At 41.4% G+C, this 52,255-nt stretch overlaps 4 protein-coding genes, 1 long non-coding RNA gene and 1 pseudogene across 11 annotated transcripts in view; 2 read left to right on the forward strand and 4 right to left on the reverse strand.

Annotated features, from left to right (window-relative positions):
- Positions 1-3,348: 3,348 nt before the first annotated feature.
- Positions 3,349-13,785, reverse strand: LOC135611235 (uncharacterized). Its single transcript, XR_010486471.1, has 3 exons — positions 13,465-13,785; positions 7,050-7,153; positions 3,349-3,950 (listed from the first exon to the last, which is right to left on the reverse strand). It is a non-coding gene; the product is annotated as an uncharacterized LOC135611235 (long non-coding RNA).
- A 637-nt stretch (positions 13,786-14,422) lies between these two features.
- LOC135585070 (abscisic acid 8'-hydroxylase 4-like) lies at positions 14,423-18,775 on the forward strand. 3 transcript variants are annotated; one of them, XR_010486475.1, is made up of 11 exons: positions 14,469-14,850; positions 15,442-15,763; positions 15,860-16,009; positions 16,092-16,260; positions 16,347-16,426; positions 16,520-16,603; positions 16,922-17,000; positions 17,451-17,557; positions 17,836-17,954; positions 18,207-18,391; positions 18,758-18,775. XR_010486475.1 is itself a non-coding variant. In XM_065106772.1 (10 exons), exons 1-10 carry the CDS (start codon positions 14,600-14,602, stop codon positions 18,319-18,321), a joined length of 1,476 nt encoding a protein of 491 aa, XP_064962844.1. In that variant the 5' UTR covers positions 14,423-14,599; the 3' UTR covers positions 18,322-18,500. The 3 variants fall into 3 exon arrangements, 1 of the variants encoding a protein (XP_064962844.1); XM_065106772.1 differs by lacking the exon at positions 18,758-18,775 and having other exon boundaries at positions 14,423-14,850; positions 18,207-18,500; XR_010486476.1 differs by lacking the exons at positions 18,207-18,391; positions 18,758-18,775 and having other exon boundaries at positions 16,520-16,700; positions 17,836-17,867.
- A 3,180-nt stretch (positions 18,776-21,955) lies between these two features.
- LOC135585076 (tubby-like F-box protein 5) lies at positions 21,956-25,093 on the forward strand. Of its 4 annotated transcripts, XM_065106801.1 has the most exons (7): positions 21,959-22,243; positions 22,505-22,612; positions 22,689-23,282; positions 23,435-23,522; positions 23,938-24,070; positions 24,153-24,835; positions 24,907-25,093. In XM_065106801.1, the coding sequence occupies exons 3-6, from the start codon at positions 22,938-22,940 to the stop codon at positions 24,823-24,825; spliced, it is 1,239 nt and encodes a 412-aa protein (XP_064962873.1). In that variant the 5' UTR covers positions 21,959-22,243; positions 22,505-22,612; positions 22,689-22,937; the 3' UTR covers positions 24,826-24,835; positions 24,907-25,093. The 4 variants fall into 4 exon arrangements, with proteins under 4 accessions (XP_009390172.2, XP_064962873.1, XP_064962853.1 ...); XM_065106781.1 differs by having other exon boundaries at positions 21,959-22,612; XM_065106787.1 differs by having other exon boundaries at positions 22,505-23,282.
- Positions 25,094-27,335: 2,242 nt separating this feature from the next.
- Positions 27,336-31,690, reverse strand: LOC103976804 (uncharacterized; annotated as a pseudogene).
- A 6-nt stretch (positions 31,691-31,696) lies between these two features.
- Positions 31,697-34,910, reverse strand: LOC103976625 (transcription factor bHLH110-like). The gene is made up of 7 exons (XM_009391894.3): positions 34,683-34,910; positions 33,755-34,331; positions 33,147-33,278; positions 32,971-33,036; positions 32,658-32,723; positions 32,433-32,495; positions 31,697-32,185 (listed from the first exon to the last, which is right to left on the reverse strand). The coding sequence occupies exons 1-7, from the start codon at positions 34,805-34,807 to the stop codon at positions 32,054-32,056; spliced, it is 1,161 nt and encodes a 386-aa protein (XP_009390169.2). The 5' UTR covers positions 34,808-34,910; the 3' UTR covers positions 31,697-32,053.
- Positions 34,911-39,124: 4,214 nt separating this feature from the next.
- LOC135611251 (uncharacterized) overlaps positions 39,125-52,255 on the reverse strand; it is a 15,489-nt gene continuing 2,358 nt past the window's right edge. The window contains exons 6-16 of one of the 2 annotated variants that reach the window (XM_065106816.1): positions 52,212-52,255; positions 50,906-51,105; positions 50,752-50,818; positions 50,271-50,527; positions 49,214-49,661; positions 49,005-49,105; positions 48,877-48,920; positions 46,970-47,150; positions 43,148-43,292; positions 39,732-39,850; positions 39,125-39,645 (exon numbers count right to left, since the gene is read on the reverse strand). The exon at positions 52,212-52,255 is cut by the window's right edge and continues 20 nt beyond it. In XM_065106816.1, coding sequence (XP_064962888.1) covers positions 39,448-39,645; positions 39,732-39,850; positions 43,148-43,292; positions 46,970-47,150; positions 48,877-48,920; positions 49,005-49,105; positions 49,214-49,661; positions 50,271-50,527; positions 50,752-50,818; positions 50,906-51,105; positions 52,212-52,255 — 1,804 coding nt within the window. In that variant the 3' untranslated portion in view covers positions 39,125-39,447. Of the gene's footprint in view, positions 39,646-39,730; positions 39,851-43,147; positions 43,293-46,969; positions 47,151-48,876; positions 48,921-49,004; positions 49,106-49,213; positions 49,662-50,270; positions 50,528-50,751; positions 50,819-50,905; positions 51,106-52,211 lie in introns of those variants that run through there. The other variant, XM_065106821.1, reaches the window with a different exon arrangement.

Genomic DNA, 52,255 nt, shown 5'->3' on the forward strand with positions numbered 1-52,255 from the left:
TATTAGAAACAATACTATGATATCCAAATGCATTTTGATTTTATCAGAAATATGCATTGTGAGAGTGGAGATCACTCAATGTTGTTTAAGCACTGGATGCATTTCCTCGAGCTTTGTAAGCTTGGATCCGTTGTAAAAGCTCTTCTTTAGTGCACGCAATCCAGTCGATGGACTTGGTTCTTTATATTAATTTTTGCAAGATACAGAGAAAACCTCTGTAATTTCGTCATGTACCAATTTGCATTATGCAGCACATTTGAATGGTCGAAATTATCAGCATATGATCTTTTTCAAACAAGAACAAGCTTGGAAGTTTTGTATTCTTCATAGCTCAATGCAGTTAATAAACCTGCTCTGTGAAGTGTTATCTGCAAGATGAAAAAACTTGGTTGTATTCGTTTAACTTGCACATGCACTACTACCTGAAGTTGATATATGATAGCATGGACACGAGTAAAAATTTAGATGTCTCAATATGTATTTGTTTTCCATTTTGTAACATTCACAACGACTGATAAATCTGTTTTGTGGCTCATCTTCGGCAGAGACACACATGAACAAGCTTGATTGGTGTGGTAGATATTTAAATGGTGGGTGAGAGGGAAAAAGAATGTAAATCTGATTGTTGTTATCCTTTTTCAGGTGGCGATATACTATGGTTGCTTATCCAATTTTGTTCACATTAGAAGAAATGAGCTCAGAAAGGCTTTAGTAGATTATTGTATTGGAAAGTTGTAAATTGTGATCGGTCCATTTTTCTGGCCGTCACCTGTTGGTGCTTAAAAAGTTGTCATCTGATGTCATTGAAATTACATCCATACTACTACAATCAGGTAATTTTTTTGTTTGTTCTCAAGTTTTTCTGTTGTTGTCTTGATTGTTATTTTCTTTTTATCTAATAAGATGGATGAATATTTCGTTGATCTTTATATCGAGGAACTTTTATTCTCTGAACATTGTGAACGGAAAGTAGGGTCGCCGAAGCAGCAAGTTATGGTGGACTCCAATGAGTTTTTGCATTTGCTTGTTGAAACTTGAACCTGCCCGAGGAGGACTGAAACAGGTTGTCTTTTTTCACCCACTTGCTGTCCAATTTTACTATGATACTTACTTGTTGCATTGACGAATTTTATGCATCTGCAAACAACGGTGGTGGGGATTCATTGACGTACGTACGTGACTTGTATATTTGCATTGCATTGCATTGAATGTAGGTAGGTAGGTTTCTTTGTGTGTATTCTCCACCCGTGATTTATGTTGTCAATGAATTTGCTTAATTTTCGGATTTTGCTCTTTTGCTATTTATGAAAAATTAAACTATTAGAATTCTTCATGATAAACTAACAGCTTCAATTAGTCGAGATGCAACGTCATCTATTTTCAGTAATATTTAGTCTATAAATTATTACTTGCTCCTTATTCCTACCAAAGGTGACCGGAATCTAAAACCCATCACCGAAATGGCTATTATTATTGTTACCTTGACGCTCGGCCGTGTCTTCCACATCAGGCGTCACCGCCACCGCCATCGACTCCCGCTTCGCCCCGGTGCCCGACGTCTCGGATGCCACCGGTAAAAGACACAGAAGCAGGTGGAGAAGTAGAGGAAGGCGGAAGAAGGAAAAAAGGAGCAAGGCTGGCGAGGAAGAGGAAATGAAATGAACACGATGAGAAGGATGAATGGAGAAGGAAGAAAGGAAGGAAGGAAGGAAGGAAGGGGAAAGCTGTCCGAGCTGGGACAAGGAGCTGACCGAGAAGGAACAAAATCCTTATAGAACCGATGTGGCCGCCTTCCTCCTCCTGCTCTTGTGGCCGCCTTCCTCAACCAGCTCGGTCCAGCCGACGCCCTCCTCCCTCCCGGCCGCCGCTCCTCCGTCGCTCGGGTCGGGTTGAGGTTGGTTCAAAACGAGCTGGGCCGGGTCGTATACCCATTAACTCGAGTTAAACGACACGCTTACAACGACCGTTCGGTGAACTTACCGCTAGCAGAACGGACGGCAAAAAGGCCCAAAAAAAAATTTTTGGTCCTCAAACCCTTGAAATCTAACGTTGTTACTTTCACTTGTGGTGACCAGAACCCAGAGCTAAAATAGGGCCATACGACCTCCCGCATGCCCAGTCGTTGATGGGCCCCTTAGTTATGGCTTCCAAGGTTCAGCAGACCGTCCGGTGCACTCACTGCGTGCGGAACCGACGATGAAGTGGGCCAAAAAAAGCTTTTTTTCCTCCAAACCCTTAAAATTTGCTGTTGTTTCTGTCACCTGCGGTGACCAGAATCTCAAAATTAAGCCGGCCCATCCTCGTTGGGAAGGGCCCGTAGTTATGACCTTTCAGGTTCAGCACACCATCCCGTGACCTTACCGAGTAAGGAACTGAAGACGAAGTGGGCCAAAAAAAAAATTTTTTTCCCTCAAACCCTTGGGTTTCGCTATCGTAACGGTTACCCGCGGTGACCGGCATCTAAAGTTTAAGCCGGCCCAAATAACCCACAAGATAGGCAAATTAAAGATGGAATCCGGTCACCTTGGGTAAGAATAAGAAGACGGATAGTGGCAGATTGGACGCCAGAAAATTTTTTTTGGGCCTCTTTCTCGCTGAACTAGAGTGCGGTAAGCTTACGAGATGGTGATTGTATCCACCATTTTATGGGTAGGAGCTCGACGCGGCGGCCTGATTCAGCCTAAACTAAAAAGGCCAACCCATTATATATGGGTAATCCGACCCGTTGTGGGCGGAATATCCTGCCCTGCCACATCAACAATCTAAAGCAGAAATAATAATAATAATAATAATAATAATAATAATAATAATAATAATAATCTCTCTCTCACACACAACACCCACACACATTTCCCTTCCCTTCCAGCCTTCTACTATTCCCAAATTCAATGACCACACACGCACACAACATCCAACTTTTCCCGTTCCTTATTTTGGCTCGTTGCCGTCCATACTTTACTCTTCCCTTCCAGCCTTATACTATTCCCAAATTCAATAACCAAACATAGACAAAATATCAAGACACATACACACACACTTATTCCCAAATTCAATAACCAAACATAGACAAAATATCAACACACACACACACACACACTCTCTCTCTCTCTCTCTCTCTCTCTCTCTCTCTCTCTCTTATTCCCAAATTCAATAACCAAACATAGACAAAATATCAAGACACATACACACACACTTATTCCCAAATTCAATAACCAAACATAGACAAAATATCAACACACTTATTCCCAAATTCAATAACCAAACATAGACAAAATATCAACACACACACACACACTTATTCCTAAATTCAATAACCAAACATAGACAAAATATCAACACACACACATGTGACAAGTATGCTCAATTAGATATATTTTTGTTTTTCTCCTCCTTTTTTTCTTTAGTACTAACATATCGTCAGTCAAACATAGACAAAATATCAACACACACACACACGTGATAAGTATGCTCAATTAGATATATTTTTGTTTTTCTCCCTTTTTTATTCTTTAGTACTAACATCACGAAGATCATCAATCACCACCTTCCTCATAATTACTATTCCACATGTCAACGCTATCATCATTTGTTCTTCCACCGTGCCCATGTGAAGTGAATTTACTGTCTGGCTGTGTCTCTGCATCACTATCCTTTCCAAGCAAATCAACATTATCCTAATTAGCAAATTCCATCATGATCGTTGAGGTCAAAATCTCCTGCAGTATCTTTCCATCAGAATATGCCTGGATTCCATGTCATCAATCTCCCCTCTTCTTCACTATCATCACTTGCAAGCGACAAAAGATCATCTGTGCCCAAATCACTTCGTGCGGCCTTTCTCATTAAGACTTTGGCTTTCTCATTAAGACTTTGGCTTCTTCAATGTGCATGTTCTGCTCATGTAGAATCAAAGGAAGGCATCTTCTGGGACGCAATTCATCCCCTGCTAGCTGTAGAATCTCATCGCCAATTAGATGATGCTCATGTCGATTTACAAAAAAGCAAAAGTTCAGCTTGGTTGCTTGAATTTCAATGTCCGTGCAATAAATGTATAAAACTCATACAATTATATGAGACATAAGAACCACAAAAGATAGGCAAATTAAAGGATCAACACAAAAGGTTGAAACCTGAAAGTACTTAGTAGCTAATGGTGGGCATTGATCACCCTGCTGTCACAGTATGTGTTACCAACCAACACATGTCCCCAGGCTAGAGCAACAGTTCTGGCAAAAATATAGTATATCTAGCCTGGTAATTGAATAAAAATGTTTGAGTTCAATTATTGAGTTGAATTTAAATAATAAGCCACAGCTAATTTGTGTTATTCATAAATAACAAGCTAAGAGAACTTCGCCTATTAATCAAAGTGACAACTGATTTATCTGGGTGGAGGGCAATGGTTTCAATCTAAGTTGATAATCATTTGGCTTGAGTGGACCAAGCCAAATTAGATATGATTTTTTATTAATTAGTTACAACTGAATCTGAACTATATCTAATAAGTTCAACAAGACAAGATTTAACCATGGAGACTTGGCTAGATTTATGAATGACAAAGACAATAGGGGTAATGACATGTATGTTTAGGCTATCTTGAATGGTACTAATATTTTCTAGGTTCAAGATTGATTATGAATGTGACACCTTTTGCAGGCATATATTATGGTATGTATTAGTTTAGTAGTCTATTCAGTCTGGCTACACTCTGACCTTGCCAATGCATGTTAAAAGTTGGCATATTCTAGAAGTAGTCTCTTTGGGCTCTCACAGAGGATAAGTGTGTTGCATAGCCCAAGGTGATTAAATATCGATTCTGAACCTTGTTATAGAGATAAATGTGGCCGAAATCATTGGGACTTCTGTGATACCCATTTGATATGTTACTTCTTGTGTTTTTAGATACTAAATGTACTCAAAATATAGTAGAATCTAGTTGAACTTGATTGTCCTAACAACTGTTTTATAAATTTTATAATAAAAAAAAACAACTGTTGTCTAAATCTTTAACAATGGTGAACTCAAAAAGGTGACACTGATTTCTGCAATAATTCTGAAAATAATTTAACATATGCGTAGGCAAATATGAATTCTGGCCTTGCATTCCATAGGGTGCTTGGTCCTTAATTGCACTGGCGCAATAAAATTTAGTGGTATTTGAGCTGTAACTATGATATAGTGGTAATGAAAACTATGCTATATAAAGAGGTAGATATAAGAAATTTAAGAAGCACTTGTTTGCATTTGAAGATTTATTCTTCTTGTATCTTTAATCTTTATATTTTGTTTAGAGGTCAAAGAGAAAAAGAATGCCATCAGTAGAGAAGACATAATCCCTCAGGTTCTCATCAGGGTTAGAGCTCAGGTGAGTAAAAAATTAAAATATTCAATAATCAACTTGTAAAAAATATAACACAAAACAGGTAATATGCAAGCACTGAATAAATTACATGTTGCACCATCAGGAGAGAAGAGATATCCCTCAGCTTCTCATCAGGGTTATAGATCAGTTGGCTAAACAAAGAGGCAAAATACTCAGCAATCAACTAATTAAGTATACAATAGAGAACAAGTTAGATGCAAGCACTCTAATAAATACAATGCTGAAAAGGACTTTAGGTAGCCATTCTTTGTGGCTAGCAAGGACATAAAATTGTTTGAATACCAAAAGATAAAGCCTCAATGAGACAGAAAGTCTAATACGGTGCCCTCACCAAGCTCCACCAAAACACACAGATAATGCTGGATGCGGAACCCAAAAGTCAGCATCCGGGAAAGCTTATGCCATGATACAAGATGCGGATCAAATATCTATCACTTATTTGCCATGCATTATTAATATCTTTGACATATGTTCGTAATCTAATAAACGCTTCTAAATATGCATGCCTTAAGAAAAACCTCAATATACTACAACAACTAACTTAAGATGATAACTTGACCGAATGCCTATAACTAAAACATGTAAAAATACATATAAAAATGACTACCAAATATATTGCCATACCACTTTAGATGGTACAATATAATTCAAAATTTAAGGAAAACATCATTATCACATAGAAATTGTTTATGATGTTATAAGATAACACCACAAGATCAATGCAAACCAATAGTTCATATTTTTTCAATTTCCAAGGGATAATATAACAAGAAACCAATTCCAAAAACTTGATCATTAGCAGAGTGCTATAATAGGTTCCAATGATAAGCATCAGCTTCACAATCAGCTTCATTATATGAATAAATTTCAGTTCATATTCATCTTCACAAAGGAAATCAAATTAAGGTCAAACATGACAACGTATTGTAAATCAATCTATTATAAAGTTTAACCCCATACTAGATATCTACCTACATCAACATGAACACTACATGGTCCTCAAATTTATTGGAGGCAAAAAGCTTGCTAAATTGATTGAGCATACAACAAGGAAAAAAGAAAGATTAAAACATGTCTTCAGCAAACAAATGAAAAATAAATAACATATTCTAGATTGAATGAACAAAAACATCGAATGGTAGCAAAAGAGATAACTGAAAATAAGACGAGCATAAATGACAAAAGAAAGTTTATAGAAATGGCGGAAAATTAAAGAAATAGATTGAAACATAGGAGCCAGACAGAAACATGAGAATGGCAACACAAACAAGAGGCATCTCTATCTCTTGAAATGATCAGCTTATATTGGAGACCGATCCAACTCCTAGTGGGAGTTAACTAATGAGAAGCCTTTTAGCTGTCTCCCATTGAAATAAATGTACACTTTTAAATAAACAATATGTGCATCTCTTTGTTTCTTCCTTTAACCTTGAGGATATTTTTTGTTGCTTATAGCATTTGAAAATGTCTAACAAACTGTTCAAGATTCTCCATAATTCAAAAAAATATATTTCCTCATATTCCAGATTCCTTTAAGTTACAAAGGCTCATGTTCATAATGCATATACAAGGAAAATCAAGGTTTCAAATGTCAGCTTGGCACCGATTATGATAATAGGTTGGACAAAAATGGAACCAATAGACTGGGTGATATATGAAACTGTACCGCTCTGTCACGGACTTAGCTGGTTTTGCCTAAGTCGTGCGGCACCCTTGTGTGTCCGTCCGCAAAGGTCAACCTCCTCGAATCCTCCCATGGTCCCTTAGGATCTACAAAAGAGAAAACGGGTTAGAGAAAATACCTCACTCGGGATCCACAAGCAAACATTCCAGGAAATACTTCATAGATAATGCAAATTACAAACAAACTTTACAAGCTCTGAACGGTTACATAACAAAGGGTCAAAATGGTCCATTACAGACCGAATATCTCTCACAAGTGTCTACATGACACGACTTTTATTTACAAGCCTAAGAAGACCACCAAACCCAACTAAAATGGGGTTGTTAAGCCTTCGACCGTTCCTCTACATGCTGTGCAAAGCATGAACAAACAGAAAGACACGGACATACATAAGTACTACATCAAACATCCTGTTTAGAACTTTGTCCGTGACATTCTCCCCCACTTATTCCTTCGACGTCCTCGTCGAAGCCTTTGCCGATACTGCAACTCCTCGCCTTTGCTGAGTCTTCAATCTTCTGCTCCAGCTACAATGCGCCTCTTGGCTCCTAGCTGCTCTTCGTTGCTATTTTTGAGTAGTCGAACCTTTGATCCGCCATGCTGCTTCAACTCGCCAATGACTCTGACTCTAGTGTGGGGTTGGCTGAGTTGTGTTGATCCCTGTTGGTTCCTGCGGATCCTCCAGATGAAGGAAAAGACCATCCTTACTATGCGCCAGTCTCTCGAATGCCTCATGTTGCTTGAATTGGGTGGATGCTTATTGGAGCTTTAACGAGCATCGCCTCGCAAACTTTTGAAGTTTTAGGTCATTCCTCCACAAAATTTGCCAATTGACTCTTCTTTCACTTAGTTGTCACTTCCAAGTAGATTCGCATTACTTCCGCTTTCGATTGGCATTCTGTTGGGAAATGAAGCGGATCTACTCTTAGTAGCACCGATCACCATTGGTGAGGATTTGACAACTATTATCTTCTAATATCTTCGAAGGGTCTTTGAACCTGTGTAGAGCTCCTCTTGCTGGATAGATAAGAGAATTGGGGTACTCAGTTTCGCCCATTCTCTTAAGAGTTGGGAAGGCAAAGGTTACTTGACTTCGCCCGCCTTCTCGAGGTTGTACTCCATGTATCGAGTTGGTTACTGGCCTTCGCCTGCTCTTTGCTCACACTTCTGAAGCACTTACGTTGAGTTAGTTACTGTGATTCACCTTCTCAATGCCATCAAACTTATGGAATGCAAGAAGTTTTCACCCCAACTTTGAGTAATTCTCTAATAGATTTGGTCGCCTCTGGGATTGTACCGTCTTCTCCATCAACCCTGTCGCCTACTCCACTGAGTAGCAAAGGTACAGTACCGCGTACTACCTGCTTCGTTCCTTGGTTGTGCACTCTTGCATGACCCGAAGTCCTTCACTTTCGGCTATCTTGGTGAGAAGCTCGTTGACACTGGTCTTACGAAGTTCCTTGGCCTCTGTCCTTCAGTCTTGTCTCGGTACTTAGAGTTTACCTCTGCATGCTCCACCACCTCGGCCCCTTTCACGACCAAGCACTCTCCCTCCATGAGAGCAAGGGATCAATGACTTTCACGAAAGTCCCGCCTCTGCGGTACCATGGCGTTGTCATGCCTATGGCTCTACTATCCGTCGCCTCGCATCTGCATCCATTTTCTTCACGATCAGTAGATATGTCTCTGTGGCACTCCTCCGAGTCCACCTCCATTCTAACTGATGCTTGATTTTGGGTAGCTAAGTCCCTCTGGACTCATCGTCGCTTCCTCGCCCCTTTCGACCCTCTGCTTCAACACCTCTGTGTTCTTCAAGTAGCTCCCTTTGGTCGATAGAAAGACAGACTGCAACTCCCATGCATGGCCTCTACCATCACGTTGTAGGGTTTGCACCGATTCTGTTCTCCTTAGCTTCCTTAGTAGCAACGTTCGCTTACTCGACCTTGTCCTCTGACTTGTCGGGCTCCCTTAAGCGAATATGGGCTCTGGAGCAGTCCAACTCTCCAGCTGCTTCGATCATACCTCTGCATGACCAAGTCCCTCCCATGGGACTTACTGGTACTTGCATTCGAACTTTTCCCTTGGTGGAACACAGCCCCAATATGCTGATGACTAAGGCTTTTATTCAATGCAAAATTCGAAGCATGCACGGAAGACCCGCCTCTGTGGTACCATGGCCTTCACTCCCTGAATCCATAGCCCTTCTTGTCGTCGTGTTGTTCACCGAAGTGGAGCTTCCAGTAGCTCCCGATCATACCTCCGTATGATACAGTCCCTCACGGGACTGTCATATGTATCGCATTGCCACGAACTGTTCCACCACGATCCGTTGCACCATGTCGCCTCCTGGTGATATCTCTATTGCATTTTGATCCTTGTGGGATGAACTCGAATTGTAATCCCTCCATGTATGGCCTTTGCCAATACATCGTAGGGTCTCTTTCACCTTCGATTTTATTCGCTCCTTTGGCAATCGACCTTCATCCACCCGCTCTTGGGTCACACCTAGATGTAGCACCGCTCTAGGATAGTCCGTCGCCTAGTAACTCCCGAAGTCCATCGACTTCGCTGAAAGTGGTGCACCATTATATGGATCCTGGGCCTCTGCCCCTACCAGCACAATCTCCGCTGCGCACCGCTTCCTTCATGGCAACTTGACTGGCAACACTGCGGCATATTCTTCAAGAGTACCCGCCTCCGTGTCCTCTTGCCCCGTGCCAAGGCTTTTTAAACCCAACTTCGTCTCCGCAAGTTGAGTTGCCTTATCCATCAAATGCTTCTCCGAGATAAGGTGCATGTGCCTAGAAGCTCCCTTCGTCTTTGGCACCATGCAAGATGAGTCTGCTCCGTCAGAATGAAGGACCCATGGAACAATATGATCCTGCTCTTGCCTCTGTAAGAGTTCATGTTCTTGACCTCTGTCCAAGGAAAGCATTGTACCTCCGCTCTATGTTCTATCTTCTATGCTGGCTCCCTTCATGCAGCTTTGGTACTTCGCCAAGTTACACCCAAGTTGCTTCGCTCCTCGTTTTTGTATTGAGTTGATGGTGGCCCTCGCGCCCACCATTCTACAGGTCAGCTCTCCCTCGAGTCCAATCTCCATATCGACTCCAAGTGTGTCTTCATTTGTGTTGTTTTGGGTCGCTCCCCCACTTGATCTCGCAATGCATCCACCAATGCATTCACTCAAGCGAGATCATGCGACGACTCCTCACCGCTTGCTTGGTCCATTGAGCTTTGTGGAGTTGTTGTTTGTTGAGGTACTCCTCAACATGTGCGATCTGTTGCATATGATTCTCCCTCTGGAGAAACCGGGATCTATCCCTCCTGGATAACTGTCCCGTTGGAGCAACATCTCTCTTCGCTTCTTTCTCTCTGAAGGTTTTGAAGACCACTATCCCCTTCGGACTACTCCGATTTGTTGAACAAATTGTGCATTGTTTTGCCTCCTACAAACGTACTTGCTAGATTGCGACTCCACGTCAATACAGCCCCCGCTGCACCACTCAAAACCTAGCAACATGCTGAACTCGCTGCCAAGGTTCGCAATACCGTACCGTACCGATATTTCGACCTGGGCTCAGTACCGGTACGGTACGGTGTACCGTGCACTGTAGCACTGCTACAGTGCGCTACAGTGTTACTACAGTGCGGACCGGTACCGGGCGGTCCGCGTACCGCTGGCCTGTCGGACCAGTACGTACCGCCCGTACCGGGCGGTACGATTCGGTATGGCAGACATTACTCGCTGCACACTTCAACCTCCTACAGACGTATCATTCACATGCCGAAGAGAAAGTTTCAATGCTCTATGGCGCCGAGTTTCGGTCGCCTTGGGTTGGTCGCGAACATTCCATCGTCCGCATACAAGCCCATGCATGAGTATCGAATTCTTCAAGTTAGCAATTCCCCTCACCTCTGTGAGCTTTGCATAACTCTTTCGGTCGCTGAGCAACTCATTCCACCTTGCATGGTCTCATCCTTTACGAAGCGCCTCGCTTGCCTTGAGCACCATCAAGTATAGTTATCAACGTTGAGCCGTAGCTCAAACTCAGCCATCCCAACCTTTATGCGCTCCGCATTCTTCCAAGCTTGCTTGTTCTCGTGGTGCCTCTTGCACAAGGGGTTGGCCATTCCTCCGAATGCCAATCTCAGATGTCCGCTCCTTCAAGCGACTCCTTTTCCCTACATATCAATGCCCGTTTTCCCCTAAACGATCGCGCGTGTGCTGACTGCCCTCAACGCAGCCCCGCTAGGTCCCCCACGTTTGCATGCCAAGTGTTTCTATGAGTGTGTGTCCCGCTCTGATACCATCTGTCACGGACTTAGCTGGTTTTGCTTAAGTCGTGCGACACCCTTACGTGTCCGTCCGTAAAGGTCAGCCTCCCCGAATCCTCCCATGGTCCCTTAGAACCTACAAAAGAGAAAACGAATTAGAGAAAATGCCTCACTCGGGATCCACAAGCAAACATTCCAGGAAACACTTCATAGACAATGCAAATTACAAACAGACTTTACAAGCTCTGAACGGTTACACAACAAATGGTCAAAATGGTCCATTACAGACCGAATATCTCTCACAAGTGTCTACATGACACGACCTTTATTTACAAGCCTAAGAAGGCCACCAAACCCAACTAAAATGGAGTTGTTAAGCCTTCGACCGTTCCTCTACATGCTGTGCAAAGCATGAACAAACAGAAAGACATGGACATACATAAGTACTACATCAAACATCCTGTTTAGAACTTTGTCCGTGACAGCCCACCCAATATCATCAGAAGGAATAATAAAAAAATTTGAAACCAACTGGTACTGACCTATTAGCTTGGCACTGGCATGGCCCTTCCTTGAAGAAGGTTTTAGAAATACAGGTAAGAACATGATCTGGCACATATTTTCAGTTCTTCCTAATATTTCAAGAAAGCACCAGTATTATTCTATAAGCATCAGCCTAGTTTTTCTCTGTGAACAAAGCAGAACAAAAACACTCAAAACTTTATAAAAGCTCTTACCAACTATCTATTGCAAAATTTAGGACTTCATAGCCTTCTCTTTCTAACACCATTCTAGCAAATAGAAAACTTATATTTTATAATATATGCAGCATTAAAAGTCATATAGGCTTATCTTAATTCTGAACCATCACAACCATTAAAAGTCCAGATCAAGTGATACCGCACAAAGCAAGTTGGTACACATTTCAAAACCTATAAGCAATTATCTTCTTCATCAATGAATAAGACTAGGGGATCATTCCTTGTCCTCCATGGGACCATGTCAGCCACGTACAGAATCATGAGACAAGAACAGAATTTGCTTATTTAGATGGTAACTGTGACTCTCATTTTTATCTAAGGTGCTTACATACTGTCACCTCCTTATATGTGTTATCAGCACTAGCCATGTTCAAGCAGAAGGTGTAAAACCATGGCAAAAACCAGTGTTCGCAGCAACCATCAGCTGTTATGGTAGGTGCTAACCAAATGTGCTACTCTAATTTGTTAGAAGTTGCGGTGTCCAATGTGCTACCCTAATTTGTTAGAAGTTCTAGCGTCCAATCAGTTTCAATTTAGTGACTATTACAGTATGCTGATGCTTTAATATCATTATAAAAGCAAGGTTCATATTCTACATGTTGAAAACAACCTCCTGTTAAATATAAATGCAAACCAAGAGTTAGTTTCATAACCATGAATATAATTACTAAGAACACAGTCGATGGAGAAAAGGAATATGCCACTAATATAAGGTTGTCGTCCATGTAAATTTCTCAAGAAGGAGAGTATGTCATCCTCATAAAAATTTAATTAGGTCACCGCATGAAATTTCTAATCCAAAAATAAAACTCAATGATTTTATGAGTTTCAGAGTGACCGAAAACAAATCGTTTAGGTTTGTTGTGTCCGACAGAGAAGGTTAATTTGCAAGTTGTACATTATTGAGACAATTTGAACCCCTTTGTGGATACACACTTGAACATCTGACAACATGCATGATTGACTCATAAATCTAGCTTCTAATTGCTGTAGACATCGTTTAAATTTGCAATTTCACAAACGACCACAGAAAGTACGGCGAACTAGTACTAGAACAGCTTTAGAAGACAAGTACAATCGAATAATCATAATCTTTCTACCTATGCAAGATAAATGTGGTAGATCCAAACGAGTCAAGACATGTTTGAGGTCATCGTATGAGGGAAGCCCCGCAGTAATTTTTCAAGCGACTGTTACCGATTCAACCAACGTTGAGAAAGCGAAGGAAATATAATCGAATTTATATTCAGCGACCTAAATAGAGCAACCTAGGAGACGATCTTGCCTACCAATCTTGCAAACCGTAATTTTCTCGCAAAGAAAAGATCCAAACAACGAAACAAATAGGACCAACGAACCTGATTCATCAGATATATGACATATCAGATCACCGCTCTTCCACGTCCAACGTTTTCTTGGAAAAAGAACATCCAAACGACGGAGCCAAAAGAGAGCGCAAGCATCAAGAACTAGAGAAGGCTATTTTTTGTTTTGTTTTTGGAGAAATGGATACCACGAAGGAAGAGTCATTGGAACAGACACGATGATGAATCCGCCGTCGCCGATGCAGAAGACCCTCATCCACCATTCGGCCATCGCAATCCAACTTTTCTAGGGTTAGGGTTTGTGATGGGGGGAACGGGAAAGAACCGTCGACGTTGAGGGAGAGGAATTTTGAGTTTTTGCACATTAGTCCCCAGAATCTGCTATTTTCTTTATAGGATTTCTCACATTCTTTTATTTGTATACAAGTAATTATTATTATTATTATTATCACAGTCGTATCTCCTGCCCACGGCCGCGTTGACTCCAAGTATCATGGCATCCCTACCTCCAACGTAGGACGTTGACTGTAATGATCATGGCGTCCCTACCATCCAACGTAGGACGTTGACTCTAATGATCATGGCATCCCTACCTCCAACGTAGGACGAACTTTGGACATGACAAAATGGTCATCTAATCTTAATCTAATGGGGAGTATTATGCAGCACACCACCAACTAGTCCTGTGGAGTCGTAAAGGATTCGATCGGTGAATAGCAAGCACAACAAGGAGGCTCCTCCGTCCGTTGTGCTTACCGTGGGACTCTACTGTTGTTTGCATTATTATTATTATTATTATTATTATGGATTTGACCCTTCCCAACATCATCGTCGCTTTTACTCAATTCAATTATTTTTGTACTGACACAATCTTCGAACGGAATGTGAGTCACCCACCTCCGGACTTGGGTTCTTACAGTGCCGAGACATTTGTGAGGATTTGAGATGATTTGGATGGGAGTGAACGAACCCAAAAGCAAAATGATAGAAGATCCGACCTGTCGTCACGTTATCTCGAGTGGGGTACTTCCTGCGGAAAGAAGTTGCCATCTTACATCATGATGTATTCCACTTCCCACTTCTTGCGCTGGTGGTGGTCGTGGTGGTGGTGGCTGCCTCTGAGGTTGCTTTTCAGGGCGAGCCATCGGCAGAGGGAAACGGCCGGAAGATGGCGAGCCACCTGTCTCTCGCTCTCAGCCATCTTCTTCGTTCTCCCTTTTTCTTGCTCCTCTCCCTCTCTCTGCTCACGTACCTGGTCGTCCGAGCGTTGAGGGTGACAGGAAACTCCCGGAGGGCGATAGTGGCGGCCTCTCCTCCGGGGACCACTGGACTTCCTCTGATCGGAGAGACACCGGCATTCCTAGCGGCCAACCACAGCGGCAGGGGTGTTTACGACTTCGTCAGGGCACGCCATCTACGGTGATCTCCAATACCTCGAAATCACATCGAGCTTGGTGTTATTCTTTCATCTCATAGTTGCAGAGCATCACCACGGTATATGATTTTTCCAGAAAGCATAGAAGAGAAGCAGCTATTATTATTCTGTGGGCCTGCTTCTGCCGATCGAATCTTGGGTCTCTCTTCGGTCCTTGTCACTTTGTTGTTTGATAGCTCGGTGAGATCGCAGAGGAGCTAGTGGGGATTTACAGTTTAACTAAGTGGAAAAACAAAGAGATAAAAAAATGTTCTTCCTTTGCCTCTTTCTTTGTGATTTCGAACACTGTAGGTACTAAATTATTGTAATTCGGCGAAGACATCCATACATGCACCCAAATCTGACTCCCTGATCTAGTTAAACCCACTCATAGGATGCACTATGTTCTGAGATTCTACATGATTTGCCCTTCACTGGTTATTCGCAACTCAATTCTGCTTTGCAGAAACTGCATATTAGCTGCTCCTCATAAGATGCCTCTTTGCAAGATGAGCTGTAGATGCTCTGGGTTTAAGCCACCTATGCCCTGCCCGATAATACTACTAGATTTACGTTTGTGTGTGTTTTCTCCACAGGTACGGAGAGTGTTTCAAAACCAATATACTTGGACGCACCCATGTTTTTGTGTCAAGCATTGTCGCCGTTCGGACACTTCTAGGTCATGAGTCTCCTGATTTCTCAAAGAGGTATATAAGGTCAATAACGGAGCTCGTGGGAGATCAAAGTTTGCTTTGTGCTTCTCATGAGCAACACAAGTTCATCCGTCGCCACATCTCCTGTCTGTTCAAATTAGACTCGATGGATTCAACAGTCAGGAAATTTGATGAATTGGTCATTCATACTTTGCGCGGTTGGGAGCAGAAAGATACTGTCCTGGTGCTTAGTGATGCTATGAAGGTAGCTATCGTCTGGTTTGCGCAATCCACAAACTCTTGAATTATTTAACAAGTTTAATCCTGTGAAACCTTTTCTTTTAATGATTGTTAATTTCAGATTACATTCAATGCGATCTGTAAGATGCTCATAAGCACAGAGGACGAGCACGAGCTAGAAATTCTAAGAAATGATGTTTCTGAAGTAAGCGAAGCGATGCTAGCCTTGCCTTTGAAATTTCCAGGGACTAGATTCTACAGGGGTCTCAAGGTAAGTTTGTTCTTGGAACAACACTTTTGAGAATAAGAAAGAGGTATATTATTAACGTGAGAGGTATGAATTGATGAGGCAGGCCAGGAGAAGGATAATGAATACACTAAGAAAAATGATAGATTTAAGGAAAAGGGGATCAGAGTGTCATGAAGACTTCTTACAAGGCCTTGTAAGAGATGAATCACACGGTAATGAGCCATTGACCGATGACCAAATCTTGGATAATATCTTGACACTGATAATTGCAGGTGTGCTTGAAACACTTCCTAAGCTTCATGTTGAACAAATGTGTATAAGGAAGATGCGGGAATTCCCTAACTAGTTTTATGTGCAGGTCAGGTAACAACAGCAAGTTCGATAGCTTGGATGGTCAAGTACTTGGATGAGAACCAAGAGGTCCAAGAAAAACTAAGAGTATGTAAAAGATCAATAAGTAGGGAACTAAAGTTGTTTGAAACTGTCTAATGCCGATGTGACTATATATTCTAATGCGGTATTGCTGTACAGGCTTTACACTTGGAGCTAGCATTTACAAATTCTTTGTCACCTCTTGGATCTGAAGTTCTTAATGTTATGCCATATGCTCTTAAGGTGAGCTCACAGCCGCTTCTGAGCTTGCTGGTTGAAGATGCGACACTAGATATCAAAACTTATTCAAGTTATGCTACACAATCAGACAGATTTTCTGGTTCGTAGGTCTTTATGCATTTGCGGTTTTGCCTCAGATACTGTGTCCTACCAATGCGAAGACTCTAAAGCTTTTTAACCATAAGAGAGCTCATACATGAGAATTCATTTTGACATATATATATATATATATATATATATATGGGATTTTCTAAGCTTATATTCACATTTTATGTAGCCTGGCAAGAATAGCTTTGTGATTTGAATTCACTCGATGTACAGATTGTGAAGGAGACCTTGAGGATGGCAACGATTGTGTCTTGGTTTCCGAGAGTGGCACTGAAGGACTCTGAGATCGGAGGTATGTGGTGGACAAAGGCCCAATAGTAGATATGCTGGCCTGCTGCTAGAACAGAAAGCCTTCTATTGTCAAAATTAAGAGTCAAGGTTAATGAGCTTTATGCAGTTTGTTTTTAAGTCTGCCAGTGAAGCTCTTTGTCCTGGTTCATAATTAAGTCATATGCATATTTATTTGAGAAAGAAGATTAGTAGCTTTCGTAAAGGTATTTGAAGTTCAATTCTTTATCTGCATTTCCAATTTTGACTGTCTCTCTTCTGTGGTTCACTCATCTTGATCGGCACATAGTAGTATCTTACAGTCCTAGGCCTCAAAACCGTGCCTTTTGTGATATTCGTGAAAGGAAAATCTGACTTAAACAGGTCTTAGCTACTGATAAGGTATCATAGCTTTACCGAAAAATATTTGGCTTTTCGTAACACTGATTAGTATCTTTGTGTGTATTCCTAACAGGATTAAGGATTCAGAAAGGGTGGATTGTGAATGTAAATGCAAGGTCTATACACTATGATCCTGTAGTGTATGATGACCCAGTGAAGTTCAATCCATCGAGGTTCGACGTAAGTTACTTGAGCTGGCATCCTATGAATTGCTAACAGGTTTGGTTGCCCGATTAGAACAAACTTTGAAGGTATTAGCTAGTTCATTTGTTGTCCACGTTCACTGATATAGCCAAACAAATGAGACTGGAAAACAAAAAGAACACCCATGGAGGAAGTATCTTGTTGTCCATGACATAGATGCCAACGATCGACCAAGCTATATATGCTCGTTGGTTTTAATTTTTTTCCTTTCCCTTTCATCTTTTTAATATCAGCTATATTTTCCTCTGATACAGGATGACTCCAAGCCCTATAGCTTCTTGGCATTTGGAACAGGAGGGAGGATCTGCGTGGGAATGAACCTAGCCAAGGCTATGATGCTAGTTTTTCTACATCGGCTTGTTACGACATACAGGTGGGTTCCCCCGGAATTATTCTCTCTGTTTTCACCTTACCTTTTGTTCTGATCTAATCTGTTGTTTACTTTTGCGGTTTTCCTTGCATTCTTATCAGAGAATAAAAGCTATAGGATTATAGTTTTGAACTTGTGAGTAGAATTGGCATTAAAAGAAAGGGAAAAAGAAAAATGGATTCGAGACTCTTCATCGTTGACCATAAAAACCTATATTAGGAGATATTTCAAAGCTTGTGGCTTATTGTTGATCAGGTGGAGGGTGACTGATTCGGATTCGAGCTTGCAGAAAGGAGCAATGTTCCCGATGCTGCGAAGCGGGTGTCCTATCACCGTCTCCCGTGTTGTGGTAGAGGCTAAATTACCTTAGCGATGGGGGAAGCGTGCCATCTGATGTGGTGCCGGCATGTTAATGTGAAACAGATGCAGTTTATGCCATGGTATGTACCTGATTTCAAATGTATCAGAGGTGCAGTGAGTTATTAAATCTCATCTCATGAATCCTGTGATCATGTTTGATGACGCTCAAATAAGGATCATTTTCCTCTCTCTTTTTTGTCACTCATCAGCATTGTTAAGGTTGATTCTGACATGATCCTTTTGGCTCATCATCATCAGGATCATTTTCCTGTCTTTCCTCGTGCAGCCATATTGTTTTTTCCTTCTGTGCGACACAGGGATTAAGTAATAATCTGTAACGATGAAAGCCAGTAAATAGAAATGGCATCTGTATTCAATCAACACCACAATAAGTAGAAATGAGTGTTCTTTAACATCATCTTTTAATTGGTTTTTCATCGACTCAGGAAAAAGAAGCAACCGAGTCTTACAACCCCCAACCTGCCGCTCGCCGAACACGCCGTGGATTATTGTCGTACGCATTCTGTAAGTCAATTTGTCTGATTGCGTCTCCTCGAGACACGCATAACAACATCATTCGTGCACTTGGTAGGAGGGATTTGATTTCGAGCCAACAGCTTTATTTATGCCAATAGACTTTGATTCTTTCCTAGTACGTACGCATCCTTCTTACATGTCTTGGAAAGGCAACCTCCACGAGAACTATTCATGATCAAGTCAACCCGTTCTGTACGATTGATAACGAGCAAATTTTGTTGATACATCAATAAATAAACGGCGAATTTTCCGGGAAAAGCCATCAGCTGGTCATATTCTCCTTGTACGTGTGGATTCATTCCAAGGAGAAGTCTCGATGGTATCGCTTTGCATCAGAAGATCAATTAATATTCTATATATCATAGAAGCAAGAGGTGGAACCAAGGGGGTGGCTCCGGATGCTCTTAACACTCCACGCGAATCGAGGGATCCAATTCTAATTAAAGATATATGATGGAGAGTCTCGGCCCGTAGCAACTCATCAGGATCTAGATTTCATTTACCAACCCTGAAGAGGAGCGCAATGTTTTTTCTAAGTTCTTCGACCTTGGGAAACCTCACCCATGAAGTGGAAAGCAAACTATCATTACTCGCACGGAAAGAGGCAACACCAGCATTGCTGCACAACCATACCTTGGACTTGGAGAACCAAAGCCATGAATGACATCAAGCAATAAAACGAAAAAGAAGGGGAAATTACCAGTTTAATTGCATGCCCGTACGAAACAAGCAATATTACCACTGCCACTAGAGTGGTACGCTGCGGAGCACGACAGTCTCGATGCTGAGCCCCGGTCCAAACCCAAAGAGCTCCCCCCACTGCAGTCCATCCCCGGTGGTCGCCCGCCCCTCCACCACCGACCGCTTCCTCACCTCATCCATCACGAAATACACGGTGGCGCTCTGCATGTTGCCGTACTCGGCGAATACATGCCGTGCTGTGCTGAGCTTCTCCGGCAGGAGCCCCAGCTTGGACTCGATGGCGTCGTCCATGATGGCCCAATTTCCCGGGTGCGCCACCTAGAATACCTCGTTCCAGTCGGTGATGCCCAAGGGCTTGAATGCGTCCGCGAGGCTGTTCCCCGATGTTGTCGGCGATGATCATGGGCAGCTGGTTGAAGAAGTGGACGGTCGGTCTTGTTTTCACAAGCATATGGGAAGTTGCAATCCGATTTTGATTATGTAATAAAATCTTTTATAATTTATTATAAAATTTTAGATTTGAATCTCACATCTATAATTTATTATAAATCGATTTTGATTAAAAAGGAAGCCCTAATCTTGCTAGTATTTTCATCTGTGTGCAGTGTGTTTATTCGTTCAGGGGTTTTACATTGTTTGGGGATTTATCTGCTAAATCTCTTGACTGGGCCAGATCCGGCCCAAGACAGGTCAGATCTAGGCCACAGACAGCTAGACCCGTGCCAAAGACAAGCCAGGCCGGAACATCTACGGTCCAGGCCGGACTATGGATGAGCCGTATTCGGCCTGAGAAAGGTCAGATCCAAGCAAGAACCAAGCTCTATCGGTCCCAGAGACGGGCCAGGCCGAGCCTTTTTTGGGTCGTATCCTGACCAAAACAGGCCAGCACCACGCCAGAGTTGGGTCAACAAAGATCTAGACCCCGGGCACCAATTCGGCCCAAAATTGGGCCGACGTATATGGCTGAGGCGGCACAGACCCGCAACACGCTAACTGGAAACACCTCCCGGTAAGGTTACTGCGTCACCGATGGGCAACAAAGAGGCCCAAAAAAAAATTTTCGGCATCAAATCCTTGCGATTTTGCGTTCTTATTCTTACCTGCGGTGATTGTATCCTACATCTAGATCTGCAATGACACCTGTTTGGGCCGCCCGATTAAGGTCCATCTAATCTCGTGGGTGGCCTTATATAGTATGCGGTCTACAACTACGACGCGAGGTTAGCACCAACGGCCCGTGTGGGACCGGGCCGCAGAGATCTATCCGAATGACAAACTCCAACCCGTTAAGTGAGGGTATGAACACGCACATCTGAACTTACCTTATCTTAGTTTGGCGACGGAGTGTCCCAAAAAAATATTTTTGGCATCAAAACCGTGAGGTTCTTATTCTTATCGCCAATCGCGGTGACCGGATCCAGTAACATATAACTTGGGCCTGGATGGGCGGCGCCGGCGACAAGGAAAACTGACTAGACGAGAAAGAGGCAGCGGAGGACACATCCACGAGCAGGATGATGACGAGGGGAGAGAATAGCTGGAGGAGAAGTAGAAGAGGAAGGAGAAAATAGTTGGGGGCAAATAACAGAGAGAAAAAGTAGCGACCGAGGAGGAGAAAGGGCAAGGAGCTGAATGGGAAGGAAGAAACTAAAGAATCAGTGGACCGACCCGACTGCACTGTCACCGGCTTCCTCGTCCGTCCCGGTCGCCGCTCCTCTCCGGCCCGTCTGTGTCTCCGATGCCAATGCTATCGCATAAGTTGGGCCCAAAGGTCGGCCCTTATTCACTTGGCGAAGAAGAAGAAGAAGAAGAAGGAGAAGAACCAAGTTTGGAAGCCTTAGCCCATGAAAATGGGGTACAAGCGGTCACACGTGAGCTTACCCAGAACCAGTTCGGCGAAAACCCGGCGCCGGGAAAAACATTTTGGCCTCAAATGCTCCAAGTTACGTGTTCCTATGATTAGTCTCGGTGATCGGACTTTACAGCGGCCGTTGAACATCCGCCGCAGCCTGCCTATGCCCGTCGTCTTGGACGCCAGCTGGACTCGCCGCTCCCGAAGAAGATTAGTGAAGAATGTTGGCGTCGTGATTCGACTTACCACTTGGGATCATCCATCGTGCACTCTCTTGGTGTTAACCAAGCAGTGCGGTAGATGGTAAGATTAGAAAATGCAGTGGCTTTTTGGAAGGAGAATACGTGTACATATTAAATATCTAACAGTTTGGAAAAAGAGGAGAAGAAGAAAATGGAAGATCATATCGATACGCATCGTCTCCCGTTACATGATTGAATTCTCCTGGCACTCGGAGGAAGGATGGGGAGAGACTCCTTGGTAATGTGGTTTTGCATCAAATGTCGTCACAAAACCAACGAAGCACCTGATGCATTTAGAATAAATAGTGCCATCGCCTTTGCATGCATCCATGGAATCGTGCTAATCTAACCTTTTTTCTTTTTCTTTTTTTGTCAGTAGCGTTGGCTCCCTTTATTCCTTCTGATCCACATTTTTCGAGCCATTTAATCTGTGATTAACATGGAGCGTCGCTAACTGTGCTGTAGTACATATATGGACATTTTTGATCGACAAACAATTTCAACGCCAACAGGGAGGGTAGATGGAGGATCGAGCGAGAGGCGGAGGGTAAAGGCGAGAGCTTCTTTTTTGGGATCCGAGCGACTCGTTCTCCGCAATTGTTCGTGTCTCCATCGGATCTTAGTGCAAAAAAACAAAAAAAATTGATTATGAGCCAATTTTTTTCCCTTGTCTTTCTTGATTTGATAAAAAAGACTGGTTTTTTCCTTTGAAAGCTTTCATTTTGTTTTCTGTTCCATGGGATAATCCCTATTCCTCATCGGATCCGAGCTGGAAACGTGTAATCTTGACACGACAGATTTAATTTCTACGCCATTAACGGGAATCAATCGAGAAATATGAGCTTTTCGTGGTCCTTCAGGAGCCGCCTTTCGATGGAGGAATCTCTATCCCTCCTAGTTCTGTAGGAGGAAAAGGGAGAGGCGAAAAAAGATGGATTTTTGCCACTCCTTTCTTTCTCTTCGTTGAGGTCTCCCCACCCGCTGTCTCCTTGTCATGCTTGATTGGTATCCATTGGATTAGATCTTGATTTCCTATTGCTTCAGACTCCAGAGGCATCCGAGTGGCCGTCGCCTCCCGACGGAAGGCTTTGATGAAGATATCTACAAATCTTCCCTGATTCATGGCGAGAAGAAAAAAGAGAGAAGCAATTCCTTGTTTCGATTTCTCTCTTGACATCTGTTAGATCTTAAAAAAAGCTTACCTTGCAGACTGTTCAAATGCCAATGATTTCCTTCTCCCCCCTTTCTCGTCCAGTTAATTGACCCCGCAACTTCTGGTCTGGAAGCCAGGAAATGTCGTTTAAGAGCCTCGTCCGTGAGTTGAGGGATGGGATTGGGAGCATGTCAAGAAGAGGAGGAGGAGCGATGGAAGGGATGATGACCGCGCACAGCCGAGGATGTGCCCCGCATCCGCAGGAGCTGGAAGAGCAGCAGCAGCAGGGGAGGTGGGCGAACCTGCCGCCGGAGTTGCTGCTGGATGTGATCCAGAGAGTGGAGGCGAGTGAGGTGGCGTGGCCGGAGAGGAGGCATGTGCTAGCGTGCGCGGCGGTGTGCCGCTCGTGGCGGAACATCACGAAGGAGGTGGTCAGGTCCCCCGAGCAATGCGGCCAGATCACCTTCCCTTTCTCCCTCAAGCAGGTCTCTGATCGCCTCAACCCCCTTCCAGATTTGGGATCAAATTTGTGTTGGTTTCGCAATTGTTTTGTGGTGTATAGATCTCTTTCTTTCCCTGAAAATTTCAATCTTTTCCTGATCGTCTTTGTAATATCTGGTTCTCAATCTGAAATCAGCCCGGGCCACGAGATCACCCGATTCAGTGCTTTATAAGGAGGGAGAGAGCGACGTCGACCTTCTGCTTGTACCTGGGTCTGACCCCCTGTAAGCAATTCCTTTCTCTGCCTCATTGCTTGCTTCTTAGGATCTACGGTGGTTAACTCAATTGCTTCAGTAATTTGGACTATTCACATATTATGGCAATGTGATCGGAGATGATTCAGAGATGGGCTTTCTTCATCTCATTCTTTCTCCACCCAGTTTACAGAAATTTCTGAATCTATACGTAATTTCCTTTTTTATATCACCGCTTGAAGATTTCTTCCATCAATTTCTGAATGCTTCTTAGTTTATCATATCGGTGAATCATCATGAAACAAGTCTCAAGGACAGTGATCTCAGTTTTCTGCGACGGCAAGTGTCACTTGCGATCAAGTGTCACAAATTGTCATGCATCCTGTTATTCTGCTCTATAGATGATTTTTTTTCTAATGCTGTTGACAAACTCTGATAACTGCAGCACTGCAGGGGCAGAGTGACAAGCTTTTGTTGGCAGCCCACAAGATCAGACGTGCAACGAGCACCAACTTTGTGATCTCATTGAATCCTGATGATATCTCTCGAGCTAGCAGTACCTATATTGGAAAAGCGAGGCAAGTGTTCTCGTCTACTTCACTCTGAATTGCATTATGCTTTCGTTGCCGTTTGTCTTATGGTCTTTTGGATCTCAACCAGGTCAAACTTTCTGGCAACAAAGTTCACTGTTTATGACAGCGAGCCTCCTTATGATGCTGCAGTTTCTTCAAGCAATCGTTCAAATCGAAGGATTCATTCTAGGCAAGTGTCCCCGAGAGTACCGGCTGGCAATTACAACATTGCTACCATCTCCTATGAGCTGAACATCTTGCGAACCCGAGGGCCACGAAGAATGCAGTGCATGATGCACTCGATTCCCATCTCCTCCGTCCAAGAAGGTGGGAGTGTCCCTGCACCCAGCAGTTTCATTCACTCCGTCGATCAACGGCTCTCCAGTTTACCAGTAGTGAAGGGCAAGGAGCCGGTGATAGGTTTTTCTTCCACCAGTCTCAATGAATCAAATGCACCTGTCCAGATCAATGGAGAACCTCTCATTCTAAAGAATAAAGCCCCTCGGTGGCATGAGCAGCTTCAGTGCTGGTGCTTGAACTTTAGAGGACGAGTAACAGTGGCTTCTGTCAAGAACTTTCAGCTTGTGGCAGCTGCAGATCCTTCCTGTCATGTTTCTCCAGCAGAGCAAGAAAAAGTTATTCTTCAGTTTGGTAAAATAGGAAAGGATATTTTCACTATGGATTATCAATATCCACTCTCTGCATTTCAGGCATTTGCAATTTGCTTGACGAGTTTTGACACTAAGCCAGCATGTGAATGAACCAGTGAAGGTACAGAGCTTCTTTATTTGTTTTCTTCTACATATTTAATTCCTTCATTGACATTATATTCTTCATCTAAGTGACTTCGGTGGCAGACTTCTGTCAAGTTCGAGATCTTGGAGGAGGAAGTGGTTGTCTTTACTAAATGTTACTCATCTCACACAATGCTTGTAAGATGTTTTATGCTTTCCCATATCAACCACCTTGTCTTGTGACTAATTCTGTCCTCTTTTGGCTGATCAAGGAAGTTGATTCATAAATTTTATATATAGTGTGCCTGCCTCATGTATACATAATCATATTGACGGAAAAAATGATTCTTATATGTTTAATGGTGAAGTAATTAAAGTTGCCATCAAAGTTCATGTATGATCATTTACCAATTCCTTCTTGGTATATTCTGGAACATGTGAACACTTAGTCTATAGATGCCATCTTAGTTGGTCATAATCCTCATCAAAGTTATACAAAGTCATATTAATGAGAATTTTCATATTTCTCCTGATATCCCTCGAATGATGACAGAAAAGTCCTTTGGTGTATCTTGTCAAAGCTTGGATTGATTTCGTCTGGTCCTTGTACTTAATAGGCTTAGTTGGTTTGCTGGATAAAATCAAGTGAACTGTGATCTTCTTGGCTGCAAGTGCCCTTATAACATCATGAGTTATTGGTGGTTTGCACATTGCTACTAGCACTTGTTTGTGACCAGTGGAACTTCATTACCTGCCTGCTGTGATCTCTCCCTTAGAGTTTCATACTTATATTGTCACTTTCTTCACCTGTCTGCTTATCACTCTTGTTTACTTTCTGAAAGCCTGCATTTTTCAATACCTGCATGTTGTGAGTACCAAGTATGTAGCTTATGGGTCCAATTGATCGGAACCTCAAAACTCTTGAAACATGTGGAATATCGGACATCAGCTTTGCATGCGCTTTTCCTCTTAAACCATTCATATGTTCCTGCTTATCAACTGTCGCTTCTCCCAGGGTTTGATTACGATATATTCAGTATTATATTATTGCGAACTCCTCGTTTGAATTATATGAAGGTTTTGTTTGTTGGTGCGCTTCTGGATCTTCTTTCACATTGGCTCTAGCTTTTGCTTCTGAATCTTGGCTGCTAGGATACATCAAGCCTGTTATGGTTGTTCTTCTTCCAGCATTTGCTGTAGTTGAGGTATTTGACCACTTGTCACTGATGCTGAGGATGAAAATCAAGGATGGGGTTGATGAGTGTACTATATTAACTCCTGCTTAAGTATTTTGATCTGTGGTTGAAGAATAAAAATAGAGTTATTGGTTAGTTAGCGCATCAGAGTCGACCTACCATTTGGGTAAGGATCTCCATATCAGATTCTTTTATGTCATCCGTTAATTAATCCAATCATTTTTCGCATGAGTGCTCATTTGTTTCTCCGAAATGGTCACACAGTACTGTTGCCCATCTTATATAGTAGTGCTAATTGTTGTTCTACCATGACAATTCAATGATATCACTTTGTTACATCCTTAGTAGAGACTGCCTGAGCTGCAACACCCAAGCAATACTCATTTGAAAGCCAAGACCTTAACTTGATATGATCCATAAATGACCTGCATAAAAAAAAAAAAATTAGAAAGGTGAACGTGCGGATAATATGTCATCATCACATACGAAAATGACAAAATAACAAGGATTGTAAGCAACTAGTATTTATTAGGCACAAAAAACTCTTGAAAACAAACATAACATATTAGGCACAAAAAAACTCTTAGAAAACAAACTTAACAAGCACACACAAAGAAAGTTTCTAACGCAGATGCAACCTAATAAATACTATCGACCCTTTTGTCATCCAAACACAATATTGGTACACTTATGTCAACCAATATTCCCCTAACACTTTTGTCAACCAAAAAATTGGTACACTAAAAACGTTGTATCATCTTTTAGACACAACTAAGCCCTATCGACCCTGATGCCACCAAGGGTTCTAAAGTGTTGAAATAGCTGACATTTTGCGTTGCAACACCGTCGACCCCCCGTGACACATAAGAAGGGAGCTGTTTGGGCTTTCCTTCACCTTCGTGCAATGTTGCATAATCTAAAATATTTGAGTTTTACATGACAGAAATATAAAATAAAAACATTGACAACCAACAAAAATAGAGTTGACTATAGTAAATTCTTCCTAGTACATGATGCCTAACTAAAATCACTCGAAAACACTGGAAACCGACAAAAAAAAAAAAAAGAATAAAAAAAAGGGTCATAAACCTGCATTGAACACCTTAACAAGGTTACTCCATGACACTTGGCCTAACTACCAACAAGCTTATATGATTCGTGTAAACCCCAAAAAGAAATCTAGCACCTCTATTCATCAAGATGATGATCCGGCCATTTATTCATGTATCAAATGTTTACTACGATCACAATCTATCAACTCCAAGAATACCAAAAAAAGGCTTGCTACCCATTAGCATTCACGCATCCGCATAACAGATGAAGAAATGCATGATCTACAGCTTGTACAAAATGAAACGCCTGTAAATATATAGATATAGTGAAAACAGCTGTTCTTCCTAAGATAATCTCATCTCGGGCCACATTAATATCTATCGTGACTTGCCACCCCTCCTCCTCCTTGAAGACTTCCGACGAGGCATCGATTGAGCTACCATGAGTGCAGCCCTGATGGGCTTGACATGCAAAGCCCTGTTATTGCATGTGATCATATATCCTCTTTGCATCTTCCAACAGCCCACCTGCCAGAAGACCAGGTAACAAGTTTTCCTCTACTCCAACATTCTAAAGAGACATGCAAGCCTTCTCCTGACATGTCCTTGAGTACATGTCGCAGAGGCTAACATGAATCTCAAATGGCCCTTCACCCTTCTTTGTTAATTTGCTAAACAGGCCTTCTGCCGCATTCACTAGCTGTCATCTGCCCAACCAGTCCACCAGAATACTGTATGTCGCTATCCCTGGTTGGAAACCATCCTTCTCAAGAGTTCGCAGCAGGTCCAAGGCCTTGTCCAAGAGGTTCTTCTTCACATAGCCCGTAATCATGCTGGCAGCGCATCTGTCATCTGGCTTGTGGCCAGATTTAATCATGTGATCAAAGTGGCACCGTGCCTGGTCAGGATCACCTGCCTGTCCATAGGCCTCCACAAGCATGGTAAACAACTCCAAGGTTGGCTGGACTCCTGCAAACTGCATGGTGTCCATAATTCTGTGCTCCATCAACTTGGCCATGCTCCATGAATGCTTTCGAGGGCTCCATGTATATCTCTTTCGTGGATTTCATGTCTCTCGACTCCATTTCCCTCACCAGTGCCTCCCCTTGCTTTGGGAGGCCAGCCTTCACATAAGCTGCAATCATTGATCTGTAAGCCTTCCTTCCTCGCCTTGCTATAGCTATGAACTAATACAAGGGAAGTGAGAATATCTGGCACGATGCCGCTTTCAGTCATCTTCTGTAGAATTCTCTCAGCATCTTTAAAGTAATCTACCTTACCATGTGCATCAATTAGCTTTGAGTAATCACGAATACCTGTCTCAAAAGATTCCATAGTCAAGAGGAGTTCAGTGACCTGCAAATGTCAGGCAAATTGCAAGATGCATATCAGTAATCGAATCTCAGCTCAGTAAAGGCTTCTACATTTGCAAAATGGGATGCGACGCATGCAAATTGGCATAGAACACACTCAAAAAATTAAGAATGGAAGCATACTTCAAATTCAAATTTGTTGGATCTTAATTTCGATGACAATACAACTTGATTATTCACCAATAAAGTCTGACATTTAAATTGAAATATTCAAACTATAAGATCCCGCTGCCTCAACTCATATGTACAGGATCTAGATTGATGAATGAAGGTCACTGCAGATATACAAAACGCAAACAAAGAAGGAAAACTGTCTGCAGACTGCAGAGAATAGATGTATTCACCTAATCATATAAATCATCTTATGCATCTGCATTTTACAATATAGATTTCACTTTTCTTTCTTCTTCTCCAAACATCAATCCATGCAAGATAGACAAATATCTCTGCAACTTTTATTGGTTACATCATCAAAGTGCTCCTCTATTCCAGTCACATCATAAATTTAATGGGAAATCAGTGCTCGAGTAGGATACTTCAACGTCCAGCTGAATGTTTTTGCCACATTGTGCTGCATTCTTTAACCGATCATCTGAATTACTAGAACCTTCAGATCTTCCAAGTATCATTCACGACCTCTTTATCAAAGTTAGCTAATACTTTATTGATGCACCATAGTCTACCGATGGACAGTCTGCAAAGATGATATCTGCTATGGACCAATCGACTAGTATCTTAGGGTTCTGGAAGTGGAAGGTGCTAAGAAAGAAAATAATAAAGACGAATTGGAGAGGGATAATGCTACATAAACATAGATTAAGTTAAATATATGGGATAAAGCCTTATAAAAGACATTCATGAAAACAATTTATTCCACTTACGGCCATAGAGAACTAGGGAGATTTTGAGTGAATGGTAAGCCATGCAGAGCATCTAGGTTATGCGTTCAATGCTTCCTGTCATTCTTAGACCAGAGGTAACAGGACTTCCAGAATTCTGATGAGAGAGAGAGGTTGACTTGAAGATAGAGGAAAAAAAGGCATGAGAGGAAAAGCAGAGTCAGAGAAAGAAAAGAAAGATGAAGAAGAGTCTGTAGAGTGAGGGGGACAATGAAGGAAAGTAAAGAAAAAAAAAAGGGAGAGACTCGGAGATAGAGATCTTGAAGCGTGAAACAGTTGGTGTGGTTGACACCTGCTATCCCTCTGTCGCTGCCGGTCCATCACAAGTAAGAGGAACTACTGGGATGGGTGAAGGACAGAGGAATAAGAGCTACAACTATCCTCTTGATTTGAGCTAATCTTCAACAATTAAGTGTATTATGTATGTTTTGAACAAGAACAGAAACATTTAAGATTGGTTCTTTATTTTGATTTCTACAGTATGCAACTTGTTTCTTCAATCTGGAGAACCCCTAAGGCCTTAAACACCATAAGCATATGACTTTGGTTGATCATAGCTGCACATTGCACAAATAGAAGCATGGCAATTAAGATCCTATATTATTAGCGAAAGAGATAACCTAAATAACAATTATCCAAGATAAGCCTTCATTAACATATGCAAGATTTCTATGCCAGAGCGAATGTGTGTCTAAGTAAATAAAATTGTATGAACTGACCTTTAAATATAAATCCACATTTCGCTCCTTAATTCTATCAAGCAATGCTAGCCTCTTTGGCTGGAGGAACTCCTTCCAGTCCGCCACCAATGGTGGTAGATCATCCCTCTTTGCCTTCAAAGAAAGGATCCTCTCCTCGATCTCGTTACACTTTTCTTCTACAGGCTGCAACTCCTCAGGCACAAAATGCTTCTCAGCCTCCGCCACCTTTATACCACCTCCGCCCATTTGGGGGTCCGACAAATCCAGCCCATAAATCGTGTACTTGAACTTCCCCTTCCTCTGTGGAAAAGCTGCCACTCTTGACGCTCCACCTTTCTCATCCGCCAAAGAGACACTCCTTGCATCAGTTGGAGAGTTTAGAAACGCTCCTTTCTGTCGATCTTCTTGCTTCTGAGCTTGTTCCCGCAACTCATCCAGGCTCCGGCAAAACTCGACCTCATCTAACTATTTCTCTCGCCCGTTTGAACCGAACTTCTCTCGAAGCAAGGACCCCCGGATGCCGATGTCCCCTGCGAAGCGAATCGGCACATCTCCTTGACCTCATCGCAATGGAGGTATTTCTTGAGCTCCTTCCTCATCCGGTCCCTTTGCATCGCCTCGTGCACCGAGTTACTCACTTCCACGGTTCCTGGCTGAGATCCACAGGGGGTCCTCGGCGTCAGCGCCAGGCTCCATCGAGGCGACAACTTTCTGGCAAACGACGAGAAGCATGACGTCGAGGGTATGTCTCGGGAGGGCCCGGTAGCCGCCGGCGAGCTAGGGATGGATGGCCCACGCGAAACGGGAAAGGAAATCGTTCGTGCGGCCGTCCTGGTCGTCGCCTCCATGGGCTTGGGTTTCTGCCGGAGGGATCGACGGGAGAACTCGCGAGGGGCTTGGTTGGGCAAGAGTGACGCTTGGGGGGATCGGAGATAGGCCATGGAGGGATCGAACTGGAGCCGAAGGGGAAGGAGGAAGAGGGCAATGGGGAGTGGAGATCGAGGCAATTTGGAGGAGAAGGAAGCGATGGTTTCGTGGGAGAGATGGTACGATGGTGGTGTCATGATACGACGGAGCTCGGCCCTAGAAAACGAAATCGCTTGTTCTCCCCGCGTGATCCGACGGAGAAGATGAAAAATGCCTCGCGTGCCGACTCAACACACGACTTTGGTAGCGACACGACGTGGGCATCCACTGATCTCCAAACACGCAACTTTAGAGCCAAGGAAAATAATTAATTAATTAGTTTAGTTCGATCAAGAATATATGTTAATTAATCAGTTTTCACTCACTTATGGTATGTCTTGCGTAGGAATAACACTACTATGCCGTTTATTACAGTATGTTACAATAAATTACTGTCGAAGAGATGTTCCATTGGCCATTAGTGATAACAGCTCTTCTCGTGATAACAACCTCAACAACAGTCGAGATCTTTTAACTCTATTGAAGAGATGTCGTAAATCTGTTGAAGAAAATCCTTAGGAAAATTATCTCTTCTAACATATATATAAATAGAGAGTATTGTATTGTTTGAACTCACTGCATTCTTCTCCTTTATATTTTATTTCTATCAGTTAGCACAACTAGCTGAAACCCGCATTGATATTTCTTCACTAGTGCACATTATACAAACATTTCCATGTACCATCAAACCGGTAATGCATGCATGGTTAGTCTCTCGGAGAAGATTTTCATGTATGAATGAATGAATGATCAGAAAACACCTATGACACACCACCACCAACCCCATCAATGCAGCGACCACAATTACATGTAGTTACTTGTTTCAGATGGTAGATTGATCTACAAAAATCACCCACGCCCTGCTATTTCTTATAAGCTGAACGAGTTAATTTGCTCCTTTGACTCGTATCATACATATGTGTCGCCATTACAAGTCCAAACTGGATGACCTCATGAGAAAGGTGGTGGTGGAACATGCAACGTTCGTTTCTTTGTCTCCCCAGAGCTGGAATTACTCGCTCAAAACCTCGTGCTGCAGCTTCTTCCCATGGAAATGAGTACACACACTCAATCACTTCCCCCATATGTGGCTGCCGACCAAACTCCTTGCTCCGTTGTTGTCATGTATGATGTGCAGGCCAAGGGCACCAGGCAAAGCCCTCGACTCCTCAGATCTCGCTTTGCCTCTTCATTCGATGCCTAGGAAGAGGGGTGGGCAATTAAGTTGTGAGGATGGAATGGAAGTGCGTGTCTTTAAAGCTTACTTAATCCGAAGAGAATGCATGGATGGATAAATTGTATGGTTTTTCTTACAGAATCGACCTTGTGTACAGAAACATGACATGACATGACATGACATGAGCCTCTGACTAGTATACTCCACCTCTACAGACGTTATTATTTTTGACCTACAGTTGTTGATGTCATGGGGAAGACGGCTACGTACCTCTCGCGTTGTCCTTGATCTTTTTTTGCTGCCGGATGACCTCATGTACGGCACACTTAGCTTCTGCAAGATACCATCATGGAAGAGCAATATATCGTCATTAGTCACGCAATTGCGATGCTTCTCATCACAGCAGACGTATACCGGTCAATGAAAAATGGCCATAGCAGACGTATGTCCGAACGAGAATAGGTTTGTGTTTTATCTTATACTGATGCTGATTACCTCGACCTGGTCCAATAGGAATTTAATGTATCCGATGGCCTCCATGAGCACTGAAGCCGTGTCAGTCTGCACATCGTAAACCATGCATGACATCAAGTTATAATAAATTTAAGGACAAAGGTAATGTACAAATAAGTAGTGTATGGATAATGCATCATGTACATTATCAATCGTCGTCTACCGTTTCGTTTTATGCGGTGCTGAATAATGCCTGATTAAAGTTTTCTTCTTCTTCTTCTTCTTCTTCTTTTAGAGAAGCGAAGCACTCATAATGTTTAGAGCAGGTAGGTAGGTAGGTAGGTTTTGATGATACCTTGCCGAATGGTGCCACCAGCTGCTGCAGTGCTGCAATCCTATCCCCCAGCTTCTCCTTCCTCACCTTTTGTTTCATTTTGTTTTGGGCCATCACCACGTCAACCAACACAATGGATCAAAATACCAATGAAGCAACCGCGACTATATATGTGGCCAGTGCTCCAAAACATATACCTTGAACGGAGAGCAGGAAGGGCGCTGCAGGTGCTGGAACCGAGGGTTTCCCGGTGCTGCTTGACATGATTTGTGCTCCCAACTGCTGTTGCATCTCATCGCTTCTGTTACTCCGCTGACCAGAGATGGCATCTTCAGAGGAGCGTCCAGTTACACGGGTATTAGCTTTGTGGATGTGTTTAGAACCCTAAAGAAAAGCACGTAAAATTTTCTTTCTTCTTCTCTGTGCAGTCTTTTGCTTCAGAAAAGAAAAGACGATTCGTGTCGGTCGATAAAGCTGAAAAGTGTTATTGTACTCTATGGCATCAACGTAGGTTCTCTGAAATTAACACACAGCCAGCCCTCATCGTATGCTGTGACGCTCATGGGAATTTAATTACTACCGTTTTATATATATATATATATATATATATATATATATATATATATATATATATATCCCTATTCTTCATTTTCTTTTAACCTTTTTCTGATGAAATGCCTTTTCTTTTCTTTATTTTTTTTTTCCCACCTTAGCTATCATAGTTCTTCTAAAAGTATATACATATTATCATTGCCCACTTATTCGTGACTTGTTTGATTAGATGGGAAGAGATAAATGTACCCACTTTATGATGGAGGTAAAATGGTCCTTGAATCGATTCTTGTAGATGGTCGAGCCCGGAAGACGCATCCTCTCCTAGCAAAGACATTCCAGCCAGCGACGGTTGGCAAAAGCTGACCCCTCCTCCTAATCCAGCTGAAGCCGAGAGATCCAATGCACGAACATCATCCATCATGCCTGGCCGATGCGGACAGGACTGCGAAAAATTAGCAGTCGGAAGAGCCACGTGGCCACCTTCATAACTATCGAAGCTCGAGTTTTCTGGCAAGTTTCCCGGCAGCGGCCTAAGGCCATCCATCTGACAATCTGACGCTAATGCCCTCATGAAGAGCTTTTCGTGTGGTTGGTCGTCGTGATCCGAGTGATCCTTAAAGAACCCATCGAGCTTCCGGAAAGAGTTGTCTGTCAACTCCTCTTTGGCCTTGGCTAGGTTAAGTTGATAGGCAGGCAGCTGGTTCACGAAGCCCTCTTGGTCATTGCAAGCCCAGTGACACCCCATGTCTTGAATCATCGGTGAGCTATGGGAAGAGATTTCATGATTTAGAGTTCCATTGGCGTTTGAAATGTAGTCACCCAAGTTACTGCACAAAGCCCATGCATCCAATGAGAGCAAAAGCCAAGCTTGGGAAGAAGGTCTCTAGGATCACAATAGGGCACTGCTACTTATCAGAGATTAAATGTGTAGAGCACATATGCTTAAAGATGCCATCATCTTTAGGTTTCAAATCCCTAGGAATCCACGACGGAAATAGAGGTAACAAACAGACCAAGCAAGAAAATTCCAAATCCTAGGGATTAGATAAAGTGAGTTCTGACTCGCCTACACGTAGAAGAAAACAAGGATAATCGAGTCGTTCTTCTATATACCAAGGAAGTATACAGCCGACCTGAGCTGAGCTGAGCTGTGGAAGAAGTCGAGTAGGAAAACTTACAGTAGCTGGTTTTGGTTCCACTCACGGCTGCAGGCAAGATCATGGAAAGCTGGAACCGTGGCTAAAGAGGCGAGGCCATGAAGCTCTTCTTGGTGGAAGTGATCCAGATGTGAAGAACCCATCATGGTGCTTCGAAAGTTTGATAGCCCCAAGAAGAGAAAAGGGAGTGCTTACAGGAGCTCCGGAATCTGCTCCTCAACCCAAAGAAACAATATTTGGACAGCTAGCTTGAGCATATAAATCTATTTCACTTTTCCAGCTTTCCTCTTTGCTTTTCCAACAATATATATATATATATATATATATATATATATATATATATATATATATATATATATATATATATATATATACTTGGAGCTGCAGTGAAACAGAGGACGGAGTGAAATTGATAACGTACCTTCCTCTTTCAAACCGCTCTGTGCAACTGCTGTAGCTCTTCACTTTCTGGAGGAGGAACTTTCTGCGGCACTGAAATTAAAGATACAAGACCGTCTCTTAAACTCTCAAAGAAAAAATTCCAGGGATCATCTCTCTTGTCTCTCCCTCTCTCTTCCTTTGCCCCTTGAATGATGTTGTTGCAGGCAATTACGAGGGGATCATTAAGCCTGCTTCCCAACTAGGTAATAATATATAGTCTTTCCATCTCTCTCTCTCTCTCTCTCTCTCTCACAGACGCATATCTTGTTATCGCATGGAATCTCATGAGTTACATGTAACAACATATGGTCGAGTCAGGTTTTTTGTGGCAGCAGCAAATATAGATAATACAAAAAGGTGGTAGAGAGGCATAGGAGGGAGGGCCTTTCTGTCATCACCTTTAGCTTCCGCTTTAATAATAATAATTTAAAATACTAATATATAATTATGTCTGTCGTTTATTTTTTTATTATCTATAATTATTTTTCATTATAGCATGTTTTTAAAAAAGCATTTGGATGATTTTTCTAACATTTTTCAATAGGAATTATTAACTAACTATTTACATCATTATATTCCCCAAAATTTGAACTATCATGTTCATTAATGTTATATACCACCAATTACATCTTTAAATATGGACACGCATACAAGTTGTCTCCGGGAACTATAAAAGATATAATAATATAACACGACGATGTAACCAAGCAGATAGTTAAATGTGAAAGAAAATAAAGTAATCATGCAATTACAAAGACCGAACATAATAAGCCCCTTATTAAAACGTATTTATGTACCCAATAACGCCTACGGCATAAGGTGAAATTTGTAAGCAACCTTAACTCGTCCGGAGATGCAGATAAAATTTGCTTAAGAACGAGGTGATGACAGTACTACTACGAAAAAGGTTCTAACTATTCCCCCAAGAATTGGATTCTCGCATGCAGTTTCCTAGAAGAATAAGTGATTCCTACAGTCAAGATAGCAGCACCAATCCCTAGCTAACTTCTCTCTTTGCCACCAATTAATTACGGTCATCCATCCATGCATGCACGCAGGGGTAGAATATATGCTCCCAGGAGTGCTTAACCAATAATAGTTCAGGACAAGAAAATGGAAGAGAAAGATGTATCCGATCCTTCCTTTCCGTTGAACTCTTTCGATATGATATAAATCCATTCCATTCGAGGTCAAAAAGACGAAACCCAAAGAAAGAAGAAGATATATATATGGTTCATTTATTTTGTTTTATTGTTACGCTCAGACATGGAACGTAGTGGGACACCAGCCGCCGGCCTACTTGGTCGATTCTTTGCCTGTTGTTGTGATGATTTCATGGGAGCAACATTAATAACAATATACACCATTATTAATTTGCCTGGCCCTCTCTGCCAAACAAGTCCACACACCTCGATCGTAAATGGAGGACGTTTGTTCTGATTTAGTTTTGGCCCATGTCATGATTTGTAGAATATGAATATGTAAAAACTAAATCGGGAGTGTTCCCAACAAATATCCCTGAACAATAATACTAATAAGAATTGCTTAGGTCTCTTTTATAGGTGACCTCTGGATACGATAACTTTCGAGATCGTTGATGGTCGGCTGAGAACGTATAGTGTTTCATGTTGAATCATGATATAATAGTTCATTGTGCTTGATGCTCGTGTTGACTAATTTAATCTAGATCGTGGATATGCATCACGCACTAATCACACGACTCGAACGATCATGTATCACAATGTGATGCCAATGTATCTCTCGGTTCGATCGTCATATGTCAGCCAAATGTGATTATTATGTTGGATGATCGTAATATCAAACATCTAGCTTATATTAAATAGTATATTTATTACTGTACAAAAAAAGAATATAGAACATCTAGCTTATATTAAATAGTACATTTATTATTGTAAAAAAGGAATGCGAGGAAGAACAATTCCGTCTAGATGTTAGTAAATTGGATTAGACACGCCTGGAACAATGCTTTGATAGATAGCTCCACATCGATGAAGCTGACATTAATGTTCTAACATCACATGACCAAGCGCATGCAGGTACAGCCTGCAGCTGTTATAATTGGCAGACACTTTTCCTTCATTATGCCCAAATCAACGTCACTTTGTCGAGGTCTTAACACCAGTCGACTCCAGCTCCAAAGTATCTTTTAGTCAGCCCTTTGATGCTCTCCTTTGCCTCTAAGCATTTATCATCTCCCACTTTATATATTCCTACTCCAGAACTTTGGTTCGTAGCTAATCAATCTTGCTGAAGGAGCGAGCACCGAGAATAATGCTAAAAAGATAAGAAGCCTGTTATGAAGTGATATACATTAAACAGGGAGGACTGTGGTCAAATTAAACACCATGATCCATGGCTAGCCTTTCTGGTCCTAAAGCAGCCTAGCTGCTGCTCCTGCTGCTGCTCGGATAAGACAAGGAGTTGAAGTGGAATATATATATACATATATATAGGACTCCTGACTGTATATGGGTTGTCTAATTTGCTTCTTACGCATACGCGCGTGGAGGCAGAGCGCCGCGGCTTGTCGCGGTCGGTGTGCCTCATCTTTTGTAAGGCTGGAGGGGCCCCCCGTCACGTTGTCTTGTACATCGCGTGGGTTGTCATGTCCACGCAAGGACACGGCATGCGTGCATCCGCTCGTCGCACAGACTGCGTGCAAGCGAGTGGCACCTCCACACAGAGACTACCGGTGCGCAAGGCGTGCCTGGGTAAACATGCAAACCGGCTCGGCTACAACGAAAGTATATATAGTTTAGGAGCAGATCTCAGTAGTGGGTGGAAGGAACAATATCAACCTTTGGAAACGTACGGTTTGTGAGATTTCTATTAGCTAAAAGGGTGAACGTGTACATTTTTAGTTTTTACCAGGAAAAGAGTGTTCCAGGCTGCAATCGAAGAACTTGATCATGGCGCCATGGTCGCAAAGGAGCAGCATGAACCGAGATGAAAGATTAGAAATTTTAAGTTGCATGGAGTATCCCAAACCATCATCAAATCAAAGCAGGCAAGATGGTGGGAAAGAGGATGGGGATGGGGCGGTGGTCAATGTACTCCGCTTTGGTAGAAAAGCTGCAGCTTCAGAAGGCAAGCTAAGCTGCATTTGAGGACTTGGAAAAAAAAAGGAAGCTAAAACTAGCTTCAGGTGCATTGCTTTCTGCACATCGATGTGGATCTTTTTCTTAGCCAATGAGAAGGCAGCTGTGGCAGAAGGGACCATGCGCCCCCCGATGGATCATTTCAGGCCTAAAACCTCACGCAGACAAAGCGTTCGACCATACGTACCATGTCGCTGCAAAAGGGAAAAAAGGAAAGAGGAAGTGGGATTCCTTATCAGCTTCTCAACTCAACCTGATCCCACCGGAGCAATTTGGTTTGGTATCTTCTAAAGTTGGTAAGCGTCGATCGATCGTTGATCAACGGTTCTGCTTCGTCACGCGTCCTCGGTAGATGGAAACCGTGATTGTTTGCGTCTTCAACCAATATACTCGAGTTCCTCAACCTACTGCATGCACCATTAATCGTCGTGATTGGATGGGGATCGCGTTTTGCAATGAAGTCAACATGACACGGCAATGACATCATCGCAACGTCAGCACAACATGATCGGTGACCTTTCTGAACATCCCCGGACGGAAGCCGCCGCCGAGTCATCATCATCCTTCCTTCATCGAGAGAGCTGTAGGCCACTCGCTCTACAAGGGGAAGACTGTGGTTGGGACCAGCAACATGCGGGCGGAAGCGTGCTTTCAGCTCGCCATCAGAAATGGTCATCACTGGATTTGACCGATTCTGGAACAACAGGCTGCAGAACCCTTTTACCACCGGCAAAAGTGGTTGGGCGTCGTCTGACAAGCGTCGATCGTGTGAGAAACTCCGGGTTAGCATATCCGACCGATCATCATCCCGCAAGGGACGGCAGGAACGACATGTTGATTCTTTTTTTTTTTTTTTTTTAAGCTTTATTTCGATTCTGAACAAATAAAAGACGCATCCATACGGAGTTCCAAGGAGAAATGAGTATCTATCTCGATTAAATTTCCAACAAGCGTCTGGCACTGCACTGCAAAAGCAGCGCAACCAGCTTTCACGTGGAAAGTAACTCCAGAGGCAAACATTTTGCTATCGTGGAAAGTTGCGAATGTCCCCTTCAAACAACATGAAACCCAAATCTCAACACACGATAACATCGAGAGAAATAAAATTATGATACAAGAAGATAATAAAATAGAGGAAGTAGTTAATCAATATCATAATTGATACTCCGTGGGAAGGCAGGCAGGCAGGCAGGCAGGAAGAGGGAGGATAGGGGTCCAACCACGGTTCAGATCACCCAGCGAGTGTCTTTTTCCGTGTCTTGAGGGGAAGTAACACCATCCCACTCGAACAGATCCTGATGCTCATCAAAATTCGAGGGACTATTGGCTTCACCTTTCGAATCATCCAACTCCTCAGGGCCCTCAACTTCAACTTCACAATCATTCTGCTGCTCTTGGTCACTCTGGACACCACTTGTTTCTTCCTGCTTGGACAACAGATTCCGATAAATCACGTTAGAATCCTGGGTGACCAAGCAGATTTATCTCTAGAGAGATGTTCAAGGGATACCTCCTTTTTACCAACGCCATCCTGAAATGCATTCACCTGATCACCATCTGTCTCTCCGTTGGAAGTTGGCTTTGCCCTAGTTTGGAGCTGCTTAATTACTTGCATAACGTGTGTACGATCTGCCAAAAATAATAATAATCAGGATTAAGCGTATCAAATTTCACATGCATTTTCACAATGGATTAATTTATTTGTATATGGTGACATCTCCAAAAATACATGAATAAATAAACCTGATGAAACAGATATAATCATTTCAGGCTTTATGTTTAACGTGCTTCCAAATTAATTAAAGAACATGATGATAGCAGAAGAGCTACCTGGCATAGGACTATCAGTAAGAAGCTACTGCAAAGCCTCACACAGTTTCGGATAAATGAGCAGGCTACTAATCAAACATAAGGTGCAACATATCAATCTGACGCCCTCCAAAAGGCACATTTCTGATGGTTTCTTTACCTCCATCAAGCTTCCATCCTCATACATATTTGTGGCTAGTTGTGGCAATATGAAATTACAATTACTGATCAAGTAAACATCAACTGAATCTCCTGAAAACTTCCTAGACATCTGAATTATTACTAGTATTATATCATTCGAGTTAATAATTAAATGATGGAATTACTGATCAAATAACATATAAAAATCGTGTTTAATAATTCTAATGTTCTCTAGCTCTTTGACTCGACTAAAATCATGGGAGTGAGGGATCCTACCACCGTATCTAGTGCTAAGTCATCTCTTCTCCGACAACGGCATCAATTTATCTGTAATTCTAGAACTAAAATACCACAAATACGAAAGGGGGGGAATTTATATGGCAAGGTTAACGATGAATACTTTTGTTGAAAGAAAAAAAAAAAAGTATCATGATGCATAAGTGAGACTTATGATCACATCTCAACTGTATCTTGCATAATGTGTGGGCTATTTTCAAACGACTGCCATGAACCCCCACCACTATGTTGAATCTCGGATTTTGATGATGAAACCAATCGATAAGTGTTTATGTTTTAATCTGCGTTTTGAGTGACGCAGGATGCTTCGATCAAGATGAGACAATTAAAGCAGGAAGAATCATGTTGTGCCGAAGGAAAACATGTCAGAAGATTGGACGTCGGACCGGTGGATCGGTCGACGTATCGATAGAAGGCTTCGGACAGTGGATTCGGGCATCGAGCCAAGAAGAGCGGATTTGTGCCGAGGATATCGGAGTTACGGAGTCAACTGGCCGATTAGGCAATAGACCGCAAAAGAGGACGATGCGCCGAAGAATCGGACGAAGCGTCGAGGGACCAATGACATGCCGGACAACTTGATTAATGCTTAGTATTAATTGTCTAGATCAAAGTATGTTTTACATGTGCAGGATTAACTACGATAGCAAGGCATGAAGCAAAATGAAATCCCTGAGTCAAGGACGCGATTACGTTGGGAGTTCGAGAGTTCGTCGTAAGTCTGGACGTTGGTCAAAAGTTCTGGAGGAACCAGCCGAAAAGTCTCGGAGCTTGCCAGAGAAGCTCGTCGGAACTCGCCAAGAAGATCGTTGTGAAGTCCAGGAGCTTGCCGGGAGTCCGCCGGAACATTGCCGAGAGATCGTCGGAAGTTCGCCGGAAGCTCGCCGGAAGAATAGACATAGGGACTCGTTTAGCTTAGCAAATGTCTTAGGATTTCGTAGTTAGTATGTAATTGGGCTTGGATTTGGGCCAACCCAATTAGGGGCCAGCTAAGCCCATGTAAGAACTATGTTGGGCCCAATAAGAGGCCCAAACAATGCCCCAAGAAGTCTCACCGTCGTGGCACAGTCTTCGAGACTGTGTCAGGCAGTGGTACCGCCAGTCTGGGCGGTGATACCGCCCAGCACTGCCCCCCAGGCGGTGGTACTGCCCAAGGCAGTGTAAGTGTGACTGACATTGGGCAGTGGTACCGCCCGTGCCCGGGGAACTCGGGATGGGAAAGTTTTAGGCTCCAAGTTTGAATCAACTTGAAGCCTATAAATACCCCTCTCATCCCTGGTTAAAGCACACAAGCACAGAGAGTCTAAAAGCAAAGAAACGCTGCTGCAATCTCTTTAGAAATTCCCTCCTCCAACTCTTAAGTGTTAGAATTCTGTTTAAGAGAGGAGAGTGAGTGCTTGTAAGGGTTATCTCTTAAACCCGATAAAAGGAGAAGAGGGGTGTAAAAGGTGATTAACCTTCGCCTATTGAAGGAAGGCCTCGAGTGGACGTCGGTGACCTTGTCGGAGGAGGAAGCCGAAAGTGGATGTGGGTCACGTTGACCGAACCACTCTAAAACTCTGGTTTGCATTTACTTATTGCTATTTACCTTACTGCAAACCTCCATATATGCTTTACTTCCTCATTACTTTTGCTGCACACCTTTACGAACACGCTTTCAAGTTAAGATATTTCCAAGATCATTTTTCGACGTAAACGATTTTTATCGTACGAAAGTTTTAAACTGACGTTATTTTACCGCTACACTAATTCACCCCCCCCTCTTAGTGCCGACCCTTGATCCTAACACACTAGGGTACAATTTTGGATGGTCATGATGCACATTAATTGAAAAATACAACACAGTGATTTAAAACCTAAGTGAACTAATTATTTTATTATGAAGGTGAAAAATCTAGTGCAAGAGGCTCTCACAAATATCTATATCACAAAGGAAGGATCTTACCGTTGTGCTGATGTCAAAAAAATAGAAGAAAAGGTTCCTCATCCACTTAAAGGCCATCTCATGACATTGTGTTGCAGATGCTGCAACTCAAATATTTACAAGAATTTAGTTCTGTTATTCCATTCTACATCTCTTTTCCAGAGAAAGGAGGACCCGAATACATTTGGACAAGCCAATACTGGTTGGGTGTTTATCGGTTTAACCACAAGCCAACACACAGACAAGCAACTTCACCGAATTGAAATTCGTACCAGGTTACTACCCAGTATTTTACTGGTATTGAGTTTACTGGCAGTAGGCCTACCACCCATGTCAGTGTCTTTCCCATCATTTTCCCCTTTCTTTCACCGAATTCCTCTCTTTTTTTTCTTCTCTACCAGCAACTCCTTTTCTCCCCATTTTTATTAAATTCTACTTCAATTCATTCCTTTTTTGCATCAAATTTCTCAAATAGCTTGGATAGCTGATTTCTGCTTTCTGATGTCAAATTGTTGATCTTATTTAACAAATAGAATTTATACTCATTCAGATAAGTACAATAGATTGCTTCACTCAATCTAACATTTTATAGTATTGAAGAAATCTGTCTTCATAGCAAAACCAGAACTTAAATTAAACATCAGGTGATAGATCAAGCTAAGATCAAGCTAAGAGAATTTAAGTGAGTAGCAAAAAGTCAGTCACATACTAAGAGAATTTAAAATTTTGGGAGCAGCAAAAAATCAATTTCTTACCTTTGGAAGGACGAAGTAAAGCATCATGGACTTGAGAAGGATGTTTGCGTTCTTCAATTTTGAATTTTAGTTTCACTTGATGGCGTGTGCGATTAGGGAACAGCTGTTGTATCATTGCAAAATCTGTCCCAAATTGGTGAATAGCCTACACATTCAATCAGCACACAGAAAATTCGATCAGAAACACCTAATAAAATTAAAGCATACCACCAATAGTTCAGCAAAAAATTAAAGAACTACCCAATCGATTTTCCTGTCATTCTTGCACAAAAGATCAATATTGAGGAACATCAAGCAAACTTTCCAGAGACCAAATTACCCTCACTGTAGGCACTGAATTCACTGGTCCCTTAGATCAAGTAATTAGGACCGGCTATTCAGTACTCGTACAGAGGAAACAGCAAGTCAAAAATGACTTCTGAGTTCCGATAATTCATATCTTTATTTTATGAATTTTTTATATTTTTTATTCTGGAAAAATATTCTGACATACCCTTGTCAAATGGTTAAATATCTGTTTAATTCCCCTCAAATATTTTTAAAATATCACGAACATCCTCAATGTTAAATTCCTTAATATAATAATTAGAAAATAACATGTGTTTGTGTAATGATTATTCTACCGACTATCTACGATACAACCTATCAAACTTCCCCGTTTCTTGGTCGAGCACTCCTGCATCGGCCCGAAGTCCCGCACTTTCAAATATTTTGATGAGAAGCCCAGTGGTCTTACGAAGTTCCTTGGACTCTGCCCTTCGACCTTGTCTCGGTATTTGGAGTTTGTATTTACAGTCTCCACCTCCTCGGCCCCTTCTCACGATCATGTGCTCTCCCTCCATAAGAGCAAAGGATCAATGACTCCATGAAAGCTCCACCATCATGTTGCAGAGCTCGTGTCGATTCTGTTCTCCATTGCATCCTTGATAGCAATGTTCGCTTACTCAACCTTGTCATCTGACTTACCAAACTCTCTTAAGCGAATATGAGCTCTGAAGCAATCCAACCCCTTCGATCATACCTCTATATGATCAAGTCCCCCGATGGGGCTCACTAGTACTTGCACTCATAATTCCCCCTCGATGAAACACAGCCCCCATATACTGATGATCAAAGTTTTCATCTGATGCAAAATTCGATGCACGCACGGAAGACCTACCTCTGTGATACCATGACATTCACTCCTTGAATCCATAGCTCTTCTTGTCATCGTGTTGTTCATCAATGTGAGGCTCCCAGTAGCTCCCAATCATATTTTGGATGATCAAGTCCTTCGCGAAACTTCTCCTGTGTGTGTCGCATTCCTCGAACTATTCAATGAGAAGGTAAATCATAGTAGCCAACTCAATGCAAGGAGTACAAACACTTCGGATGCTTCAAAAGTGTGAGCAAAGAATAAGGCTAGTAACCAGCTCGATACATGAAATACAACCCTCGAAGAAACAAACGAAGTCGAGTAACCTTTGTCTTCTCAACTCTTAAAAGAATGGACAAAACCGAATACCTCAGTTCCCTTATTTATCCAACAGAGAAGCTATGCACATGTTCAAAGACCCTTCAAAGAAACTTAATAAAAGACAACAATTGTCAAATCTTCACCAATAGTGATCGATTCTACCGAGAGTAGACAATCCGCTTCATTTCCCAACAAAATGTCAATCGAAAGCAGAAGTGATGCGAACCTATTTGGAGGCAACAACTAAATAAAAGAGAAATCAAATGGGCAAAAAACCTCAAAAGCTTCAAAGTCTGCGAGGTGATACACTTTAAAGCTCCAACAAGCATCTACCTAGTTCAAGCAGCGCGAGACGTTTGAGATATTATCGCATAACAAGGAAGGTCTTTTCCATTATCTATAAGATCTACACGAACCAACAAAGATCTACACAACTTGATCGACCCCACACCAAGTTAGAGTCATTAGCAAGTTGAAGCAACGTGGTCGATTAAAGTTCGTCTACTCAACAACAACAGTAGAGAGCAATTAGGAGTCAAGAGATGCATTGCAACTGGAGTAGAAGATTGAAGATTCAACAAAAGTAAGGAGATGCAACATCCGCAAAGGTTTCGACGATGATGTTAAAAGAATAAGTGGGGAAGAATGTCACGAACAAAAATGTGAATGAGGTGTTTGATGAAATACTTGTGTATACCCATGTCTTTTGATTTTGTTTATGCTTTGCACAGGGGCTTGCAATAGGCTTGGTTGGCTTTTGTGATCGTTTTAGTCTTGTAAGTGCGGATTATGTGCAGTCGACACACAAAGGCAAAACTGCTTAGAAACAAGCCATTAAGCAACCATTTTGGGGATTTCTTGCTCCACGGAGTGGTGTGGAGTGTCAGCCAACACGGCACCCAAGAGCTGCTTGGGTGGCACATGACTAGATGTGCCTTTAGGGAAGTGTCTAGGGCTGGTTCGCTATCTTGTTCCACAGCAATGCCATGTTGGCACTCATGAGAACTTTACTAATGATGCCCCTTTTAGCCCATTCACCCCCTCATTTATTAAGACTTGCAATTCGTAGTTCCTTTAAAGAAAGTCCTACCCTCACTGAAGTAGATAAAGAATCACCTTTTTCAATCTCTAGGCTAATTTGTTCTCAAGTAATACATTTTCCAACTCAAATTGTACTTCTAATGCAATTCTTGAAAAAATACATAAAAATAATATACTGTAAACTCCTCCATAAATAATATAGAAACATAAATCGCCTAATTCGGACCAGCTTATGGATCCATTGAACACAAGGTCTGATCGGCAGATGAGAGGAACAAAAGAATGATCAGCCTAGGAATCCATTAGACACAAGCCTAACCTTGATACGAAGGATGATTGACCAATTTGACTGGAAGATGAGAGGAACAAAAGAATAATAACAAAAAAAAGGAGAAAGGAAAAAAAAGAAAAGAAGATAGAAATAGAGACAGAGGGGAGGAAGAAAGCAGAGAGGGAAGAGGAAAAACTAGTCAATGGGGTCACCAAAAGCTACGATCCTGCATGTTGAACTTAAATAGAGGATACGAAGCTGTGCGTTAAAGAGAACATATGTTAGAGCTTATTACAAATTAGCTTCTACAGAGTCGTGAAATTAGTTCCTTTACTATGTTCTCTCTACTTATGAACTTCATAGATATATCAAGGTCACAAAATTTTCATTTTGCCTACTTTTTCTTATATTTTATATTTTGATATCTTTATTTTTGGAAAAAGCAAAATACAAATTGCATTCTTTAAGCTTTACACTATATAATAACTGTAGTAATTGAAGCAGTTGCCATATTTGTCTTTTACATGCTGCAGTACATGCCATTAGCATGGAGGTCTTATGCCATGCCAACACAGTATGCATGCCAGTGTGATGAAAGGAGAAACAAATACAAAACCAAAGAAAAATATAAACGAAGTGAAGTTTCACTTACTGCACTACAACAGTATCCAGCATCCTCCAAATTTCAAAAGAGGTGCTAACTGTGGCAGAGCCACTAAGGCATAAAGAAGCATGCAGTCATGTACTTCAGCAATAGAAAGGTTTTAATAGGGAATTAAACCCTCCATTTGGATGGCAGAATGCTATATTCAGAACAGATTGTTTGGTGCATACTGAATGAAATGAGAATCTACGGTAGTACACAAGAACTAAGAGTTGAACAAAAGAAAAGCAGAAAAACAAAGGCCACGGGTTAGAGAAATGCAAGCCAACTGGGTGAAATCTTGAGCTTGTTTATCACTAACAAGTTCAAAGAAACATGTGCTGCAGCATTCCTTTTTTCATATATTACATATAAACTAAAAAGAAACATGGTGTGACAAGATCAAAGTACCTCGTAGAACAACTTTGTTTCTGCTTTTGACCATCTACTAGTTTGTGGCCGGTTCATGTAAGAATGGTAATTCAATCTCTTGGGAGTTGATTGCACATTCTGATTTGCTTCTTCACCCGAATGATTCAGTTCTTGATCCTCTCCAAAAAGAATGTCCTCATTATTGGACAAAGAACTAGTACTGTTATATAAAAATTTTGATCAAATCATGGAACTTAGATATGGCATTTACAAAGAACTTCTTACAAGATGATGGATAATGAGATGGACATTAACCTATATATGTTTAAAAAGATATGCCCAGCCATTATAGATGTTACTAACCTTTTCCATAAAAATTTCATTTCCATCTTGTGTTTTCATGGTGTTTGTATCACAGCCCTTCTCATCAATAACTACTATGCTAATATTCAAATGTTTTCCTTTATTACTACATACCAGCCCCTATGATAAACATCTGTTTGTCAAAAGAAAATATACATGAACATTACCTTTTGATGTTTAAAGCAATTGAAACTATAATAATAAAAAATATACTATGCTTATCTTTAACAAAATAGGATCCTCAACTGAGCAGAAAAATATATAACTGTCCCTTTACCTCTCTTCCTTCTCTTTTGCACTCACCTTTGTTTTCTCTTCACTTGCAACAACATGCCCCTATTATTTTCCCCTCTTCATCCATATCTCATCCTCTCACGTGTAGGTTTTTTCTCATGCTCTTTTGTTGCATAGTGAGAGGCTACTTGTGGTAATCTATGGGTGTCAGATAGTGCACAACTATACATGAGCTTCAATACAGTGTTTGTCATGTGTAACTCAACTTAATTTTCCATATAGTCACTATCATAAACTTTGAGCTGGTGCATAAGTCCTATATATACATCCTTTTTAAGTATACAAATTTTCATCAGAAAATACACACAATTTATGCATTTAGTACAGATCATAGATATGTACAACCATTCTGACTTGAAAATCCATGAGCAAGCCCAGGTTTTTTTAAGCCTAAAAAGAGAGGATCCTAAAAACACAAAGAGAGATGCCCAAACAACCGAGGAGAAAAACCACAAAGGTATGTGCCACTCATGCACATGAATAAACAATCACAAAGACTAATATACCACAGTACTATTACAAGCTCCAATTAGAACTCCAAGCATGCCCCACTGCATATCTTCAAACATAAATTCAAAGGTAAATCTAAGCAAGTTAATTTGTGGCACAATCTCAGGGAAGGCTCCTACTACAATGACATGCTAAAGGCCAAGTCAAAAGCACTTTTCTAAATGTTTCTCACTTCTACTTGCCACCACTCATTATTTTAAGGAGGCCCTTCATCCATCATTATCAAAGCCATTAGAGTCAATAACTAATTTACTTCGTCTTTCAAAGTATCTTCCTCTCACTATCATGTTTCTAGCGACAATACTTCTATAAGTTCCTACCTGTCAAAGTATTTAGATTAAGAAAATATGATATGGTGGATAAGAGAATTTTCAAAAGTTTTCTGTCTGCTTTTGAACCTTTATGTTGCAAACCTGATTATGACTGAAATGTATTGTCTGCATTTACATATAACTCAAGCCTAATTGATTACAGACCTCATATATCAGACAACAATAGGCTTATTCACTGTCCATTTTTATAGTTGTCAAATTGATAGATATCTTAGATTTCATTTATTCCATGACAATTAAACCGTCTATAATACAGCCAGAAAAAGATTCACTGGCCAGGAAGGGTTTCAAAATACATAGTGCTACTGATTTAAAAGAGAATAAGAGAGTATGCTTATATCCTCTAGACATCCGAGATCTAAAGCACGAGATCCCAATATATAAATAATTGAAAAACCCACAAAGTGAAACATTCTATTTTGCAACCCTGTAAGATATTTTTCGTACCTCTGACCTGAGAATAATTTATTCATTGCCGCCGCTTCTTTACTCTGCAGAATAACATTTGAAATAACATCAACATACAACAATACCAATTATAAGTGATAACATTCAAGCAGCCAAAAAAGACATACTGCTATCCGCTCCTTAGCTTCTGCAAGCATTATTAGGTCTCTTATGCTAATCTGTCTCGGGTCAATCTCATCTTCAGGTGTTTGCAGTAAAACTTTGTTCACTAAACATATCAAAGATAATGAATTATCAACTGAAGTTCATTCAGTTTCTTCCAACAGGTGCAGCATGAGTTTATGATAACATTACATAAGACTGCAAGTTCATTTACCTTGCCTTCTCCTTCGCCTTGTGGCATGAGGAAACTTCTTTTTAGGTGAATTCTCTACAACAGAATCAGGTTTTTCAAAGGCTTTCTTACGCTTCCGAGTGGGTTTTTCGATTTCATTTGTCTGCCTCTTTGACTTTCTCTTGGTCCTCTTTGGCCTAGGCATATCTTCATCCCTATGACAATCATCACTTTGGCTGTCATCCATCTGAGAGACATTAAAGTTGTCAATATCACGTTCATCATTGCTTCCAACTTCAATTTGGTCAGTACTGCACTTGGCTATCCTCTTTCTCAGTTTCCTACATGGTTTATGAGCATCATCATCTTCATCATTTTCTGAAGTAGGCCTTCCTTCATGGATCCGCTGCTTAAGTTTTTGAACAATTTGGGATTGAGACTCGGTATGAATATCCTCCAAACCCTTTGGAAGTCTGATTTCTTCTCTATTCTGGGAAAAAAGGTGACATACCTCATAAGATGTGATCAAATAAAAATTACCTTACATAATCAGTCTAGGTTAAGAGATACTACCAATTACTTGAGAGTAAGTTTAAATGTCATTGGCAACAACTTAAGGTTAGAAGTCTCAGTAAAATCTGTTTGCACTAAGGCCAAGTCATCAGGGAACAAATGAGTCAATATCAGTGTCTAATTTAACAGAAGCATGATCCTCTAAGAAGTCTGTTTTCACAGTTGAAGGATCCTTATCAAAAGAGACAGTGTCAATAACACTATTACAAACAGCAGAACCAGTGCTTGTGATGTCTCTTAATCCAAGTCTGGGCATCAGATGAAATTAACCAGCAGATTGAACTCTATAATTCAACAGAAGTGTAAAGAAAAAAAGAGAAAATTCAATACAGACCAGAAAGTAGCAAAATTTGAACAATAATCCCACTTCAAGGAGGATTGCTACATACAAAGTTGGGGCTAGCTTGGAAGAAAATTAGTATTGAAAGTTTCAGCCTGAATTCCCTAATGCATCATAATAGCAAACAGAATATCCATATAACAAGTTCTGCTGATAAAAGACAAGCGGACAAGAAACAAAGTTTACCTCTTCTCCCACCTCTCGGTGATCTATTTGAACACCTTCATTGCAGTCTGAGGTTATGATTGATGAATGCAAAGGATTGTCCACAGGTATATCGATCTTCGCTTGTACAGAATAAGGGTTCGTTATCTCAGAAAAGGATCCCATGGGAGGAGGACCAGTAATGGAAGCATCAGGAAGAATAAAAGAAACAGATTTAGCAGTTCCCTTTTTTGGTTGTGACTTGTTTCTAGGTTGGAACTTGCCTACTTGTCCGACGTCTAGAAAGAAAAATAAATTGATAACAAATCATCTCAAAGCATTCGTTAAAAGACAAAAGAGAAACGAATAGAACATGTTGGCAAACAAAGCCTACAATCGTATGAAAAATAGGACTATGTTTAAGAAAAAATATGATATTATTCAACATGCATGGGTTGGATTTATATCTAATTCTCAAAAACATTGAATATGTTGAAAAACTATCTTTTGCGTCTCTACTTACCAGTGGTGCTATTGTGCTGAAAAGAAAATTCATCAAGTGATTCAAGGCCAGAAAGCATTGCCATCTCCTAAAATGAATCCGGTCACACAAAAGATAAGCTACAATGTAAACTTGAAACTATGATTTGCACTGAAGGAAAATAATCGTTCGATACCACTTCTTGTCGATTATCTGGAAAAGCTTGCAAATCATCATCCGATAATGAGACTTGAAGTCCATCATCAGTGGATTTTGAGGCTGCGAATTCTTTTGCTATAAGAAGAGGTTGTTGGGTAGCACTCAATTTGGATGACAAAATATTTGATCCAGAGCAAGCAGTTGCAAGGTTTGCGTCCTCAACAATTGCCTCCATACCTAGAATAGTATATGGTAATAACATGACATGTTTATGGCACATTGTGTCAAAACCTTCTGTTTACAGCCACCACTCAATGAAAATATAGTCAATGAAAAGAGTACATGAAAAGGATTCTGGAAATTAGTAATGTGTAGAGAGTAGAGATAGCAGACCAAAAATATCATAATGGAGTTCATACTGAGGAACATAAATGCAACCTGAACATAGGCTAACTTAATAATGGGAACTCAACTTCAACAGAACAGAAAACATACCTAGTTAAGTTTTTTATTGATCGAACATTAGAACCACCTCGTTTCTGCATTATAGAATTGTTCTTCATGACATGAACCTCCCAAGTGATCAGACAATTCATGAACAACTCAATGTTTTAATGTATAGGTCCTAGATGTTGAGGAATCCATTTCAACAAAAACAGAAAGACCTGTTTCTTCTTCTATGACAATCATGCAAGTAGCATGAGGCCCATTCACCAATGACAAGCACAAGGTTTAACTACAGTTTTACAACCATAATCTAGACCTAGCACGCAATAAATCTCTAACATAAATAATAACTAGAGTTTGCAGATCAAATGTATCGGATACCCTTCCTGATTTGGACACCATGTAACACTGAAGGCTCTAGTTAAGTTGGACATCGGTATGCTTGTAACAATGTTCTACCCCTTAGTTATCTGCAAGTTCTGTCCTGTTAATCTAATTGTACATGCTAAATGTAAACTTAGATACATAACCTTGACATTGCTCTTAAATCTTCATGTTGTACTCCATTACAAGAATAATAAGAGGCTTAATGAAGAAATTTTTAGGAGAAACTAAAAATTTTACATTATAATGGCACGGATCATTATTATCCATCACAATTTATATATGAGAAGCTAAATGATTCGACTGCACATCATACTCGATGCAAATATTTGCTCCGGAAAAGTATGATAATTACAGTTTAAAATCATGATCCAATTCATATCGTCTTAAAGACAAAAATATGATCAATCATAAGATACGATCAAAACCAGAAATTTTCATGTGTTTCCTTCCTACCTCAACTTGCTATATCCCTAAGGAATTAGTCAAAATAATTGGCAACTCCTACTTACCAGTGGCTCCACTAGAATGAGACAAGTCGTAAAGAGTGTCCATG

Source organism: Musa acuminata, chromosome BXJ1-2 (genome assembly GCF_036884655.1).
Source record: "Musa acuminata AAA Group cultivar baxijiao chromosome BXJ1-2, Cavendish_Baxijiao_AAA, whole genome shotgun sequence".
Classification (NCBI taxonomy): domain Eukaryota; kingdom Viridiplantae; phylum Streptophyta; class Magnoliopsida; order Zingiberales; family Musaceae; genus Musa; species Musa acuminata.

What these genes read in the sequence shown, in the direction of transcription:
- LOC135585070 (XM_065106772.1), top strand. Translation starts at nt 14,600, where the DNA reads ATGGCGAGCCACCTGTCTCTCGCTCTCAGCCATCTTCTTCGTTCTCCC. An exon ending in AGGTCCAAGAAAAACTAAGA is followed by an intron (nt 16,427 to 16,519) that starts GTATGTAAAAGA and finishes ATTGCTGTACAG; the next exon opens with GCTTTACACTTGGAGCTAGC. An exon ending in CGGCTTGTTACGACATACAG is followed by an intron (nt 17,955 to 18,206) that starts GTGGGTTCCCCC and finishes ATTGTTGATCAG; the next exon opens with GTGGAGGGTGACTGATTCGG.
- LOC135585076 (XM_009391897.2), top strand. Translation starts at nt 22,938, where the DNA reads ATGTCGTTTAAGAGCCTCGTCCGTGAGTTGAGGGATGGGATTGGGAGC. An exon ending in TCCCTTTCTCCCTCAAGCAG is followed by an intron (nt 23,283 to 23,434) that starts GTCTCTGATCGC and finishes ATCTGAAATCAG; the next exon opens with CCCGGGCCACGAGATCACCC. An exon ending in GTACCTGGGTCTGACCCCCT is followed by an intron (nt 23,523 to 23,937) that starts GTAAGCAATTCC and finishes TGATAACTGCAG; the next exon opens with CACTGCAGGGGCAGAGTGAC.
- LOC103976625 (XM_009391894.3), bottom strand. Translation starts at nt 34,807, where the DNA reads ATGATGGGTTCTTCACATCTGGATCACTTCCACCAAGAAGAGCTTCAT. An exon ending in TGGTGGCACCATTCGGCAAG is followed by an intron (nt 32,724 to 32,970) that starts GTATCATCAAAA and finishes TACGATGTGCAG; the next exon opens with ACTGACACGGCTTCAGTGCT. An exon ending in TCCTATTGGACCAGGTCGAG is followed by an intron (nt 32,496 to 32,657) that starts GTAATCAGCATC and finishes GGTATCTTGCAG; the next exon opens with AAGCTAAGTGTGCCGTACAT.